Source organism: Choristoneura fumiferana, chromosome 27 (assembly GCF_025370935.1).
Source record: "Choristoneura fumiferana chromosome 27, NRCan_CFum_1, whole genome shotgun sequence".
Taxonomy (NCBI): domain Eukaryota; kingdom Metazoa; phylum Arthropoda; class Insecta; order Lepidoptera; family Tortricidae; genus Choristoneura; species Choristoneura fumiferana.
Window position 1 is genome coordinate 221380 of NC_133498.1, and position 72089 is coordinate 293468.

General features: G+C 38.6%; 4 protein-coding genes across 6 annotated transcripts in view; 2 read left to right on the top strand and 2 right to left on the bottom strand.

The window, feature by feature from the left end:
• MetRS (methionyl-tRNA synthetase 1) overlaps nucleotides 1-9363 on the bottom strand; it is a 34941-nt gene extending 25578 nt beyond the window's left edge. Inside the window, exons 1-5 of one of the 2 annotated variants that reach the window (XM_074108390.1) lie at nucleotides 9138-9363; nucleotides 3590-3701; nucleotides 2397-2550; nucleotides 1740-1883; nucleotides 939-1036 (exon numbers count right to left, since the gene is read on the bottom strand). In XM_074108390.1, the coding sequence (XP_073964491.1) occupies nucleotides 939-1036; nucleotides 1740-1883; nucleotides 2397-2550; nucleotides 3590-3701; nucleotides 9138-9240 (611 nt within the window). In that variant the 5' untranslated portion in view covers nucleotides 9241-9363. Of the gene's footprint in view, nucleotides 1-938; nucleotides 1037-1739; nucleotides 1884-2396; nucleotides 2551-3589; nucleotides 3717-9137 lie in introns of both variants that reach the window. The other variant, XM_074108389.1, reaches the window with a different exon arrangement.
• Nucleotides 9364-9940: 577 nt separating this feature from the next.
• LOC141443182 (uncharacterized) lies at nucleotides 9941-18540 on the top strand. The gene is made up of 5 exons (XM_074108394.1): nucleotides 9941-11176; nucleotides 11660-11791; nucleotides 12492-12659; nucleotides 15978-16097; nucleotides 18267-18540. The coding sequence occupies exons 1-5, from the start codon at nucleotides 10050-10052 to the stop codon at nucleotides 18391-18393; spliced, it is 1674 nt and encodes a 557-aa protein (XP_073964495.1). The 5' UTR covers nucleotides 9941-10049; the 3' UTR covers nucleotides 18394-18540.
• Nucleotides 18541-21744: 3204 nt separating this feature from the next.
• LOC141443185 (uncharacterized) lies at nucleotides 21745-57486 on the bottom strand. Of its 2 annotated transcripts, none has more exons than XM_074108398.1 (7): nucleotides 57401-57486; nucleotides 43961-44137; nucleotides 30148-30279; nucleotides 28904-28976; nucleotides 28208-28278; nucleotides 27328-27638; nucleotides 21745-25727 (listed from the first exon to the last, which is right to left on the bottom strand). In XM_074108398.1, exons 2-7 carry the CDS (start codon nucleotides 44129-44131, stop codon nucleotides 25556-25558), a joined length of 930 nt encoding a protein of 309 aa, XP_073964499.1. In that variant the 5' UTR covers nucleotides 44132-44137; nucleotides 57401-57486; the 3' UTR covers nucleotides 21745-25555. The 2 variants fall into 2 exon arrangements, with proteins under 2 accessions (XP_073964499.1, XP_073964500.1); XM_074108399.1 differs by lacking the exon at nucleotides 57401-57486 and adding an exon at nucleotides 56962-57236.
• Nucleotides 32522-36606, top strand: LOC141443192 (uncharacterized). Its single transcript, XM_074108407.1, has 5 exons — nucleotides 32522-33113; nucleotides 33155-33435; nucleotides 33837-34077; nucleotides 34706-34879; nucleotides 35447-36606. Exons 1-5 carry the CDS (start codon nucleotides 32522-32524, stop codon nucleotides 36604-36606), a joined length of 2448 nt encoding a protein of 815 aa, XP_073964508.1.
• Nucleotides 57487-72089: the final 14603 nt, after the last annotated feature.

Consider the following 72089-nt stretch of genomic DNA (forward strand, 5'->3'; position numbering starts at 1 on the left):
GCGTAGTAGAAATAAGCAACCTGAGATATGTATGCATAGGAAAAATTCGTGTCTAGATTCCTGTCCAGCGGTGGTGTAGGGGTTATAGCACGCAGCACGGATTGCTGAGGACCTGGGTTCGATTCCCAGCGCTGGTCTCTTTTTCTGGTTTTTCTGTGCATCCATGTCTCAGTTTGTATTTTCGCAATGTATTTTTCTCAAACATCCAAGGAAATATCGGAAATACAAACTGAAATATAGATGCACAGAAAAACTAGAAAAATAAGACCGGCGCTGGGAATCGAACCCAGGTCCTCGGCATTCCGTGCCGTGTGCTATACCGCTACACCACCACTGGACAACGATACAGACACGAATTTCTCCTATGCACCTCATATCTCAGCTTGTGTTGTTTCTTATTTAGCCACTTAAGCAGCGACACTAGCGACATCTATGCCGTAGCCCTCATCGAGAAACATTTCGGCACTCCATCGGAACTAACCGCTCACCCGAACATGAGATGTCGTTATTAAGCAATCAAATTAAAGTTGATTGATTGATTAGTTGGTTGGTTGGTTGGTAACTTCACCGTAAAGCAGCAGGCGTTTGCAGGTGGTAGAACCTTGTGCAAGGCCCGCCCGGATAGCTACCACCATCTTGCTCGCTAATCCTGCCGTGAAGCAGCAGTGCTTGCACTGTTGTGTTTCGGCGTGGAGAGTAAGACAGCCGGTGAAATTACTGGCACATGAGGTATCCAATTTTAGGCCTCTAGGTTAGCAACGCATCTGCAATACCCCTGGTGTTGCAGATGGTTATGGGCGGTGGTGATCTCTTACCATCAGGAGACCGACTTGCTCGTTTGCCATCCAGTCGAATAAAAAAAAAAGCTCGTGGTAAATTTCAAATGTAATTTCGCACATGAATACGAGTGCAAACACGTATGAACAGTGTCATCTTACCCGGCAGGTGACGCCAGGCTGGGCAGCTGCGGAGCGCCCAGGGCTGACGTGGCGGCGTAGGGCTTGTCCGCGGAGCCGCCCCACTGTTTAACCGCCTCCTGCAAAACATACGTAAAGTTCAAAATGACTGAACTTTTTTACCTTGTGCCTTCGCTGCCACAAAAAAAAGTATACACAATGTTATAAAAATACCTAATTTACAGAAACAGGCGTTACTTTGCGGAGGTCCATATCAATGAACTAAAATAATTTCCTTGCTCACCCGCGCGCGACCTTCTTTTAGTTCATAAAAATACCTGTAAGGCTCCATGTCCACCAGAGATGTGCGAGGATGTGTTGCGAGGAATGTTTATTTCAACGCTCAGCTGTTTCCACCAGAGCGGTGCTGTGCGAGGATAGGTAAATGAAGCGTAATAAAAATGAATCCCTATTTCCCTTGGTCACGGCATCACGCGTGAACCGTGCCCGATTTCGCTAATTCTTTTTCTGTTGTTTGCTATTGTCAGGAGAAGGTTCTTATAAAAGAAGATTTAGAAAATTAAAAAAAAAAATACACCATGGATGAAGCCGCGGACACAAGCTAGTCCATACTAATATTATAAATGCGAAAGTGTGTTTGTGTGTATGTGTGTCCGTCTTTTGGCATAGAGATAGTTTATGGACCAGAGAGTGACATTAGGCTACTTTTTATCCTGGAAAAAGGCACAGTTCCCGAGGGAACAGGGCGCGATAACCTAATTCCACGCGGGCGTAGCCGCGGGCAAAAGCTAGTAGTATAATAAAGATACAGGTTGTCCTTACTTGCACCGCCCTAGCGGCTGCTATATCACTGTACCACCGCAGCATACCGGCTAGTTGTGAGAGGTAGTTTTGTCGTAACGCCTCGTTGTGGTACAGAGGGTACAGGGTGCTCCATAGAGCCACGTCAGCTGCCGACAGCATGTCCTAAAAATAAAAGAGCAAATATTTTTCTGTCAATTTTTTTTTATTATAAATTATTGTTTTGTTGCTTTGTATTAGACTAGGTCAATTGGTGTCAATTGTCTATTGATAATTGTTATTTATTATTATTACTTTTAAAATATATCCCAGCATCTCCACCGTGAGCTATGAACTTAACGAGAGATTACACAAAAATAAGTTGAACCAAGTTACTAAAGAAAATTTGGATAAAGAATAAAAGTTATTCTATGATATGAATATCGAAATATTCTATTTTATTTGTACCAAAAAGCAATGATTTAAATTTCTTCAAAGTAAATATTCTGCGTATTGATGACTCTATGAAATGATAATTTGATAAAACTTGTCTATGAAACAAAGTACAACCAATCCAAATGTTAGTAGTAAACAATATTCGAAATAAAAATACAAGGAACAAATATTATATACAACACTTTGTGAGAAACGAGACTCTATCAAATTACTGTCTGTGAAACAAGGGATCACCGGTCTTACCCCGAACAAATACTTGTTGGCGCCAAGTAGGGAGTCCACATGGTGCAGCAGCGCTTCTAGCGCCTGTTTCAAGTCCGCGGGGACAGTCTTCGCAGCCAGGACTGCTGATATGGCTGGCTGCAGACGCGTGGCCTCCCACTCTTGCATTTGCTGGCTGGAGACAAACAAGTCAGCCTAAGTCATGCCATTGTAAGATTTGTAAGTATTATAGAATTTATAGATAAGATAAACTAAAGAGCAGTGTGAGTCGGACTTTCGCACTACTATTCAAAATTAAGCTATAACAAGCACTTATGAATGTTAATAAATCTACCAACGGTTCGGAAACACCTCTGTTGAGAAGAATCTGGCAAGAAACTCAACGAGGTTTCCAAACATCCCTGTCCAAGATGTTAATGTAATAATGTCTTCTTGGCAATAGATTTGAATGTGCGATCAAATCAAACAGTAATATTTGGAGTTTTATTATAAAAACGTACGCAATTTCCGAGCAACGAATTTTTGGCTTTTAGCCACTCCATAAGATGGACCTTTAAGCTTCCCTGTGTTACTAGTAGCATTTGGCTTATCGACAACATTAGATCAATAAATAATCATTCAATTTGAACACATAGTATAGTTGATCACTGACATACTCACTGACTCACAATCACAATCATCATAATTCTAAGGTACTTCTAGCAGACCCACAAGCTCCAAATTTTAAATATAATTAGTTTTTAAACTATATAAGTAGTCATAGAAAAATCCAAAATGTTGCAATTTCAATCACGTTTCAAAATTCAAAAAATTCAAATTCAAAATTCAAATGATTTATTCAGTAAATAGGCCGCAATGGGCACTTTTACACGTCATTTTTTTAAACTACCAGCGCTTTCGGAAAGACCATCATTGCCAAGAAGAATGCGCCGCAAGAAACTTGGCAGAAAGTCATTTTTTCATAAAAATATAATTACAAATAAAATACTTAAAAACTATATTATACAATTAAAGAAAAAAAAATACAAAAAATAATAATAAAATAAATACAGGGATGTATGGGGTCCCTTAGTTAAAAGTTATACAAGCTGCATAAGTAAGTTGGTAATCCATATCAATACTAGCGATTACAAAGTTACACAGCAATGACTTTATTTTCCAATGTTACCAACTCTGCTCAGTCAACTCATTGAAAAACCACATCAACAACTAACCTCCGTCCGTCATGGGACATGTCCACAGCGGGGAACAGGTACTCCGCAGCCGCGTTGCTGCTGAAGAACGCGAGCTGATCGTCCACCTGAAGGATTGGCAGAGCGCGCGGCCCTGCGAACGACACGCCTGCAATCACAGCGCTCGGTCAACCCCCGTGTTAGTACCACTTACTGTAGGGTTAGATGCCGTCACCAAAGAGTTTCAAAACTAAAGAGGTTCCATGGTCAACCTGATGAGCCAATCTAATGTTTCGTAGGTTTTTTTTTTTAGTTAGAGTTCTATTTTCAGAAGTCAATTACAAATGTGGCAAATAATCCTTGGCCGTTGTGAAAATTAAAAAATATTTATATTTATTATTATTAATGCTGCTGAACTTGTCTATGAACTATTGAATTAATAAGGAAAAGGTTTGTATTAAATAAATAGAGTACTTTATTTAATAATGACAAATATGTAAAGCCCACATTATGAAATTATATTGAGAGTAAACAAAAATCGAATAAAAAGCTTAACAATGAAAATGAAAAAAAAATGAAAATTTTATTAATTCAACATAACACAATACATATACATAAGTACAGGTAAATTGACTCTGCTTATACCGATCAATGCATAACATATGTCATTGCAAGTTGTACTCTGTTTAATAAACCAAGATACTAAAATGACGTTTCATGTGTTACCTGTTTTTTTACATCTCATAAGTAGTGATGTGCCACAACCGGTAAACACCGAAAGTTTCGGTAAGTTCCTATGTTATACGTATAAAATGTTAAGATATGAACAGATCTGTGACATACTAACACACGCCCTACTTAGGACATACTAAAAAAGGTAAAATGGGTCTAATGAAAATGCCATCATTTAGGAGATATTTCGACTTTTTGTACATGTTGATGTTTAAATTTCATTTTGATTCTAAGCAAGTTCTGCCTAAAAACTCAATGCTTATGGAAAGTTGAATATTGTATACTTTAATTTAATTTTTAATTCTTAAAAATATTATGTTTATCGATTATTTACAATTATGTCGAAAACCGAAATCAGAGAGCAGCACTGTTTATTCATATTATGCTGGTCACAAGATTTTTACATTCGACATTTCATACTGTCACTGCAGTATCTTGGTTTAATAAACAGTCTAAAAACTTGCAAAAATCATGCAGTTAAAAAACTTGTAGTTATGTTAGATACGAGACATAAACCCGGATTTTTAATACCATGGATAAAAATTAAACAAAGGTGTTGCCGTTACCAAAAAACATTTGCAGAATTCAAGATATTTTATTCTTTGCCCATTTGCCAGAAATCGACTTCCCATTAAAAAACTGTATTTCTTAATCAAGCACATTGTGTCTTAAGGGCGGTAAATAAGGAATTACGAACGAGAGTCTATTAGAAGCCCGAAGTCGAAGACTGAGGGCTTTAATGAGTCGATGTTCGTAATTCTAGTACCGCCCATGCGACATACAATGTTTTTCATCACATTTGCAAGTAAAATTTTAGATTTGTAAAAGAAAAATATAGTTCTTCCAAATATTGGCGATACCTTAGGCTGTGCTCTTGGCAGCGTCGCCCTCAACCTCCCCCTCCCTCGGCATGCGCCGCAACGTGCGTGTGCATGTGGTCCATGTAGTCCTGCAGCAGCGCCATCAGTACGGCACTGGCTCATTTACCGACCTTGGGCTTCATGACAAGAAAATGTGTACGCGCAATGACTCATTTACCGACCACGGGTTTCATGACAAGCACATTAAGGTCGAGGGTTTTATTTTGGGGGGTTGCAACTAAGGTAGCCTGCATGTTACGACACTGTTTACGAGCAAGTGTGATGAAAAATTTTTAATTTACTGATGAAAATCTTTACTTTGGCATTTACACTTTGATATGATTGATTGATTAATTAGTATTAATTTACAAAGAGAGTACTGTTTATTTCTTGTCCTGGTATTACACCCGGGTTTTTAAGCTGTGGGACGGTCATGAAATAAATTAAAAAAAATATATTAAGCTGTGGGCCGCTCGACGCGAGACGTCACTCAATGCTCTAACATTCGAGACTGAATTCGTAATCGTTTTCCAGTGACTCTTGTTCTGTTATTTTTTTTACTGTCGACATTGTTGTAATATTTTAATTTTAAGTTGTTCATTGTTACGTTTTCCGTTGTTTTTCTTTTATTTTTATATGAAAGGATGGACTCCGGTCCAAGTACTTCTCGGTCAAAAGACGACTTATAAGTTGTCTCCCTTAAAAACGGCTCTTTTATCGAAAATAGAAAAAAATATGGTAACAACAGAACTTTATAAAATATTTCTAGCGGGGCCCATAGCTTCACTTTGACAATGACGAAACTTTGTTTACATTTTTTCTGGGGTTAAAAATCCGGGTTTAGATAGTTGCATGACAAAAATTGTTGATATTAAATAACAAATAGCTTATCAGATTGTTTATAGCTGTATAATTGGGGTGTGATAACAAACCATAACATTGATTGCCTGAAGTTCATGCAAAAGGCCAATTGTAGACCTGGGCCCAATTGCATAACATATATATAACAAGAAAATAGTACGAGTATATTATGCAATTGACAAGATTTCATTTTTTTAACCCCTGTAAATTACTACAGGAATCGAAAGAGTTTTGCCTCCTGAACATGGGAAAATATTTATTATAATTTATTTCTCCATATTTTAAAAATACAAAAAATTTAAAAAATATATCTGAATTTGCCAACACTACCACAGAATAGATGTTTCCTTTTTCTCCAGAAAAAGGAGCCGTCATAATTTTGTCAATGTCTACATCAGATTTACGTGTTTTTTTTTTTAAATAGAGACTAGACACCACACAATAGATCCATTACTTTGGATCTATTGTGTGGTAGTTTTGGAGTTATGCCCTTTTAGAATAAGCACATCTTAATTTTTTTTTTTAATTAATTAATAGACATACCGAAATTTTAAAAATATCAGCGTCTTTCTCATTCCAAACAGAATACATAGAAGGAATCAAATTATAGTCTTAGAAGTATGAAATCTCGTCAATTGGGCCCAGAAGTATTATGAACATACATACATACTACTAATATAACAAATGCAAAAGTTTGTTTGGATTTAGTATGAATTGGATGAAAATTGCTATAAGTATATGTCGGTGGCCGATCGTAAAATCCACCAGATCACGAAATTCCTAAGCATATCGTGAAATGGCGCCATTTCATGAATAGGCTAAGGGACATCCGCCATATCGTTCAAAACTCACCGTTTAACGATTTGCCTAGTGACGTTTAGGCAGATAATTAAATTTCTAGACACATGAAACGCCGCCATATCGGTTCTGGCACTTCGCCTATATATATGGGCCAATCAACTTTTTTACCGACACTAATCTGTCCGCGACATTTTTCAAACAATTGCAGATTTTTGTAGGTAAACATGTTTTTTCTGTAATTTAATAATGGTGTACATGAATACATGCCATCCTATGTAAGTTTAAGCTATTAAACCGCGAAATATCTTGTTGGAAGTACGTTTTTTTGGTAACGCTAGAGACAATTTTGGTAACGCAGGAGACGTCCAAAGTGTCGGTAAAATAGTTGATTGACCCATATATGGCGATACATAAATAAATACTTGTTAAGCAGAAAGGGGGTTATATTGTCTCTAATATAATAAAATAGATATTAACCCCTCTGTTAAATAATCTATGCTAATGCTAAACTCCTGTTATATTGACATAACCAAATGTAAGAAAAATAGTTAACTGGAAGAGATCCAAACCCACAAACCTCAAAACCCTTCTACTTCTTGCCTCCTCTAACAAAAAAATCCTGACCTTAATGATTAAATACATCACAAAAGAAAAAATTAAACTTTAGACGCTTTTTTCGCTTTTGTCTCTCCCTTGGATCCAACCTGTATTGTCTTACCCCCTTATTCATAAACAACAATCAAACCTATTTTAGTTAAAATGCCGCTAAAATTCGTTTGTCCTTATCTGTCATGTCAACATTTGTATTTGTTAGAAAGGGACAAAGCATTTGTTAGTTAACATAGGCTTGTTAAGTTTTATGAATAAGGGGGTTAATGTTTTGTATTGTCTTAATGTTTTGTACCGTCTTAATGTTTTGTATTGTCTCAATGTCTGTGTATGTCTATTTTAGGTACGCAACAAGCTCTTCACGGCGATCCAACATTTAGAAACTGTTTTTTAAAACACAATATACACTTTTGCTGCTGTCAGGAGTCATTGGCAGTAGTGGTTGCCAAAAACAAAAAAGTTGAAGTTGAAGAGATCCCTTTAAGGGATAAGTTCGCCTTTGTACATCTTATTATCCTGTTTTTTTGTAATTTTTTTATGTACAATAAAGAGTTTTACAATACAATACAATCAGGGCATCAAAAACTGGTTTTTATTGTACTGAATAAACCCAGTTTTCGGTTTTCCTCCATACAATAAAAACCGGTTTTGGATGTCCTAAATACAATACAATACAACTCACTAGACACAACAATTTTTTTGCTTTAAGAATTGATGATATTTTTAACAGGTTATTTTGTAACACATTATATTTAAAAAAAGCAGAATCTCATTTTTTATTATTTCGTCCGTTCGGACAGGCTAAAGTCAGGGACCATATTGCCTCGTCATCAGTTTATACTTGTATTTATTATTATTTTAACATTTAACATATATTTTATTTCCATGTCAATAGGGAGTATTACTGCAATTTTATCCCATCAGCCACCATCTTGCTCGCTAATCCTGCCGTGAAGCAGCAGTGCTTGCACTGTTGTGCTTCGGCGTGGAGAGTAAGACCGCTGGTGAAATTACTGGCACTTGAGGTATCCCATCTTAGGCCTCTACACACATGTTTATGTACATGTTTATGGGCGGTGGTGATCTCTTACCATCAGGAGACCCACTTGCTCGTTTGCCAACCAGTTGAATAAAAAAAAAATATCATTTATTTAGTTACTCATAAATATGTCATGATTTCTATAGGTATTAATACTCTTTGGTCATGATTTGTCATGGCGACAAAATATAAAGAGAACTGACGTTGTCATGGCGGTTACTTTACGGTTTGTGCTAGTGTCGCCCCCTGCCCAGAGCTTTGCCTAATATGCCTATTCAGTAAAACTTTTTTAGTATTTTAGGCGAATCTCGTAAAAATTAATAAACTTTTTTTATACCAATATTGCTAAGGGACTAAGATATATGCTATGTGAACTTTCTCCACAGTTTTTTTTATAAAATAAAAAGTTTTTATTTTCATCAACATCATGTTTTTAACAAATTCGATAATTCTGATGCAATTTCCATTCAACTTTAATTCGTTTGATGTGTCATTTAAAACAACGCGGTGGGATTTACGCTTCTACTACTATTAAGCTGCAGCATTTGTAACTTTAAAAAACTGTATTCATTTTGAACTACAATAAAAGACTTGACATGCATATAGTAGAGTGAGCAATAAGGAACATGCGCTATAAGAAAAATACGCTAAAATCTAATAAGATCGACAGAAAAACACGAATACCTACCTTCTAGGGTAACATTTTCCAAAGTCACTTTCTTGCCAGCTAAATTAGCGGCAATTAATAATTTTAACGTAGACGTATTATTCTCGTTAGTATAAATCTTCATTTTTACTCAAGTATTTCCTTCTAATAGTTTAATAATTATTATTGCAAAAGTAAAATTATAACCTATCACCCTTAGACTTCAATTACTTCAAATCCACCTCACAACCTCACGAAAAATGACAGATGAGATGATTACCCGAATGAATTATAAAACCAATAATCGCTTGGTTGTTGGCTGGCTTAACCGTATTCTTCAAGTGGTCGGTTAATGGCCTACCTGTAAAGATTTTCGAGTCACTGTTAATTTATTTCATATTTCATTAGAAATAATTCACTATTTCATTACTATCAACAAGACAAACAAACCGTGCTAACTTTTTTGTATAAAGCTAAAATACTATTTTTTTTATTTGTTCTTTTCAATCCTACATAAATAATAAAATTGGAGATAAATCACCCCGCTCAAACATACTACGTTACCTGTGTCCGAATTAGAAGTTACGAAAACAAATTACGATAATAGAAGAAATAAGTATCTTATTTATTGTGTTACATTGTATTCCATTTATTTTTAAAAAGCATTACAAAAAAGTTATAGTCGCTACAGTTTACGGGTATGGTACGTTTGTCAATGAATAGTCGTTTAATTAAATTATTCAGACAGTCATAGCTTTTTTTATTAGTGAATTTTTGTACAATTAGGACAAAAGCTCAGCTTGGGGCTGTCATGTCATGTCAAACAAACAAACGTCAAGCCAAGGTCGCGTCAGCGTCATGCACTGACTGACAACACAGATCCTTGTATTTAGAATTAAAAATAGTATTTTAAGAACGAAACAAAGCTTGTTAGTTTTTTAACAGAGTGGTAAAATGGATAATATTAAATTAGATGCCAACACAATATGTAGAACATGCATGTGCGAAGCAGCCGACATGAAATCCGTGTTCTTGAAACTCCATGATGAACGAACTCTTTCGGACTTAGTTGCGTTTATTACAAATATTAACATAAATAATGAGGATAGCCTTCCTAAACAAGTTTGCAATGAGTGCGAAACCTTCCTCAGCAAAGCTAGTTCGTTTAAACAACGCTGCTTGGACGTGGAATCGAAGTTAACTAAACTTTTTACAAAAGAAACATCGTCAAGTTTTTCCCGAATAAAATCCGAAAAATGTGTGAAAGACGACAGTATTGTGAATGTCGATGAGCCATTTCAGTGCTCAGTTTGTTTCAGCAAGTTCTCTGAAATAGTGTTACTTAAAAATCATTTTTTTGATTGCCATAAATTCAATGAAGTGCCATTATTAAATGAAATAACTCTGTTCTCTAACGCCAAAGATATAATCGCACTCGAAACTATACCAGAGAAAGAGGAAAACGAGGGTGTCAAAAAAGAATTCAACGAATTGGATCATGACAGTCCTTATGAAGAGTTTTCAGAACAAAATGACTCTGAATCAATAGTTATAGAATACAGACCAGATATAAATGATGTTAAAATTACAAATACTCTTAAAACACCCTTAGATGATAAATATAGTCAAACTGTCTCTTTGCTGTCAGATAAAAATAAAACGCACATGTGTGATAAATGCAACCAAGAATTTAAAACCGCAAATTCTCTCAACCTTCACAGAAGGAAGCATATTGAAAAAAAGGAAGTCGAGAAAAAACACCAATGTCCAATGTGTATGCGTAAGTTTGTGAAGAAAGCATCTTTGACAAACCATCTACGGACACACGAAAATCAGGAAGAGGTGAAATACACTTGCGGTAGTTGCAAAAGGGAATTTAAACATAAAGCCCATTTAGACAATCATATGGTGACTCTCCATGCAAATGAAAAAGGTTTCGGTTGTGATTTTTGCTTGAAAAACTTCCCCACGCAAGAAAGTTTGGATATCCATAGGGATTTGCATAAAATCGACAAGAGACACACATGCCAATATTGTAACAAGGCATTCTACATGCTGTCAACGTTGACTGATCATTTAAGGTAATTATTTAATTTTTATTTTATTTATTTAGTATGTTCTTGTGAAGTAATATCCTCCTTAATAATATATAATAATAATAATGGCCTTTATTTAGACCAGGGATGGGGAAACTTTTTCCTTCGCGTGCCAATATATACTAACGAAATATATGGCGGGCCAAGTTGTTGAAATATAAATATTGATATGTATTTTCTAAACACTAATTTGGCCATTGCCAATGAGAATTAAATTTCTAACAATACAAAATCTTCTCTTGTTTTTGTTTGATGGTCCGCATTTTATACATAGTTTAGTTAGATAATATACTATGCACTCATTAATCTTATTATGCATCGATTCCCTGTCTGTAGGCCACTTAGCTGACAAAGGAATCCTCCAACTGTCGCCATTCCTCTCTATTGTGATTATTTGGCCACCATGGCATAAGAGCTTAGCGGAATGTTGCCAAAGCTGAAGATGTTAAGCAAGCAATTTATTTGCAGGACCCATACAGGCGAGAAACCGTATCTGTGTTCAACCTGCGGCCGCGGCTTCAGCCAGAAGACTAATCTGGCGCAGCACATGCGCCGCCATCTTGGCTTGAAGCCTTACCCCTGTACGCACTGCGATCAGAGGTATGCTTACAACTAGCCAGAAAAAAAAACAAATCAAATTGTTTATTCCGTAAATAGGCTGCAAAGGGCTCTTTTACATGTCACTTTTTTTAAACTACCAGCGCTTTCGGAAAGATCATTGCCAAGTAAAATGTGCAGTAAGAATCTTGGCAGAAAGACATTTTTTCAAAATAAAATAAATACCCAATTACAAACAAAGAAAACATAATTACATTAAAAAAAAAATATAAACTACAATAAAAAAATCTGGGATAGATCCTATAAGGGAAATACAAACTGAGACATGGATGTACAAAAAAAACCAGAAAAAAAGACCAGCGCTGGGAATCAAACCCAGGTCCTCAGCATTCCGTGCTGCGTGCCATACCCCTAAACTAGCACTGGACAGGAGTACAGACACGAATTTCTCCTATGCACACATATCTCATGTTGCTTTTTTCTACTACGCTACTTAAGTAGCAGCACTAGCGACATCTATGTTTCGCTAACTAACCGCTCACCCAGACAAGAGATGTCGCTACTAAGCAATCAAATTATGATTGGTTATTCGGAGTCTTTTTGTTTTGTATTTTTTATTTTCAACTCCAAATTTGTTACTTTTACGGTCATCCCGTAAAACCATATCGAAAAATACAAAAATCCTATAAGGTTTTTTCCTTTGAGCTATGGAACTAGTTTAAGTTGACTATGTTGTCTTCAGGTTCGTATCTAAAGGCGAATTGGTGGCGCACACGCGCAAACACAGCGGCGCGCACCCGTTCATATGCGGCGTGTGCGAGCGCGGCTTCACCACGTCCTCGTCTTTAGTCAAGCACAAGCGGACACACAGCGGGGAGCGGCCGTACGCCTGCGATCTGTGCCATATGAGGTGAGAGAGAGACGGTTCTGTGCCAGCGCGGGTTCACTGTGTCGTCTTTAGTCAAGCACAAGCGGACACACAGCGGGGAGCGGCCGTACGCCTGCGATCTGTGCCATATGAGGTGAGAGAGAGACGGTTCTGTGCCAGCGCGGGTTCACTGTGTCGTCTTTAGTCAAGCACAAGCGGACACACAGCGGGGAGCGGCCGTACGCCTGCGATCTGTGCCATATGAGGTGAGAGAGAGACGGTTCTGTGCCAGCGCGGGTTCACTGTGTCGTCTTTAGTCAAGCACAAGCGGACACACAGCGGGAGCGGCCGTACGCCTGCGATCTGTGCCATATGAGGTGAGAGAGAGACGGTTCTGTGCCAGCGCGGGTTCACTGTGTCGTCTTTAGTCAAGCACAAGCGGACACACAGCGGGGAGCGGCCGTACGCCTGCGATCTGTGCCATATGAGGTGAGAGAGAGACGGTTCTGTGCCAGCGCGGGTTCACTGTGTCGTCTTTAGTCAAGCACAAGCGGACACACAGCGGGGAGCGGCCGTACGCCTGCGATCTGTGCCATATGAGGTGAGAGAGAGACGGTTCTGTGCCAGCGCGGGTTCACTGTGTCGTCTTTAGTCAAGCACAAGCGGACACACAGCGGGGAGCGGCCGTACGCCTGCGATCTGTGCCATATGAGGTGAGAGAGAGACGGTTCTGTGCCAGCGCGGGTTCACTGTGTCGTCTTTAGTCAAGCACAAGCGGACACACAGCGGGGAGCGGCCGTACGCCTGCGATCTGTGCCATATGAGGTGAGAGAGAGACGGTTCTGTGCCAGCGCGGGTTCACTGTGTCGTCTTTAGTCAAGCACAAGCGGACACACAGCGGGGAGCGGCCGTACGCCTGCGATCTGTGCCATATGAGGTGAGAGAGAGACGGTTCTGTGCCAGCGCGGGTTCACTGTGTCGTCTTTAGTCAAGCACAAGCGGACACACAGCGGGGAGCGGCCGTACGCCTGCGATCTGTGCCATATGAGGTGAGAGAGAGACGGAGCGTGTGCCAGCGCGGGTTCACTGTGTCGTCTTTAGTCAAGCACAAGCGGACACACAGCGGGAGCGGCCGTACGCCTGCGATCTGTGCCATATGAGGTGAGAGAGAGACGGAGCGTGTGCCAGCGCGGTTCACTGTGTCGTCTTTAGTCAAGCACAAGCGGACACACAGCGGGGAGCGGCCGTACGCCTGCGATCTGTGCCACATGAGGTGAGAGAGAGACGGAGCGTGTGCCAGCGCGGGTTCACTGTGTCGTCTTTAGTCAAGCACAAGTGGACACACAGCGGGAGCGGCCGTACGCCTGCGATCTGTGCCATATGAGGTGAGAGAGAGACGGAGCGTGTGCCAGCGCGGGTTCACTGTGTCGTCTTTAGTCAAGCACAAGCGGACACACAGCGGGGAGCGGCCGTACGCCTGCGATCTGTGCCACATGAGGTGAGAGAGAGACGGAGCGTGTGCGAGAGCGGGTTCAACGTCGTCTTTAGTCAAGCACAAGCGGACGCACTGCGATCTGTGCCACATGAGATATTCTAAAAAAAATACATTCAATTCAAATGATATGTTTTGAATTCCACACCTGTTCGATTTACGTCAGAATGGTGATTCTATAAGAGCCTCCGAGCTGAATACGTGTCTCTTCGCCATAGATTTTGTAAAATCTTTATAAACTCCCTAACTAGCTCATAATTTACTATTCTTATTACGAGAAGGAAGGATTATTTTCTCCAAAAGTTGTGCAGTGCGTTGGTGAAGTTCCTTGGCTTGTGATACTGTTATTAAATTGTATAAAATAAAGAATTAGGCACGGAAACGTAAGTTGATTATCATCATCATCATCGTCCAATCAGATCGACCTTGTGCTTCCCGCATCCACCGCGATCCCGCGATCTTAACCAGGTCGTCGCTCCATATTGTTGAAGTTGATTATGTATTTCTATAATTGTTGATACAATGTCGTAGCATACCTAGATACTTAAGACCGCGTCTGTCAGCAGGTGCCTTTTATAGTTTACTTTAATAAATATTACTGGTCTACCTTGTTCTTGCCTCTTCTTCTTTCACCACCAACTCTTCCGGCCACTACCATCGTGACAACTGGCGCCCAACGTGGGGCTAAACTAGGGCTGCCAGATACAGCCATTTCATTTCCGGGACAATTCGAGGGTTGCGAATTGTGTCGGTAGATGAATACCAATACAAGCACAAAACCAACTATTTTCTTCAAATTGACAAAATCATTAGAATTGCTCGTTTTAAAAAAGCGAGCCCAGATTTTGTCACTTGGCAAGCCTTTTAGAACCTCAAAAACAGTTCTCAGGCATGTGAATTCTGAACACAGGCCGTCAATGTTAACCGCAGCTTCAATTTTTAATATGGAAGGAAATACTGCTCTCGTAATTTATTAAAAAAAACTGGTATTATAGTTATTTGTCAAAATCCAGGACATTAAAGTGTAATTCTTGGACACGAGACAAGACACGTAATTCCGGGACAATCCCGGATGTCCCGGCCATCTGGCAACCCTAGGCTAAACGCGTTTAAAACCCACACTCCACTCAAGAATCCGGTCTCCATTAATATGTCGTGAAGGTTTTCACAGAAGCGAAATATCGCTAGATGGCGTTAGTAGTAGTTAGTATTTGACGTTTGACGTTTGCTTGCGATTGGCTCATTTAGTTTTTTTTTAACCAATCATGAGGGGGGACGAAGTTGCTCACGTCAGCAGGATCTGCCACTAATAACCCTGCACGGGTCCCCTGGGTGGCGCCAATCGAGCATCAAACCTTTGGCTACTGTACCTGTTGCTATATACGATCTCACAGTGCTAATCAATCGTTCATGAAAATATTTACAACTATCTTAAAATGCCCCGATGCGCTCGTAAAGGCTCTTTTAAGAGCCAACGGACTAGAGATATAGGGCGTATGACCCGAAACTGCCAACTCAATGTAGAAAGTATAAGTGCTGCTAAATGCAAAGTTATATATAAGATACTTATAGAGCATGACATAGACGTACTCCTACAAGAGACCCATGCCAGGGATGAGCAGGATCTGTTGAGGCGAGGCAGTGTCAGCCGGCAGACCTGCTTACCCTTGACAACGACGCAATCCAATGGATACATAATATAGATATTATATTGTGAATTTGAACTATTGTATTTAATAATAAGCCATACGAATAAATAAATAAACCAATCATGAGCAAACGTCAAACAGACCTCTCGATATTAACGCCATCTAGCGATATTTCACCTCTGTGTAAACCCTATTATATGATATGATATTGCCTCGCAGGTTCGCGGCGTCCGGCACGCTGAAGAACCACAGACGGACTCACACAGGGGAGAAACCCTACCAGTGTTCCTACTGCGAGAAGGCTTTCGTCCAGAAGAACGATCTCGTGTCTCATATAAGGTGAGCTGCAGTTTATACAGATACTATTATCACACAGCGGCCACGCCGTACAAAATACGCGTTCTTGAATCTACATAGGCACGACGACGTCTGTACACGCGTCAATGTGTGCGTAAGATACACAGGGCTGACTATCGCAAAACCCTAATAAGTGCTACCAATGACATTTAAAGGTACTTATATTATGTAGGTATGGTTTAGATAGTGCAAATCAATGTAATCGTTAATCTTACCTAAAAGATTTATTTAAACCTACTTAAAATGTCTCTGTCTGTGTATTTAAGCATTATTATTTTCAATTACAATAGATATACGACTACAAACTTAAACGAATTATTCGGTAGGTAGTTATGTCATGTATTATCGCGATAATTTCAGAAATCATTGTTTACTTAGAAAAAAGAAGTAGGCAGGGTACCGTTACGATTTCGCAAAATTATTGCTCCCGAACTTACCCGACTGCTTTCCTGCGGTTTTCCTGCAATCTGCGCTTGAGGGGTGGGGTAACTCGAACCGGTGCGGGGCGGAGCGTAGCCATTCTTTAGTTAGTAGGTACTATTATATATTCTGTGCTATTATGGAAACAATTCCCAAGGGTGGGACGTATACCGTATCGACTGTTTATCCCCGAAAACCCCTACATGCCAGATTTCATCCAAATCGTTGGAGCTGTTACCGAGATAAATATATATGCAAAAATTGCTTGTTCAAAAGGTACAAGATTACCATCTCACGTTTATTAGCACTCGCTACTTAGACCAGCTGCTTTTTAGACCAGTTGCTTATTATACCAGCTGCTTTAACTCTTTTCCAGGCATAGTGCATAGTGACCACATAAATGTATACAAATATTCGACCTTGCTACATTTAAAATACGGAAGAAGTCATTAAAGATTAGAAGTGTTTTTAAATTAATCCCTCATTGGTAAACAACATAAAACTTTGATTCATTTTGTAGTAGGTAGCTTGGCTTACCTAAATTAGCGGGGCCTGGAAAAGGGTTACATACTGTAGGTGACTGTACCGACTACAAAGATATCGATACGGCCATAGTTACAAAAATGTATATACACATTATGGACTTAATATTAAGGTCGTGTATACATATTTGGACTGATTAACTATTTCTTGTACCTCGTTGCCATGGTTACGTCCCCTGAACAACCTTTAAAACAATGAGTTTCTACATGTTTTCTTCTGTTAAAATGCATCAATTGTACGTTTTTGTCCTAGTTAGAAACCCGTTATTTTATGGAATATCTCCTAATCACATTCATCATCATCATCATCATCCCAGCCTATATACGTCCCACTGCTGGGCACAGGCCTCCTCTCAGAACAAGAGGGCTTGGGCCATAGTTCCCACGCGGGCCCAGTGCGGATTGGGAACTTCACACACACCATTGAATTGCTTCGCAGGTTTGTGCAGGTTTCCTCACGATGTTTTCCTTCACCGCAAAGCTCGTGGTAAATTTCAAATGTAATTCCGCACATGAATTTCGAAAAACTCAGAGGTGCGAGCCGGGGTTTGAACCCACGACCCTCTGCTTGAGAGGCGATAGGTCAAACCACTAGGCCACCACGGCTTCACCTTATGAGCATATATTTAGAACAGTTTTTTTAAGAAACTCTCACTGTTGTCTCTTGGACAACCGAAAAGAATAACAAACAAGAAAAAGTTGATTGATCCGTTTTTTTAACTTTGGCCGTATCGACTTCTTTATAATTGATTGTAGTATTTATTTTTCACTTCTCATGCTCATAAAGTTCGTGTTTATGCTAGATCTAGACGACATAAAATGACTTTTTATGCTCTAGTGCATAAAGTAAAATCTGCGTCCAAGACCAAGGCAATCAGGTGTACTCTGTATACTTTTTAATTTATATAAAACTAAAACTCAATCAAAATAAATCAATAAAACTAAACAAATATAATTATATAATAATGTGTGAAAAATAAAAGGTACATAGAAAGTGAACAATTATTTCCACTGTTGCTATTTCATTTCCTCTCAATCGAAGTGAAAAGCAGAGTGTAAAACTCGAGGATTAAACCCATTTCCCCCTCGACGTGTCTATCAACCTCTATACAAACATGCCCCTATATGAACGCCTCGGGTAAAATGGCTCGTTTTATGCTCTTGTTGTACTATCTAGTATTTATTACAGATGCCACACGGGCGAGCGTCCGTTTGTGTGCAGCGTGTGCGGCAGTTCGTTCCGGAAGGGTTCCGCGTTGCGCGCGCACGCCAAAATGCATGCGCCCGCGCAAGAGACCCCGCGAGGCCCCTACTGAACGCACATAACCTCGTAAGACCCACGTCCAATTTTGATCACTAAACTTTGACGTATGTCCTAAATTTAGAACGTTGGATCTTTTAACCTCGTAAGACTCACGGTCAAGTTTTGATGATTAGAATTTGATACTTCAATAAATTGATTCCAATTCAATAAATTAATTTGAAACTTAATGTGTATCAGTGAAGTTGACATTAGCTTTGATGTGTGTCCTAAATTTAGAACGTTGGGTCTTTTAACCTTGTGAGACTCATTTCAAGTTTTGATCATTACAATCTGAAACTTAGGGCCTGTTTCACCACTTCTCGACTAACTTTAAGTGACGGATATCAGTGATGCCGTCTCTGTTTGTTTTGACCGAATAAACAAAGACGGCATTACTTTTTATCTGACACTTAAAGTTAGTCGACAAGAGGTGAAACAGGCCCTTAATGTCAATCAGTGAAGTTAAGCTAAAGCTTTGTCGTATGTCCTAAATTTAGGACGTTGGGCCTATCAAAGTGGTAAATCAATCATAACAACGTTCCAGCTAATAACTTTCATAATAAACGTTTAAATAACAACAAACCGCATCAATGTTGAAAATTGAATTGGATGCTACTTTGACGCATAATATTAAAAACGCAAAACGTCATCTTGTCGCTTCACCTTAAGTTACTGTATCGTCTGCCTTACAATTATGTTATGTTTAGTAATGTTATGCCAAAAATATAAAAATAACAATAAAAAATAAATTACTTCCTACGGCTGTTTTACGGCTTGTTTATTCAGTTTATTTACCCCCTGTTTCACTATCCATGGAATAAATTTATCTGACGGATCAATGTGATGCCGTCTCTGTTTGTTTTGTTCGAATAGATGGAGACGGCATCACATTTATCCGTCAATTAAAATTACGAGTAACCAATGGCTGGTGAATCAGCCCCTAAATATCACAACATAGCTAAGGATTATAATTGATATGGTTTATGCAAACATTGTACGGTAACGATGCATATCAACGGGTTATTTTTCAAGTGATGGAATATCACAATGTGATATTTCAGTTTCTCAGATGTAATGAAACATTACAATACAAAGATCTGGGACCAATTGCATAACAATTTACAAGCAAATAGTATTAGTGAATTTCGATACAAAATCAAGATAATAAAAAAGGCGTGTTTTATTAACAGTGATTACTGAAATTAGACCCAAGCCGTAGCAAGGTAGATGATACTAAATTTACCTGCTCATTAATAATAGACCCCATGCTGTTGCACCTAATTATCTCCATGCATTCTAGAACATCGAGACAGCGTCAGTGTATTGTGGTGGTGGTGATAGATGGGTTTGTGTGATTTGTGTGTGTTCTTACAGTGTGGAGGTGGAGGAACTGCATGAACACGCATATTTTGCATAAGCTTAGCTATCGTAAGGTCGCGGGTGAGCAAGGAAATTCTTTTAGTTCATTGATAAATTATGTAATTTGTTGTGCAATGTGCTCCTGTTTTGCGCATATCTAGTGCTAGGTAGATGCGCAGGTTCGTATACTGATTAGTTTTTAATTATTTATATTGATGTTACTTTCAAACTAATTGTGAATGAAATTATAAATTAATGCCAAAATTATTTGTAATTTTTATATTTAAGTTTGCTTTAACCACGGACCTATATTGAAGTGGATGACATGGTAGCTACGAGATGGACGGATGACCTGGTTAAAGCGTGTCCAAATGCAGGCCGCTGCCAACCGAAGCAACTGGAGGTCGATGGGGGAGGCCTTTGTCCAACAGTGGACGTCCTATGGCTGGTATGATAAAGAAAGCTACTAATTTTCTTCTCTCTAGGCTTAACATACAAATAATTGAGATTGAAATAGTATGAAAATCAGTTGATAAATACATGGACACACGAGGTATTTGGGCCAATCAACTATTTTACCGACACTTTGGGCGTCTCCTGCGTTACCAAAATTGCCTCTGGCGTTACCAAAAAATCGTACTTCCAACAAGATATTTCACGGTTTATTAGTTTAAACTTACGTAGGATGGCATGTATTCATGTACACCATCTATTAAATTACAGAAAAAAACTTGTTTACTTACAAAAATCTGCAATCGTTTGAAAAATGTCGCGGACAGATTAGTGTCGGTAAAAAAGTTGATTGGCCCAATTAAGTCGGAGGTGTAATCCACTTCAACATATTAGGTCCGTGGTTACGACTATATAACGTGATTGTGATAAGTTAATTAATTATTTTGATTGATGCACAATAACTATTTAATGTTTTATTTTAAGCCATGGGACCAATTGTGTGAACAAAAATTAGATTTTATTGTGTAAAGTGTGAAATCATGTATGGAAGCTACATAAATAGATGTATTATTTTGTAAATGATTTTATTGTTCAACTATACCTACCTCCTTCAGTAGTAAGATAAGTTTATATTGTTTTAAAGAACATTAGGTTTATTTGTCGACGTTCGTGATATTTTAAACACTTGATGATGAGGTTATTGTTGAGGTTCGATCTTTCTAATAGCACTTGGCGTGAGATCAAATTCTAATAGATGCTGTTCACATTAGTGGTAGAGATCCCTTAAAGGGATAAGCCCGTCTTTGTACAAGTATCTCAAAGTTTGACAATTGTATTTTTTTTCTTTTCTTTTGTAAAATAAAGAGTTTACATAGGTACATACATCATTTACCCATCACATGCGAAAGCAGGTGCCATTATTTGAGATAGTAAAATATATATTGTACTAGCCGTTACCCGGGACTCCGTCCGCGAAGAATTCGTTTATCGTTAACCCGCAAAAACTATGCAATTTTCCGGGATAAAACTTATCCTATGTCCTTCTCCGGGACTCAAACTATCTGTATACCGAATGTCATCTAAATCGGTTCAGTGGTTTAGACATGATGAAGTGACAAACAAACAGACTTACAAACTGACGCGTTTATAATATTAGTGGGATAAAGTCACAAGTACAGTTAAATACAAAATTATCGACACGGCCAAAGTTACAAAAACATGTATGCACGAATTACACGACCTTAATATTAAAGTCGTGAATACATATTTTTGTCACTTTGGCCACATGGATATCTTTGTAGTTCACTGTACCACGATAGCCATAACTAAAACAGAAGTATAGGTAGTGCCACCAGAGTTGAGGTCACGCACACAAGAACATGTCAAGTAATGACAACAGGATTTTGACATTGACTTATTCATTTAATTTATTCTCCTTTTAGCCTTTTATGCAATCAGTTCTTCATGTGGCTGGGGAGTAATCATTCACTTCAACTCTCGTGGCACTACCTATAAACCTACAATGAAAAGGAGCGTAATGAAAAAACAGCAAAACAGAAAAATAAATTCTTTATTAATTTCAATAATATCGAAGTATGTCAGATTGTTTAAAACAACTAAATTACAAAGAGTTTCAATACTTGTTACCAACACTGAAATGTAATTTGACGCAAAAAGTTACCGTTACATTTGACAATAAACAGGGTGATCAGAAAACACGGCGTCAAGTGTCAAACACGTCAACGATGTCAAGTAAAATGTAGTCACAGCGAAATGTTACGCATATTAAGTTATTAATTCGCGCTATATTTTGTTTGATATTTAAAAGCAAAATACAATGGTAACTTCTGACGGCAAAAATAATATATTGTACTGAGATCTTATTAAAAAACATCACATATCGATGCCATTATTGCTATGTATAGTTACTAACCGAATTAAGGGGTTGCCATTATTGAGCAAGATTTTTAATCTATGGTTCAACAGCAAGAACTACATCAAACACGATCTGGCAGCTGTCAAATTTTAGACACCCGCTAAACACGTGTTCAAAACATGTCAGTTTATAGAACAGTCACTTTAGGCAGTTTTTTTATTATTATGAGACGAAGGAAAACGAGCAAGCGGGTCATCTGATGGGAAAATGATCACCACGAAAGAGTATCAACAACTCAGGAGAGTCATTGGTCTGTTGCCAGATGTTCTTTTGCAGTTATTTTAAGTTTTTTCTGCTGTCAATGCCATAGATATTTTTTTTTTGCCACAGAGCCAGCTCAAAAATGTTTTTTTTTTTTGTTATAAACATGCAACCCCTCTGGACACATAACAATGTAAAATTAAAAACGAACTGAAGAATGGTAGGTGTAGGTCGCCCCCATATAAATGGCTCTAAAATTCATTTTTACAACTATTCAACTATTTAATTACAATACACTGTTAACATGAGGTATTTTTTTATTATTGAAAATTACTTTTTTTGTACTGTAAATTTATTTTTTGCTCTAACTTTAATAATAACTACAAAAAATAATATCATACTGTACATCATCTATTTAATACGTTTCTTAACTACTCTTTTACGTATTCTTTTTTAATGCCGTCTACAAACTTGCTTTTGTCGAGAGAATGAAGACGACTAAAAAGATCTTTTCTGAGGGACAAACCAACACTTCAAATCTGTCATTTTGACAATTGATTTTAAATATACAGCGTTGGCCGCCCACAAAAATTACCCAAATTACTTATTTATATAATAACTACTATTTATTATATCAACAATTTTCCATGTATTGGCACATATACTGACTTGAAATATATCAGGCAGAAATTACAAAAAAAAAAGATTTTCCAAAAACGTCCCTGCCTGATATTATGTTATTGGAAGTAGTTACAATTCTATCGCTTTCTGTCCTTCCGCTGCGTTACGAATAGCTATATCTACGGATATATAAATCAAACGCAAAATACCTAACAAAAAGAACTCCGCTATTTTTTTATTATTTTTATCAATATTGGCAGTATAGCAGAGTTCGCATAATTTTACCGAGCTATAATACTTTTCCGTATAACAAATACTTTCGCATAATAACTACTTCACATAACTCTTGGACTAGGTTTTTTCACGTTCTGTCGTTTTATGTCAAAAGTACATTGACCCTTGTGCTTAACATCAATGCATTTACTGCGGATCACAAATTTAGCTTTGACAGCCGAAATTATACAATTTTTTATTATGTCCATAATTTCGTTCTCATAGTACAGTTACACCAAATCGATAAAACTCACCTTTATTAGTTGATAAGGTGACAGTTTTTATATCAGAGAAAAATAATGCTTATTGTTCCATTCACTTTTAAAATGGTAAAGGATATGGTCGTCGACAATATCACAACAATGAGGGTTCCTTGATAGGCGAAATATTGCTAGATGGCGTTAGTATCGAGAGCTCCATCAGACAGTCTTGTTTGCAATTGGCTCGTTTTACCAGTTAACGTGACGTAAATGTCAAAGTTGTCAACGGACCTCTCGATAGCGTCAACTAGCCTATCACAGAAATTGTAATTTCGAAATTCAATTCTATTAAAAAATACACCATTTTAGTCTTGAGAATTACAGTAAAATGTAATTTTTTGTCGCTTTCTAATAACTAATCGATCAGGCAAGCAAGTGACATTTGTAACTTGCTCGAGTAAAAATAACGGTGTTTTATCGATTGGACTTACTGAAGGTGTGACATTAATATAGACAACGATATACTACCGATTGCTCTTTTTAACATCGGGGTCTAAAATCTATAGAAAACTTAACGTCTCTAAGTACTACAAATTAACAAAAACCGCTAACACTTGGCAGTATTTAAAAATAAAATATCCGAGCTGCCGTATAGAACATATAAAATATAATACTATATAAATAACGCATCTATCATAGCAGACATATAGTACTTAAGCACTTTCGCATATAAGCTATAAAGAAATACAAAATAAAAAAATAACTATGCCAAATAAAATTATTAGAAAAAATAATAATGTACATTTCGATCACATTTTTAACCCATTCGATGCGAATTTGTATCTAATTCTCTCTAAAACTTTCACGAAAAGCTTCTTTTTTTCAATAAATACAAATTCCACCAAATTGCCTTACAACCTAACTCTATCCGCTGGCAAATTATTTAACATTATTGCTGTCAAGTGTAAAATTATTGCACGATTTTTTATACATATTTAGAAACGTCAAAATTATAAGCAATATCACCATTTTTGAGTGGCTATATGTAGCGAGTAAATACCGTAATATAAAACAACCAGGACACACAGAAAAAAACAATTAAAATATTAAACTTATATGAGTCACGCACATATTTATTTATAGTTTTTTTACAGTATATTTAATAAACAGAGATAGACTCTTTAAAGACCCTCATATAAGCTATACGGAAACTACGAATCCACTATCTCTGATCACACCTTGATTACGAACCATGAATTGGTTCGAAACAGGACTACAAATACTCGAGTGACTTATTACAATAATTTTATAATATTTTGTTTTTGACCATCGACTTCTTTTATCGAGTGAGATTTTTATGCGTTATTTTGAGTATTTTTATAGACGTTTTTTGTACATAAGTTTTTACGTAGCTTGTAGCTTAAACGTTGTGTACACAATAAAGTTGTGCTATTTCCAAAAAGATACCGTATAACAAGTCTGTGAACCCTTTTCTCAAATTCAAGAATGATTAACCTGTCCTCTCCCAGAGGCACAAATTTGTGCCCAAATTCCTTTGATCCTGTTATCCTGGGAGATGACAGATTAAGGGGGGTTGGGCTGAGGGGGGAGGTTGGAAAGTAGGAGGTCATTCAGATAGGTGATAGTTTTAATTTACGGCATTTCTCACTCACTCAAGCCTTCCTTAAGTTAAGTTATTATGAGGCAATAAGGTAACTTAATAAAAGATGGCACTACACAACTAGATTTCACTGTTACTAAAAATACCTAGCATCTGTCCCTTTCGCACGAAGCCAGAAAGAAAGAGACCTATGCTAAATAAAGCTTAAAATCAGCTATTAAATTCTGAGTAGAGATTTTATCTCTACTTTTAAACGAGGACACTTAAATTTAAACGTCATTTTAAACCTTTCTGTTGCAGACGGTTCATAATCATAAGTTGCCTTGGTAGTCAACAGAAGCATTATAAGAGTGGGAAATATATGTCGCTCAGACGCAGCTGCGCTCGCAAAAAGCAAGGTTTTAGTTAATCAAACCTCGCTGTAACATGCAAATGTATGTAAAATATAATGCATCTGTCAATTTCAAAGCCATTTAAGCTCATTTGTCAACCAAGGTACTAAATATAGGTCTTATTTGCCACTGGCCTTCTCAAGGAAGTCCATTTTCAACCGTAACTCGATGAGGAAGAGCTGCTTTTGCAATGAAAATATCTCCTCCTTCTGTTTAAGTTCCATGTTGAGGATCTTCATTTTGGCTTCGTGCTCCCATATCGCGTGCTGTCGCTTCGCAGTGAAATATAACCTGGTGAGTTGGAAAGAGAAAATAAATACCTATGAACTATACTATTTTGCATGGTACGGACTTGTTGATTAGAGGTGTAAATGTGACTCATCATCATAATCATCATGTCAGCCGAAAGACGTCCACTGCTGGACATAGGCCTCCCCCAAGGCTCTCCACTCAGACCGGTCTTGTGCTTTCCGCATCCACCGCGATCCCGCGATCTTAACCAGGTCGTCGCTCCATCTTGTTGGAGGCCTACCGACAGCTAGTCTCCCGGTCCACGGACGCCATTCGAGAACCTTCTGACCCCATCGGCCATCAGTAATCAAATGTGACCCTAGTCGACCGTTTTCAGAAGAAGCAATTCTGATTTACAAGTGCATTAGACAGGCCTTTGCATCCAGACTTAGTTTCGGTATAAGCCGTATAAGGGAGAGCGTAACTGTCTCCCCATGAAGTAGCTGACATAGTGATATTAGACGTACTAAAGTCTCGTTAAAATATAAGAAATAAACTGTACGTGTTATTTTTGACTTCCGTTAACTTTACTTTTCTTGTCGTCACTTCGACTTTTTCTTTGGGATCATCCATGAAATACGTCACACGATGAGTTTCTTGCCGGATTCTTACCAACAACAGATGTTTTTCCGAACCGGTGGTAGATTTTCTTTGGACATTCATAAGTGCTTCTTATAGCCTAAGGCCGTCTTGCAGGAAAAAATAAATCTAGATTTAGTAGTTAATTCAGGCTTAAGCTTTCCAGTTCCATAAATTTTGACACTACTAAACTGAGCTTAACGCTACTACTCGAGATTTATGTGTTTACTGCAAGTGGGCCTAAATTTAATAAATATATTTTGACTTGGACTTTTTGACACGTTAAGGAGGGGGGAGAAGTCATGCAATTTGTGACAAAGGAACGAAATAATTGCGATTTTCATAGTAATAGGTGTGATAGGGGGGTGGGAGGGCTAAAAATGGTCAACGTGTGACGTCATTTATGAATGGCCTCTATTTGCTTTAGCGACATATTCATTTGATAGGAACTTGTTTAAAAATTTATAGACCACTTATTTGGCTGGTACTTCCATTTATAGGTCTAGTGAAGTTTGGTATTATGATGCGCACACCGCTGGCTGTTCTCTAGGATTCTCTAATTTTTCGCCGAATATATATTTCCCAAATTATTTCATTTTCCAACTGCGATTTTTTTAAATTTTATTTATAGTAACTTCCACATTGTTATAAAAGTAACCTCACCTATAGGGTTCTGCAGGATAGTCCGAAATATATCCTAAATAGTACAGTTTCAGAAAAAAGATCGATCCTCCAGAAACAGTTGCGAAAGAATCATTTTGAGAAAAATATTTTCGGCGAAAAGACAGGATCCCATTCTCTCTAATCGAATCCAAAATTAGGAGAACTAGATTGACAACTGAAAATGTTACCAGACATAGCAAAAAAAAATAGGCATAGGAATATGTCGATACAAATTTGTCGATATAACCTTGTGTAGACGCAGAGTGAAAAGGATAACAACGTAAAGAAAATTACAGAATAACGGAAATAGCTCCAAGCAAGCTGGACTCTAGTAAAGTTTTAAATTTTAAAAAAATACCTCTCTTCTTCGGTAGCAGTGGCACAATCCTGCTTTATCTGTTCGTCTCTCTCTTTCACCTCCCCGTTCCGTCTCTCTTCCAAGTGGCTCAAATTCAATGGTGTATTCGTGAACTCGTTTAATTTCAGCAAGAAGTCTTGTTGGAGCCTCGCCTGTTCCATGGCGAGGGGGTTGAGGAGGGGGATCGTGAGGGGGAGGGGCAGCTTGGGGGGCGTCGGGGGGGAGTGGGGGATGATCTGCACGTGGGGCTCGAGCACGTTGGGGGTGGTGTCGTCACTGTCGTTCGTGCTTGATAGTCGGCCGTTTGTCATCTGGGGACAGATAAGGGGGGGTTAGCCTTTGTCATGACGTCCACTGTGTTACGACGTCCACTGTGCTGTGTTACGAAATCCACTGTGTTACGACGTCCACCGTGTTACGACGTTCACTGTGTTACGACGTCCACTATGTCATGACGTTCAGTTTTAAATTTCAACTCTACCAAAAGACCCACTATACTGTTATGTCTATCATCTTCATCATCAGCTAGAACACGTCCACTGTTGAACAAATGTCTCCCCCTTAGAACGCCACAATGAACGACAACCCGCCACTCGCATCCACCGGTTGCCCCTAACTCTCACGATGTCGTCCGTCCACCCAGCCACTCGAGGACTTTTGTCCAACGGTTATCTGCTCACTCTATCTGCTCTGTTATCTTTTGACTGCACCAAGAGACTCTACTGAAACGTCTATTCTATCACAAAGTCAAAGAGGCAGACTGCACAAAACCAAACCTTGCCGCAAAATTTGGCCCCATTACCCTAACTAAAGTGTGTAGGACCCCCCATAGGCACACGACCAATAAATGGTTATTTTGCCATGACAACTATGTACTCACGTTGACAGGTAAGCAGTCATCGTCTTTAACGCTGTGGGCGCCCTGCTCGCTGGTTGCCGCTTCGTCCTCGTCTGAAAACAAATAATAATAATAAATTGTATGAGGAAATGAGACAAAACACTAATATTATTAGAATAATATGCTTCTAGAAACTGGGCCGAGGTGTGCATAAAAGAAGTTAAAACTATTCTGAACTCCAATTTCTACTTACAAATAGGCGTACAAAATTAAATTACCTATAATTGACCTTTATTTAAGATTCACAAACAATTGTTAACACTATACTTGGTTTGGATATGTAGGGATTTAACTAAATATAAACAAACTTCAGCTGCCAGATTTGGTTATCTATCATTGTAATACAAACTATACTGGTGTAATTCAATACAGAAATGTAAATGTTTAGATAGTTTAATGGGGGAATTTCAATATTTAAGACACTAATTGACGTTGTTTTTACATTTAGTTAGATGCAGACACAATAACAAAATTAATAATTTAATAATAGTATAACTTGACATACAGTACAGTTTATTTAATTTAAACACAATTGGGTCAATCCACTTTTTCCCGTCCGTGACTTAGGAGATAACAGTGATACAGTTGCTTAGAAAAATGTTTTTATACTACTAGCATGCTTAAGGGCCTATGCACACTATCGTTTTGGCGCTTAAAATAACCCAGTGTCCAACCTACCCTTAACGTCCAGAGGGTTGATGGTCTGCCAAAGCATGCCGTCCAGTAAACCGGGCGCGTCGTTCTGAGTTGTCTGCGGACAGACAGGCATACAGTCAGCACCAGAGGTAGCTGAGCGGTACTGGTGTTCAAAATGATTATATGTAATGAGTCATAGTATAATGTTTGTCATAAGTCATAATGTCATGTTTGACATGTCTTTTTTTCTCTGAAACCATATATTTTTCACAATTGTTATAACCTAACCTTTAGAGTTCTACAGGTGACCATTTAAAAATTTATTAAAAATGTATGGTTATGCGGGGAAAAAAATTATGACTAACAATAATTATGACAAACATTGCATTATGACTTATAAAATTATAGCAGTCGAAAGGATCTCGATCTAAACACTCTCTTATTACCTTGGCAGTAGAGTTGTCTTTAGACATCATTTCGAGCACCGTAACCGCACATCCATGTCTGCTACTGACTGTATAAATACAGTCATCATCATCATCCCAGCCTATATACGTCCCACTGCTGGGCACAGGCCTCCTCTCAGAACAAGAGGGCTTGGGCCATAGTTCCCACGCGGCCCAGTGCGGATTGGGAACTTCACACGCACCATTGAATTGCTTCGCAGTTTGTGCAGTTTCCTCACGATGTTTTCCTTCACCGGAAAGCTCGTGGTGAATTTCAAATGTAACTCCGCACATGAATTTCGAAAAACTCAGAGGTGCGAGCCGGGGTTTGAACCCACGACCCTCTGCTTGAGAGGCGATAGGTCAAACACTAGGCCACCACGGCGGCCTCATAAATACAGTATAAATACAGTACATTACCGATATCCATCGAATGTCTTGTTCCTAAACTACGCGTTATAGCAGAAGATACAAGCCTATATCGCTCTTCAGCGGTGTGATAATAGAATGAAATGTAATAAATTTTGTATATTAGGAAAGGAAAAAAAGAATATAATGCTTTTGTAGCGAAAAAATTGTAGCGAGTTGTATGCCTGCTCTATGGAAAGAAAAACGCACTGGCAACACGCGTTTTTCTAAATTCTGCATGTTTCTATTATACGGATTCTCTTTTTTAGTTAAAGCTGACCGAGATAGGTGAAATAGGGATTCACCATTTATGCTAAATAATATTAGGCCAGTACAATGTTATACGCAATTAAATTATGCCAAATCTGTTATGCGAATTCATATTATGACAATTTAGTGTTATGCGAAATAAGTGGCACCCGGCTGAAGTACCTGCGAGTCGTGCGCGCGCATCTTGCACTTCTTCTTATAGTTTTCGTACCACATCTTGACCTGCGCGGGAGTGCGCGGCCGCTCGCCGCCGCAGCGCTTGTTCACCTCCTCGCATATCGTGGACCACACCAGCTGCCGACAACAGTTTCAACTATTAGGAGGTTTCCCTGCCGGCCGCGCGGCCGCGTTAGGTATTCGTTTGGGATATTGCTGTCTTTATCGCTCGTGACATAAGCGCTCGCAGCCGTCCCCCCCATGGCTTCCGCAACGACGTCCGTAATTTATATCGCGATAGCTGTAGGCTTTTCAAGATTTGGGCGGTTGAATTTTGGGTTTCGTTGCCCTCAAATTATACGAAAAGTATAGCACAGAAATCAATGATATTTTACAATCAAGATATTCATTATATTTTCTATGCCTGTGGTTTTTGGATTTTTGTAAAAATGCTTTATTAGTCTGTAATTCTCGTGCAAAGTTGACATCTTTTTTTTGTCGACTTTTGAGCTCCTGTAATTTTGATATTACACATTTATATGAAAATCTAAAAAACCACGGGCATAGATAATTACGTCTAGTCCATACTTACAAAATCTCATCTATTTATGTTGCCTAGTTTTCAAATGAGACCGGGACTACGTTTGTATGGAGAATGGAACGAAGAGACTTCTCTTAAGGCTCCGTTTCCACCAGAGATGTGTTGCGAGGAATGTGTTCTTCGTGAACCAATAGTAAAGCTTCATTTACCTCGCCTCGCTCCGCTCTGTTTCCTGTTGTGTGCTGTGCGAGAATAGGTAAACGCGTTTCTATTGGTTCATGAAAAACATTCCTCGCACATAAAGATGGAGGCGGAGACGAAATGTGGATTCAACAAATATGATAGGTCGATCCCTACACGTCTCCTCTCCGCCGTCTGGTTTCCGCATCATTGAAGCCGCAGCCTTAATCATCATCATCAGCCCACAGCATATGGTTAAACTGATCAAGTGTTGCCATACGTGCTTCCGGATTGAAAGTTTATTTGCGAACTTCTTTCCACTGGCGTTCGTGTCATAGTGTTTGTATGTATTTATATGTTTTAGTTTTGAAATGGGTCCCACTGAAACAGCGTTATGCTGACTTTGGCCCACTTTTATTCTTTCCATCTAATGTATTTTTTGTGTGTATCGAATATGTGTAAATAAATCTCTCTCTCTCTCTCTCTCTCTCTCTAACTTTATTGATACTTTGATGACATTCGAAATATATATACTTATCTATACTATATCTTCACGACGAAGATATCAAATATCCGAATTCCGATCTATCCCTAAATCAAAACATCACCATAGCCGGCGCAGCACTCACGCGCAGGTTTCGCTCGTGATGACACACGCTAATGTAGTGCAATGATTGTTTATTGGTTTGTTAAGTTGTTGCGTGTGGTGCAAGTGACAAGCGATATTAATTAACCCTTATTAAGACTTTTTTAATCTAAACTAATCTTTTCTTGATTTAATTATTCTATAACGTTATAAACTTTCGTGATTTTCACTGATAGTCAAAATACCACAGACAGGGCTTATCACGCTTAACACACGAGTAATAATTACCTCGACGTTTCCAAAACATTACAGTGGCCGTGGTAAGAGTAGACCCTAGTCTAATTATTCTAAGCAAATAACACTGTCAATAGGGCTGAACCAATTTTTATGATTTTTGTGTTTAGGACTTGACTTCATCAGAAATATTGGAAAATTGGTGAAAAAATAAAATAAAAGAAAAAACATTTCCCCATACAAAATGTTTATGGCTTTGGTGGTCAAACATTTAATGTTCATGCCGTTAATAGTAATACGGTAAACTCTCCCCTCAAATTAAGAACGCATTTAAATAAATTGGGCCCGTTAGATGGCGCTGTTGTTGGTATGTTATCTTATCATAATTTATTGATTTATTAAAAATTCCTGACTTTTTGATAACTCGAAGTCTGCGTTTGAGACAACAATACTTACAATTACCAGATATGATATGTTTGTGTGAAGTGTGTTTTTATTTATTATTATTATTTTGAGACAATTTCATATAAAATGTACGAAACCGACACGACACAACACGACAGATAAATGTGAATGTGGCTTTACCTAATATGAAATTTTACACGTTATCGTATGTCTAAGTACGCGAAGCAACCGATATCGTTAATCTACCTACCTTACCATTAATGTGTCATATATGTGGGTACTTCAGTCTGTCAATATATGCCGTATACTCAAGACGTGTTTTATTACTTTCCTGCTGTATGGTATACCGAACCCTCAGGATACTTCAGTGGCGACGACGTTTAATAAGAATCCGTGCGCAACGTGTAAAAAGTGACAGATTTAAAAAAAAAGAAATGTCGATCGGTAAAATCGGCGAGTTCAAAGTGCACGCGGACGATTGGAGGTTATACGTCGAGCGCTTGGAGCAATACTTCATAGCTAACGGGATCGCGAGTGACAAACAAGTGCCGACGCTAATAACTGTTATGGGTGCAGAATGTTACGAACTACTAGTCAATTTATGTACACCAAAAAAGCCTACTACTCACTCTTTTCAAGAAATAACGGCCATATTGGAAAAGCATTTACAACCGAAACCGAGTGTGCTCGCCGAACGGTTTAAATTTCGACAGAGGAAACAGGGTAACGGTGAAAACCTAGCAGAATACGTGGCAGTGCTGAAGAGGATGTCGAAAACATGCGAGTTCGGCAACTGGCTCGAAGAGAGCCTCAGAGACCAGCTCGTGTGCGGGATCAGCAGTGAGGTCATACGGCAACGTCTATTCACGGAAGATACGTTAGACTTCGTGAAGGCATACAGGATGGCAGTAAGCATGGAGGCGGCTGAGAAAGACGCGGCTGTTGTGGAAGGGCGTCAGAAACCGATAGATGACGTGAAGCAGGTGGACTGCCAAGTCATGGCGGGAATGTGGCAGCGCAATGCAGGCGGCGCACCGGCACAGCGGGTTGGCGGTGGCGGACAGCAGGCGGTGCGCGGGCGCCGGCCGGCGCGGGCGAGGCCGGGCCGGGCGCGAGCGCGCTGGCGCGGCCTGGCATGGGCGCGGTGGCTAGGCAGGCGGCGCAGCAACAGTGCACCGTGTGCGGGAGCACACACGTTGAAGCGCCAGCGGCGTGCAAATTTGTGCGATACGTGTGCCGGGTGTGCAACCAAATAGGACACCTGCAGCGCGTATGTCCTAACCTGGCGGGGCATCACAACCTGGAGGTGACGGCGGACGCAGGCACGGACAGTGAGGACAGTGACGAGGTAATCGAGATCTGCATAAATCAATTAGCGATCGAGAACTGTAAGCCGATAATGATACCCATTAGTATAGATAGTAAAAGCATGTATATGGAGTGTGATACGGGCAGCGCCGTTTCTTGTATAAGTTACGACCTTTATGAAACGGAATTTAAAAAATTTACTATAAAGAAATGTAACTTATTGTTGAGATACTACACGGGGAGGTAGTTAGGCCCGTAGGTGTAATTAAACCTTTAGTTCAGTACAAAGATAAGAAGAAATATCTTGATTTATACATTATAAAGAATGGTAAAACACTTCTTTTAGGCAGACAATGGATAGCAACCTTGAATGTACAGTTACCTAAGTATATGTGTGAAAGTGTCAATAAGCTAAGTGAAAATATTGATTTTAATCTAAAGGAATTCAGTTCCAGATACTGTAAAGTGTTCGAAGACGGACTGGGTCGTTTCACCGGGGGACGAGTGGGGTTCCACCTGCGGCCCGGGGCGCGGCCGGTGTTCCTGCGCGCGCGCCCGCTGGCGTACGCGCTGCGCGAGCCGGTGGAGCGCGCGCTGGAACAGCTGGTGCGCGACGGCGTGCTCACTCCCGTCGACCGCTCTGACTGGGCGACGCCCATCGTGCCCGTCGTCAAAAAGGACGGTAACATTAGAATATGCGCCGACTATAAGTTAACTTTAAATAAAGTATTGGAAGTCGACCGTTATCCACTGCCTAAAGTAGAAGATCTGCTAGCCCGGTTGGACGGGGCGATCGATTTAGTAAAATTGATTTGTCGCAGGCGTATGCGCAATTCGAGTTGGACGAATCAAAAAATATACAGTAATTAATACACACAAGGGTTTATTTAGGTATAACCGACTGGTATACGGACTGGCGTCTAGTCCGGGCATTTTTCAGCGGCGTTTAGAGCAATTATTCGCGGATATACCCAACGTAGGCGTATTTCTCGATGACGTAATAATCACCGGTAAAGACACCAATCACCACATTAACAATTTACATAAAGTGTTCGAGCGGTTACAAGCTTTTGGGCTACGTGTAAGGCAAGACAAGTGTGTTTTTTTTGCTAAATCAGTTGATTATTTAGGTTACGTCATCAGCAAGCAGGGGGTGCACACATGCTCAGATAAGGTTAAAGCTATCACAAACACGCCTACGCCCACCAATGTATCGGAGTTAAAGGCTTTTATAGGCATGGTTATGTACTATGGGAAATTTATAAGAAATGTGAGCACAATTTTAGCACCATTATATAATCTGTTAAGAGCGGGAGTTACTTTCGAGTGGAATATGGAGTGCCAGGCCGCATTCGACCAGGTGAAGAGAGCGCTAGGCTCCAGTGAAGTGCTCATACATTATTCGACCTCGTTGCCATTAGTATTGACGGCTGACGCTAGCGGCGTGGGCGTAGCAGCGGTCATCTCCCATTTGACGCCGCAGGGTGAGCGGCCTGTGGCCTACGCCTCACGCACACTAACACCAGCCGAGCGGGCGTACGCACAGATCGACAGAGAGGCACTTGCCATCGTTTATGGAGTCAGAAAATTTCATCAATACCTGTATGGTAGGAAATTTATATTAAGAACAGACCATAAACCACTCACGTATATACTGGGTAGTAAGGTGGGAATACCGGTAATGGCCGCGTCACGTTTACAGCGCTGGGCCGTTCTTTTATCGGGCTACGATTATTCTATTGAGTATGTATCGTCCACTAAAAACTGTGCGGATGCGTTGTCGCGACTGCCACAGACGGGTAAGGAGCGCGGAACGGTGCAAGATATAACCTACGTTCATTTTGTAGAAAGTTTTTTACCGGTACTGAATCAGGATGTAAAGAATGCCACGCAAAAAGATGTTGTATTGAGTAGGATAATGACGTACGCTCAATCCGGTTGGCCCGGGACGTGCCAGGATGATGATATTAAACCGTTTTATGTCAGAAGAAACGAGATTTATATAGACCGTGGTTGTTTAATGTGGGGCTACAGGATGATAATACCATTAGCATGGCGGAGCACTATATTGAAACAGTTACACGCTAGTCACATGGGCATCGTAAAGACGAAGGCGTTGGCTCGCAGCTACGTGTGGTGGCCGGGCCTGGACGCCCAAGTAGAGGAACTGTGCCAGCGCTGCGAGACGTGCGCAGCGGAGGCGCCGGCGCCCCCGCGCGCCCCTCCCGCACCCTGGCCTTATACGGCACAACCATGGACTAGGATACATTTAGATTTCCTAGGACCATATAAAAGTAAAACATTTTTAGTATTAATAGATTCCAGCACGAAATGGCTGGAAATTTTTGAAATGGCACGAACAAATGCGATGTCAGTGATCAAGGTTCTCAGGGAAAGTTTCGCGAGGTTCGGGTTACCAGTCGAAGTAGTATCCGACCAGGGACCGCCGTTTACAAGTTCCGAATTTTGTGATTTTTTGAAACATAATGGGATACGACAATCGTTTTCACCAGTGTACCATCCGTCGTCAAACGGTGCCGCTGAGAATGCCGTTAAATTGTGTAAACGCGCCATTAAAAAAGCATACCGAGACAATATTGATGTAGAAGCCGCATTACAAACTTATTTAATGGCGTACAGGACCAGTCCGCATAGCACCACTGGTGAAAGTCCCGCGATGCTTTTGCAAAGGCGATCACTCAGGACGCGCTTAGACTTACTACGCAGCGAGGGGGCGGTAGAAGGCCGCGTCAAAGACGCACAAACCCGACAGGTGAGGGCGGCGGGAGGCGTCGCGCGCGCCGTCGCGCAGGGCGAACCAGTCTGGGCGCGCAGCTACAGCGGCCGCGATCGGTGGGTCGAGGGCACGGTAGCGGGTATAGAGGGTGGTAATAGGTACGCAGTGGATAACGGTGACGGCCGACTAATCCATAGACATATCGACCAGATAAGGCGCCGATCCGGATTTTCAAATGTTACATATCCTGACAGGGACGGAGACGATGGGTCAAAGTCCGAAGGGGGTGAGAACGAGTCCTCAGATGTGGGTGCGGTGACGGAAGCGGGTGAGAAATCATTCACTAACACGGAAGGTTCGGTGGTGGACCGAAATAATAAAATTGTTCAGTCTGTTGCCCCGCCCCCGTCACCACGACCTACACTTCGACCACTTCCTCATAGAATACGTAAACAGCAACTTGAAATAGATTAAGTTAGTTAAGTATCTAATAAGGTTAACTTTAGTGGCTATAGATAAGATAAATACATAATGTAACCAAGCTCATGATGTAACCTTACCTACTACGTTAATTTTAAGACGCATATGGAAATATGCATGTATTAGAAGTGAGATCTTTAAAATGTATGCACCTTTTGCGTATTATCCTAGTGTTAGTTAAAAGTATCTTATTTCCTTGGACAGGACTTAAACATTAAGGGTGGAGGTGTCATATATGTGGGTACTTCAGTCTGTCAATATATGCCGTATACTCAAGACGTGTTTTATTACTTTCCTGCTGTATGGTATACCGAACCCTCAGGATACTTCAAATAAAGATTCTGATCCTGATACAAAACCAAAATTACAGTGGGAGGCTCCCCGATACATGCATGTTCAAATTCAAACTGACATAATCTCAACCGCTCCCGCTATATCTTATACCTTTCACCACTGGCACATGAGCTCTGCTAGTTCAGCAGTTCACAAAGGCAATGGTTTAGAGTTACTAGCGCTCGACTGGAACATGTAGAGTTCAGTTTAAGTATAACGTTTACAACCTTATTATTATTTTAGCCTATTCTGTCCCAATGCTGAGCAAACGCGTCCCCGATACTTCCACTGCTGTCTACTGCATACGAGGGCCTTCAAGAAGTAGCCCTCCCTGGGGGGCTACTACGAAATTCTAAAATCAAATTTCGTATCGTACCGTTCTTCCCACTCTCGTATTAAATAATATGGATTGAAAACACAAACTGAAATATAGATGCACAGAAAAACCAGAAAAACAAGACCAGCACTGGGAATCGAACCCAGGCCCTCGGCATTCCGTGCCACGTGCTATACTGTGTCCAGCAGTGGTGTAGCGGTATAGCACGTGGCACGGAATGTCGAGGACCTGGGTTCGATTCCCAGTGCTGGTCTTATTTTTCTGGTTTTTCTGTGCATCTATATTTCAATTTAGGTTTTACGGGATGACCGTAAAAGTAAAAATTTGGAATTGAAATGAAAAAAAAAATACAAAAAGATTCCAAGAAACCAATCTTAAATAATATGGTTACAGCGCTCGAAACTAGACAGAAGATACCGGTATTTATGTACAGTCACCTGCGTTAATGTCTGCCACAGCAGAGCGTGCAAAAAATATCTGACACGTCTTACCGTACCGGCCCTAGAAGTAGTCGTAAAAGTACGGACGGCTGCCCGGGGCGCCAGGCACTACAGCAGGTCTACTACGAAACTCGAAACTCGAAGTTGGTATCGTACCGTCCCTCTCGCTCTCGTATTAAACAGTATAAGTGTCAGAGGGACCGCACGACACGAACAAAGGCAAACTAGACTTAGGGGCTGTTTCACCTTGCATTGATTAGTGTTAGCTGTCGGTTAAATGTGATGCCGTCTCCGTCTATTCGAACAAAACAAATAGAGCCGGCATCACATTTAACCGACAGCTGATGGTGAAACAGCCCCTTAGCTTATTAACTTTTATAGACTTATAGTAGTGAGTATCGGTATTCTGTCTAAAGCCGAGTTTAGACTTGCAAGAAAAATCGTGCAAGTTGCATTACATTGCGAGGCCGTTAAGGTGGGTCTACGCTAGACGAACCGAGCACGAGCGAAGCACGAGCGGAGCCGTTCCCGGCTTCGTCGTTCGCGGCGTCAAGCGTGGACGTACGCACTGCGAGCGCGAAGCAAATCAATTTGTGTTCGTCAAAAAACCGACAACTGGCGGAACGCAGCCGAGCACGAACGAAACGCTCGCAGCGCGCTCGTTCGAGGCTTGTAAGTCGGTCCACATTAGACGAATTGTGTTCGACTCGTGCTTCGCTCGTGTACGGTTCGTCTAGAGCCGGGTCCAGACGAGTGTAACGTGTAATGTAATCTATCGTGTAATGTAACACGAATTCTACGTGTGGACGTCACTACGAGCATTACATGTAACGCTCGGTGTTGATCCATCGGCTGTCGGTTTTTCGCGCGAACACAAAGGCGCTCGCAGTGCCGTCCACACTGTTGACGCTAAATTACACGTAATGTTACATTACACGTTACACTCGTCTGGACCCGGCTTAGCGTAGACCCACCTTAAAGCCAACGAGTTTGTAGTGGTCAAACGAGCGTCGCAATGTAATGCAATGCACGATTTTTCTTGCAAGTCCAAACTCGGCTCAACAAACACGACGCTTGTATCTCTAAAAGGGCGCCAAAGGCATGACTCGCCCGGGGCGCCTATGGCTAAGGCCTGCTTGGATTGTCGTCTGTCTGTCTCATTCAGTAGCCCATTCTCGATCAAAATATTACCAACTTTACAAGTGGTATTTCAATTATCAAACGCAAATAAATTGAGACAGTCATGTTAACGTATTACATGATTACAGCATTCTATTGATTCGGCGATAAACTATTAAAATAATACCTGGAATCTATCTTACTCAGTGCTATTATGTAATGACACAATTAGATATATAGTTAATTTTTGATAAAATAAAAACGATAGCAAAACGATGACATCGATAACCACACAGTGGAAAAAAATTGGGAGGGCCCTTGTGCCTATACTTGGTTTGAATAGGTATTTAAGAGCGTTTAGGTATACCTGCTGAGCTGGCAACGTTGCATTTTTTTAGTTTTTCTCGATTATTCCATAAAAATTGAATGAAAATTAAAAATGTTGTCTGATAGAACACTTCTTAATATATAAGTTAATATGTCTATGAACGGTTTTTCTAGTCGTCCAGTCGTCGGCTAGTCTATAACGAATAATTATTGGAGTGTTCTATCAGACATCATTTTTAATTTTCATTCAATTTTTATGGAATAATCGAGAAAAACTAACAAAAATGCAACGCTGCCAGCTCAGCAGATATAAACGCTCTTAACTAAATGTAAACAAACTTCAGCTGCTAAAGTTGCAGCAGCTGCTGCTGATTTTGAACATTTTACTTATCTATCATTGTAATACAAACTAGACTAGGGTATTTCAATACAGAAATGTAAATGTTTAGATAGTTTAACGGGGGCATTTCAATGTTTAAGACACCAATTGACGTTGTTTTGTTTACTTACATTTAAGTTAAATTCCTGTCCAAACCAAGTATAGTATAGTGTTTCATAAGATTTGAGTCTTTTAGCTCTTTTTTTTGGACTCGCCTCGATTTTTGGCGTCTAGAGGTCTAAAAGCCTAAAAAAGCTTTTAAGCTGTGACGCCTACTTAAATTCGAGAGCCGAGACTCTCCCATTATTATACCAGTTCAATGTTATGCACGATTGTGTTATACCAAATCTGTTATGCGAATTCATATTATGACAATTAAAATTAGGCGAAATAGGCTAGGTTTTCACCAGAGATGTGCGAGGATGTGCTGCGAGGAATGTGTTTTTCATGAACCAATAGAAACGCTTCATTTATCTCGCTCGCTCCGCTCAGCTGTTTCAACCAGAGATGTGCCACAGAATATACAATAGTACCTACTAACGACAGAATGGCCACGCTCCGCCCCGCACCGGTTCGAGTTACCCCACCCCTCAAGCGCAGATTGCAGGAAAACCGCAGGAAAGCAGTCGGGTGCGCGACGCGATGTATGTCGGCCGCACGGCACTAAGTTCGGGATTATTTTGCGAAATGGTAACGGTACCCTACCTACTTCCTTTTTCTAAATAAATAATGATTTCTGAAATTATCGCGATTAATACATGAAATAACTACCTACCGAATAATTCGTTTAAGTTTGTAGTCGTATATCTATTGTAATTGAAAATAATAATGCTTAAATACACAGACAGACACATTTTAAGTAGACTTAAATATTTTTTTTAGGTAAGATTAACGATTACATTGATTTGCACTATATAAACCATACCTACATAATATAAGCACCTTTAAATGTCATTGGTAGCACTTATTAGGATTTTGCGATAGTCAGCCCTGTGTATCTTACGCACACATTGACGCGTGTACAGACGTCGTCGTGCCTATGTAGATCCAAGAACGCGTATTTTGTACGGCGTGGCCGCCGTGTGGCTGAGCTGTGCGAGGCCAGGTAAATGAATTGTTTCTATTGGCTCATGGAAAACACATCGCTCGCAACACGAGGAGGAGAGGGAACACGAGAGGATAAGGAGCAATACGGTATTTGACAACTCCTGATTTTGCCATATCTTAATATTATTATGAAATATACATAAACAGATAGTGTTTAGCGAAGAGAAATTTAAATCGGTTGAAAATTGGATTTATAGTGATTTTTTGAAAAATCTATATACCCGTCTCTTTCTCAAACGCTTTTCTCTATGCCAGTATGTCTTTCTCTGTCTAATCTTGAATTTCAAATCTTTATAACTTTGTTATTTGTAAAGGTAGCTTAAAAATTGTTTTTCTATTCGATAACAGGCATTGTGTAGTTTTAATTTATAAAACATATACAAAATAGTCAAATACCGTATTAGACGTTTTCTTTGTCTAAAACTAACACAGTTGCACTGTTCGTAGGTCCCCTGGCACACGTAGGCGAGTTATCGTATTATCACGCAGTATCATTATTATCGTTCTTAACAAAGAAGTTTAACTGTTATTGCTGTACATAATGAGTTAATGATTTAATATAATCAAGATTACTAGCGCGATTACAGCTGACGGCTTAAAGTCGTAATTGTTTTTTAGGGTTCCGGAGCCAAGATGGCAAAAACGGAACCCTTATAGTTTCGCCATGTCTGTCTGTCTGTCTGTCCGTCCGCGGCTTTGCTCAGGGACTATCAATGCTAGAAAGCTGTTATTTTGCACGGATATATATGTAAACTATGCCGACAAAATGGTACAATAAAAACGATAAAAAAATTTTTTTTAGGTTTTCTCCCATAGACGTAAAGTGGGGGTTTTTTTTTTCTCATCCCACCCTATAGTGTGGGGTATCGTTGGATAGGTCTTTTAAAACCATTAGGGGTTTGCTAAGACGATTTTTCGATTCATTGATTTTTTGCGAAATATTCAACTTTAAAGTGCAAATTTTAAAATCGCTCTAAAATCTAAACCGGTGTGTGGAAAAATTTGAAAAAATTCAGGATGTAGTAAGTATATCAAACTTCCAAGGAAAACTATAACGGCTAAGTTTGCTTGAGAATTATTAGTAGTTTTACTCTTAAATAGCAGCTTAAGTTATAAAAAATACCTAAGCTTGGAAGATTCCGTATAAAATACGAAATCCTTAGAAAAATATTACTTATTTTTTTCGTAATGGCTACGGAACCCTATTTCGGGCGTGTCCGACACGATCTTGGCCGGTTTTTTTTAAAATAACCTTGTACCTAACTTAACTACACTATCAATCATAATATAATAAATAAAGTCATGGAAATCAGTTTCAACCCATTTCTTATTTTTACCAAGGGCGGAAAGGAAAAGGTAATATGCGTTTAGCGTGAGAGGTTGTTTGTTTGTGCACATACGAATGTTCCCGTTTATCTCCAGAACGGTTGGACCGATTTAAAGCGGTTGTTCTAATGATCTGATTAACTTGAAGTTTGGGACACAGAGCACTGATGACAATGCTATACATTACGCACCTTTGCGACAAAACTGTGACATCTGGTAATAGCGCAACTTTGGAGATAGCATAGTTTTGACGCTAAGAAGCGATTATATCAATAACGTCAACAAAAGTATGTTTAATAATGAAACATGACACGAAAATGTATTCATTCCTGCCGTGTCACCTAGTAACATAGTTTTAGTGCTAGTTCTAGTCTTAGTTTTAGGTGGTACATTTTGGAGCCAAAATAAACTTTTCTTTCTTTCTTTCTTTCTTTCTTTCATTTCGAATGATGTTCAGAAAGATTGTGGTAAATTAAGATATCGAACCTTCGGCAGAACAAGGGCATAATTTCAATGAACTAAAAGGATTTCCTTGCTCACCCGCGACCTTACGATAGCTAAGCTTATGCAAAATATGCGTGTTCATGCAGTTCCTCCTCCTCCACACTGTAAGAACACACACAAATCACACAACCCATGTATCACCACCGCCTTACTAAACTGACGCGTTTCAAACTCAATCAGAGCTCATCTTCAGAGCAACACAACCGTACACTGCTACCAGACGTGAGTCTAACAACTGGTAGCATGGTGTACGGTTGTGTCGATTTTTAGACAATTAATCCCTTGTACTACCGAAGGCGCGATATGATTTATTTATTAGATTTATCACAATACAGTGGCATACGGTAGGTTTGCTTTGATTATTACATAATGTTAAGCTTAGTACTTAGACAGTTTTTGATAAATGATAACCAATACTCGAGTCCAGAATTCGAGGCGAACCAACTTGACAGTTCATTACTTAAGCCGAGTTTAGACTTGCAAGAAAAATCGTGCAAGTTGCATTACATTGCGGCGCTCGATTGACCGCTACAAACTCGTTGGCTTTACGGCCTCGCAATGTAATGCAACTTGCACGATTTTTCTTGCAAGTCTAAACTCGGTTTTACACACAAATGTTGTTACTAATATGTAGCTAGCTACTCTGCCTACCCCATTTGGGAATACAGGCGTGATGTTTGTGTTGGTTGTGTGAAAAAAACTTAATATTGATGTTAGAATAAAACTTAAGACGAAATATTAAGAAAAGAAAAATAAAAGAAATCTTAAATTTTAAAGATTTGAAAAAAAAATGTTGAACATCGGTAAAGACGCCATCCGCCATTTTGTTTACTGACATTTCATATATGTCATTGTGCACTTACTGCCATCGGTTTGCTTGGAACTATTTCCGCTATTGTGAAATTTTCGTTACTATATTGAATTATTTTTAATTTGTTGCTATCCTTTTAGTCGTTTTTAGACTTAAAACTATGAAAATAAAGTCCAAGAGTGACAAACATTTTAATTCCGCGTCTACACAAGGTTATATCGACATACATATTCCTATGCCTATTTTTTTTTTCGGTCTGGTAATATTGTCAGCTGTCAATTATTGGTTACTTATATATATTTTTTTAAACTTATTGTAGTTTTTTGGTCATTCATGGTATTTTTTGTTAACTTATGGTAGTTTTCAGTAACTTACGGTAGTTTTAGATTAATTGTGGTGGTTTTTGGTACTTCTGGTAGTTTTTATTATCTTGACGTGTTTACTCTTATTGGTGGCGTTGTTGGAGCGGCCCTGTTGCAGCACGTCGCGGTGGCGCGCGATCAGCTCGAGCACGGTCATTTTCTCCAGCTCGGAGAAGTTCTTGCTCTTTGTGCCCACGGCGAGGGCGGGTTGCGTTGATGGCGCTTCTTGTTGTGGACTATGGTAGTTTTTGGTAACTTATGGTAACTTTGGTAACGCGTGGTAGTTTTTTTTATTATCCTGACCTGTTTGCTCCTGTTGGTGGCGTTGTTGGAGCGGCCCTGTCGCAGCACGTCGCGGTGGCGCGCGATCAGCTCGAGCACGGTCCGTTTCTCCAGTTCGGTGAAGTTCTTGGACCGCTCCTTGTGCCCCCGGCGCGCGCGGATTGCGTTGACGGCACTTCGTGTTGTGGACATATCAGTCTGTGGAAAGGGGGCAGGTTTAAGAAGAAAAGAAAAGTTTTAAGTAAAATGCTTTATTAGCCTGTAACGCTGCTTTTCAGCTGTAACGGTGCTCTTTTAACATTGTAACAACCACATTGCCACCGTACAGTCGCCATCAAATATTTCGGAGCGGCCACGGTGCCACAGAATATATAATAGTACTAACGTACAGAATGGCCACGCTCCGCCCCGCACCGGTTCGAGTTACCCCACCCCTCAAGCGCAGATTGCAGGAAAACCGCAGGAAAGCAGTCGGGTGCGCGACGCGATGTATGTCGGACGCACGGCACTAAGTTCGGGAGCAATAATTTTGCGAAATCGTAACGGTACCCTACCTACTTCCTTTTTCTAAATAAATAGTGATTTCTGAAATTAACGCGATTAATACATGAAATAACTACCTACCGAATGATTCTTTTAAGTTTGTAGACGTATATCTATTGTAATTGAAAATAATAATGCTTAAAATACGCAGGCAGACACATTTTAAGTAGGTTTAAATAAATCGAGGATATTCTGGCAGAACCGGATAAGTGTACAATATTTATTTTTTATACGGTTTTGCTAGATAAATAAAGCAGAAAACATTGAGTATGCCTATGTAACTTTAAAAAAAATTGCACTTATTCTGTTTTGCCAGAATACCCTCGAAATAGGTAAGATTAACGATTACATTTATTTGCACATATGAGTACCTTTAAATGTCATTGGTAGCACTTATAGTACTATACGGTTTTGCAATAGTCAGCCCTGTGAAGCTTACGCACACATTGGCCGCGTGTACAGACGTCGTCGTGCCTATGTAGATCTGAGAACGCGTATTTTGTACGGCGTGGGCCGCCCTGTGACGGTGGTAAAAAATATTGAAACATGAACTCTAATACCTTAATAACAGAGTGCATGTGCCGATATTTTAGACCACCTTGGCCGCTCCGAATATCTGATGGCGACTGTACAATCAAAGGTGCACGATGACATGGCTACAGGTCATATGCACCGTCAAAGTCCGAAAAATCGAATCTTAATGCTGACTGATAACTAATAAGTTATAAATGAGTCAATCAGCGATAATATTGGCTGTGCGATAAGCTGTGACGCTATGAATTCTTTGTTATTAACTAAATTACGTTATCATATAATTTGACTAACTTTTATTCATCAGGTATTGAATCCTACTAACATTATAAATGCGAAAGTTTGTGAGTGGGTGAGTATGTTTGTTACTCCTTCACGCTGAAACGGCTGGACGGATTTGGATGAAATTTGGCATGTAGGTAGCTGGACATCTGAAATTAAACATAGGCTACTTTTTATTCCGATGTTCCCACGGGATAGGGATAAAATCCCTAAACAACGACCGTTGGGCTTAGAGTCATGAGATTTGACATGATTGTCTTTAATGTAACGTCAATGAAAGCCACGATTTACTTTTCGGGAATTCCCACGGGAATTTTTAAAAATCCCGAAATTTTGAATTCGGTACTGGATCTAATGATTTACGTGTGCAGAGCCGCGGGTAAACACAGGGTAAACACTAAGTTATAAGTCCTACCTTTATTTATTTACTAGCCGTTACTAGAGACTCCGTTCGCGTAGAATTCGATTATCGCGGGAACTATGCAGTTTTCCGGAATAAAAACTACCCTGTCCTTTCCCGGGACTCGAACTATGGTGTATACCGAATTTCATCTAAATCGATTCAGAGGTTTAGACGTGATGAAGTAACAAACAAACAGACTTACAACAAAATGACAGGTCGCGTCTGTTGTAAGATTCATACTCACTCCTACGAGATATCAATAAAAATAGGTATTCAAATTAAGTGGTTAAGTTGAGCTGGAGCGCGCGGCACCCTGTAGTACCTGACGCCCGGTCGCCCCCCCATAAAGCACTAAATGGGCCTCTAGGTTTAGATCAAGAGTACCCGTCACAGGCTCCTTGAAAATATACATTTCTTAAACATGCTCGGAAATGAATGTATGCGTTAATGTCACGAAATGGAGACATGACGGTTCTCATTTATGGCTCCCTACATAAATAACTTCTTGGCCTAGGTCATGAAGTATGTATGAAAATCCATTATTGTCCGCTGCTCTAACTTTTTAAATTTGCTTACTAACATTAAACTGACAAACAGCCAACCACCACTACTCTGTAAGGATTTGCGATAGATGGATGGATGGATCGATGAAATATTTCCTCACATTCTTTGAGAAAAGCACTATACAAAGCTCGGCCAGAACAGGGATTGCTGGACTCGTTTTATCCGGCCTCGTCTACCCCGAACTCGTCCATCAATCCCTTACTTCATGGCCTCTGCAGTAAGTACAGTCGCCATCAGATATTTCGGAGCGGCCAAGGTGATCAAAAATATCGAACATGAACTTTAATACCTTGATAATAGAGTGCATGTGCGATATTTTTGACCACCTGGCCGTTCCGAAATATCTGATGGCGACTGTACTATTAATGCATAAACATTATCTTTAACATACTATATCTTATCGGCAGCATGACACGCACGTGAAGTATCCGATGGTTAATTTAAAATATGCTTAATTATCGTAAATCGTACATACTGAATATAATTACCGCATTACGTCGACTCGGAAGTAACCTACAGATGCTACGAAAAATCATAAGCCTGCGTTTTGACACAAAACACAGATAATTCAGAAGTAAATCTCCTGTATGCACTTCACTTTTCATACCTACGCTCGGCAGTCGCTCTAAGGTTGTCAACTATGGCTTATGCACCAAAAAACTATCGTGGTAGTGGCACTCGTATCTAGTTGTTTGATTTATTGTTGAGAATGAAACGGGAAGAATGGAAATATAAATGAATAACTAAAATATTTTTATTTTAATGTCATTGTTATATTAGATAGATAGATAGATAGATATAATCTTTTATTCTTCACAACAAAAGACATTGGCTTAGTAGCTAAAGAGTAATAAAACTAACAATTAAATAAAACATAAATTAAATAACAATTAAACAGATCAGACACATAAATGAGGAAGCCATGTGATGCCCTGAAGAACAGGCGCTGGTATTCTGCCAGTACCCATACCGAGTAAGGACGCCGACCAACGTGATAAACTCAGCGCAATCTCGTCATCAAATGAGTTTTATTATTCAGTGGGATCGTAAAGTAGCAAAATTTATTTAAGTATAGCATAGTATATTATAAATTTGTCACAGAAAATATCTGCGATGATTTCGTTATTGGCGAAATTCACGATTATTTAATTGAAACAACCGTCCACTGAACAGTCTTAATAACTTTTTTTTTGTTGCTCCATTATTGAACAAAAAAGTTCACAGACGCGTGTCTCAAGCGGATGGCACTCGCGCTCGCACTGGTCCCAACCGGTCCCAGATATCGTGTCCTTGAGCAGTGTCTATGTGTGCGTTGCTCGAGCGCACTTGTATGGAGATTGATTTCTGAACTACTTATCTGTGTTTGTGGTTTCGATCAGATATGGGCGAGGATGCATTTGCGAGGAATGTGTTTATCATATCATGAACCAATAATTAGTTTTTGGTAAAAACATATTTTTTAATACAAGCTTTTTTTGCTGACAGTACTTTTCGTTGGCTGTACTTGCATTGTCACCTAAACTACAAATGCATAGAAACTCAATGCCATTAACCGTCGAAGAGTTCCGTCCCGCGGACACGATCCTGGCCGAACTACCGGAATGTCACTACCAGATTATTGTATTGTCACGCAATTTACATAAGTATACCAAATTTCAAGTCAATACAACTACTGGAAGTTGGTCCGAATTAAACTTCCAAGATTTGATTACAGACAGACAGGCAACGGGACAGGTGAACCTAAATAAAAGCTTGTAAAAACAGTTAATTTACGTATCCACGCTTCGCCGAGCTGTTTCCGTTAGAGATGCTGAGCTGAGCGGGGATAGGTAAAGCCCAACACACACAGACGACGGGTGCGGGTCGTGTGCGGGCCCGCGACGCGTCGGGCGTTTTAGGGTTTGTCACATCTATCAGCATCGAATCGCATTTAGCTGGATCATTTTGGACACACTATACGCATCGCAAGTTAAAGTGTGCTGTTACAACATGCTTTCAGGTGCTAAAGTATGCTATCGCAGGCTTTTATCTGCTAAAGGACACCAACGCCGCAGTTGAAGTTTGAAACCGTTATGGATAGGTCAGACGTTATTGTCCTACCTAGCGTGTATTCTAGAAGCAATTAAAAAGAAGACACACATGGCAGTCGCATTTATAAAACGCCTTTTTGCACTGGGGGGTTAAAATTACGATATTTTGTATTCAACTAGACTCATTGATACCAAATTTAAATAGATTTGGGACCTTGAAAAACCTGTCCAAATGTCTTTAAGCAAGAGCAATATAGTCAGTGTCTTAAATTAGACCTCAGTAATAATTAAACAAATGAAACTGCAAGCTTGGGTTTGAACCCACGATCCTATGCTTGAAAGGCTGGTTAAAATAACTAGGCCACCACGGCTTTTTTTGTCGCGATATTTATCGTTAATCATCCTCCTCTTCGTACATGACAGTACCTTACTTTTTACAAGCTTTTAAGTACATATTTAGTTTGCCGTTTGTTTTTGCATCAAATCTTGCAAGTTATTTGACGCACTTTCAGTGGTCGCTTTGACTTGAAATTTAGCACACTTTAGAAAACTTATGACACAGAAATGTGGGCAGGCAACCGATGCGTTGGACTGACGACCTTGTTAGAGTGGTTGGGAAGAACTGGATGCGAAGGGCACGAGACCGAACTGAATGGCGTGGATTTGAAGAGACCTACACTCAGCACTGGGTGGATAATGGGTTGAAGAAGAGGGAAACTTATGTGTAAATCTGGTGGAAATACAATCTGGTAGCGATATTCTGGTGGACCGGCCTGGATAGTCTCTGCAGGACGGAACTCCTCAACGGTTAATGGCATCGACTTAAAATTTGGTACGGAAATGTAGTTTGGATGACAATGCAAGTAAAATCAACAAAGGTACAGTCAGCAAACGCTATAGTAAAAATGTTTTTTTTTACAACATTTTATTTATAAAGAAACTTGATCTCAAACTCAAGACTAGTTGTAAAGAATTTAAAACCGACTTAGTTTTTTTTGCAAGCAGTTAGTATCGGCGAATGTTAATTTATTTATGCGTCTTGTTGGAAAACCAGTTGGTTCAAATGTTCAATAGAGGCCAGCGTGTCTAAATACCTAGTTATAAATATTTTGGACGTGTATGTGTGGATATGATTGTAGTTTAAACCAGGTTTTTCGGACGTTGAAATGTTCACAGGGAACTGTCCCTGTCGCGCTAAGATATCAACAAGTTTGGCAAAGAACAAAATTTTTAAAATGGATTTTTTATAATACTCCTTGTCTAAGGCTGCGTTCCCACAAGATGTGCGAGGATGACACGTGTTGCGAGGAATGTGTTAATGATGAACCAATAGAAACGCTTCATTTACCTCGCTTCGCTCCGCTCAGCTATTTCCACTAGAGATTCGCTGTGCGAGAATAGGTAAATGGAGCGTTTCCATCATGAAAAACACATTCATCTCACTCCGCGCTCAAATTCCAAAAAATATTACAAATGAAACGGATACAAAATTCAGATCTATTGTCAAGAAAACATTAATATCTAAGGCGTATTATAAAGTTAATGATTATATCATGGACAGGGATATTTGGAAATAATTCCGATCCGCATTAGCGATCCCTTCAAATAGCGGAACTACTGTGTTACTCGTAAAAATAAAGTTGTGTTAAATACTTTAAAAATTTAAATCTGTTTAAAAAAATATACCTCGTTGAGTTTCTTGCCGGATTCTTCTCAACAGAGGTTTTTCCGAACCGGTGGTAGATTTTTTTGACATTCATAAGTGCTTGTTATAGCCTAAATTGAATAAAGATATTTTGACTTGACTTTGATTTTGACTTGTGATGTATAGATATCATTTAATAATATTGTAAATCTGTTAAAAAAAATACCTCGTTGCGTTTCTTGCCGGATTCTTCTCAAGAGAGGTTTTTCCGAACCGGTGGTAGATTTTTTGACACTCATAAGTGCTTGTTATAGCCTAAACTGAATAAAGATATTTTGATTTCGACTTTGATCTCTGGTGGAAACTCAGCATAAGGGTTTGTTTTTGCGTACTGCGGTAGCGGTAGGGAACCCTACTATCACTGATATTGCTGCCTCAACCTACGAAGTGCAAAATTCGAACTTCGTATCTTGCTGTCCCGCCGACGCTAATATTATTCAATACGAGAGTGAGAGGGACAGCCCCTCCGTTACAATTTGACTATTTCCTTGCATAGCACTTAATACGGCAACGACCTCTGCTCTTGAAAGTCACATCGCCTAGACTACATATATATAAAGCTATAAGACCATTATGTCATCATTTAAAACGACTTTTCGTATAACCTACTAGTTAATTTCAAGGTGTTTTGATGCACTAACTTATTACTAAATTGTCGTAAGACACCAGCCTTTTTGATTCAACGTAGACTTTAGTAGATGGTGTTAAAGTCTTAAAGAAGTTGTTTTGAAAATTTGCAAAGTAACGGCTGCCTGTTTTAGATTTTGACTCTGTTTTAATAGAGTCTATTAATTAAGTGTTCCGGTGTTAAAAGCTTTGATTAAGGTGCTCAATTTAACCATGAATAAAATGGCGTTTATAAAAAATAAGATAAAAAATTAAGAACAAGTCTAGAATTCTATAATTTAAAGTTCAACAGTCGAGACCGATTCAAAATCGGGATTGGTAAAAAAAATTCTTTGATGTAAATAATAATGTGTCATAACTGTTGAACTTTAAGTTACTTAATAGAGTTCTCTTTCCCGTTCTCTTTCTGTTCCTGCCCTAAAGGGTAAGGGAATTTGATTTATACGTCATTATCTAAGGTTTTTGTAGTTAGGTAGTATGTCGGTTTCATACTTTTTTTTTTTTTTATGGTATAGGGGGCAAACGAGCAGGCGGATCGCCTGATGGTAAGCGATTACCGTCGCCCATGGACACCTGCAACACCAGAAGAGTCACAAGTGCGTTGCCGGCCTTTAAGGTAGGAGTACGCTCTTTTTTTGAAAACTTGAAGGTCATAGCGGTCCGGGAATACCGCAGGCGATAGCTCATTCCAGAGTTTTGCTGTGCGAGGCAGGAAATTTCTGGAAAAACGCACAGTAGAGGACCGCCAACCATCTAAATGGTGAGGATGGAAGTGTTGTCGCGTAGGTCGGTGGCGAAAGGATGCGGCAGGGATCAACCCGAATAACTCCTCGGAGCACTCCCCGCTGTACATGCGATAGAGGATGCACAGTGAAGCTACATCTCTACGCAGCGCCAAAGAGTCAAGTCGATCGGAAACTCGTTGGCAGCCGACTATTCGAGTCGCTCTCCGTTGTATGCGGTCCAGAGGGAGAAGCTGGTACTGGGAGCCCCTGCCCACAGACTCTTTACTTTTACTCTTATTATAAAGAGGTGAAGTTTGTGGGGTTGTAGGAAGTAATCTCTGGATCTACTGAAGCGATTCAGATGAAATTCGGTATGCAGATAGATTGAGTCCCGGGGAAGGACATAGGATAGTTCTTATTCCAGAAAATTGCATAGTCCCCGCGGGAGAGCGACAAACGAATTCTACTCGAACGGAGTCGCGGGTAACAGTCTAGTCGTGGAATAATTATTTTATACCACCTACATACATGAATTACAAGTGTTTCACTGTTCATATGTCAAGAAAGATTGGCCCTTCGACATTTAATACAACGATTTTAACACGTCTATGAGTATTTCTCAAAAATTGGTTCCGTCATGAAATTCACAAGAACTAAGGACGAGATCATAAAACATAAACTGCATAGAGCATCCGAAACTTCTCGACGTCTGGAAAACGTCACGAAATCTTGTGAGGAAATAATCTTAATTTTGTAACTACATCGAAACTTTCTATCGGATCCAACAACAAAGATTATCCGACTGTTTATCACCTTTCAGTCGGACACTACAAAATATTACGCTATTGCAACAGACATGCATTCAGTTTCTTTGCGCGATAGAATCCGGAATACGTAAATTCTCGCCGACGAACTAAAGTCATCAACATAGCTTGAAGAATTACGCAAATTGAAGTGGCTATGGGCGGGCCACATCGCTCGAAGAACAGATAACCAAGCGCGTAAGCGCGTAGGTAAGTAGCATAGTAGAAAAAAGCAATCTGAGATATGTGTGCATAGGAGAAAATCGTGTCTGTACTCCTGTCCAGTGGTAGTGTAGGGGTATGGCACGCAGCACGGAATGCTGAGGAGCTGGGTTCGATTCCCAGCGCTGGTCTCTTTTCTGGTTTTTCTGTGCATCCATGTCTCAGTTTGTATTTTCGATATGGTTTTACGGGATGACCAAAGTAACAAATTTGGATTTGAAATAAAAAATACAAATAGACTCCATAATAACCAATCAGAACAGATAACTGTTAGGGGAGAAAAGTCCTCGAGTGGCGACCACGAACCGGAAGACGAAGCGTTGGCAGATCACCCAATAGGCGGACTGACTGACGACATCGTGAAATCGGCGGGCAACCGTGGATGCAAGATGCAAGTGGCGAGTTGTCGTTCATTGTGGGGCGTTTTTAACCCCCGACACAAAAAGATGGGTGTTATAAGTTTGACCGCTATGTGTGTCTGTCTGTGGCACCGTAGCTCTTAAACCGGTGAATCGATTGGAATGCGGTTTTTTTAATTTGAAAGCAGGTTTTCTAGCGATAGTTTTTAAACATGTTTTATCAAAATCGTTTCAGCCATATTTGAGATATTGAACTTTGAAGTGACAATGTCGTGGGTTTTCCAACTTTTTGTTGGTTAGGTTATAAGGGGAGGCCTTTGCTAGGCAATGGACGTCTTCCGGCTGATGATGATGATGATGACTATAACATATTAAGCTTCCAAGTGCGCCGCGGACACTTCATCATCCCAGCCTATATACGTCCCACTGCTGGGCAGAGGCCTCCTCTCAGAACAAGAGGGCTTGGGCCATAGTTCCCACGCGGGCCCAGTGCGGATTGGGAACTTCACACACACCATTGAATTGCTTCGCAGATTTGTGCAGGTTTCCTCTCGATGTTTTCCTTCACCGCAAAGCTCGTGGTAAATTTCAAATGTACCTAATTCCGCACATGATTTTCGAAAAACTCAGAGGTGCGAGCCGGGGTTTGAACCCTCTGCTTGAGAGGCGATAGTAGGTCAAACCACTAGGCCACCACGGCTTTTACACTTGCTATGGTCCAATTTGCTCTGCTACCTTCATATAATTTCAAACTTAAGACACAGTTTTAAGTACTTAGTTATAAATAAGTAAGCTAAACATTGGCAGAATCATCAATAAGCTGATGGAAAAGCTTCCAAAGCAAAGCAAAGGAAGCCCTTTGCCTAAATTTGAATTGAAGTTGAGTAAAAAAAAAAAACAAAGTTAGGCAAAGTAGAGAACCATTGTATGAATAGGTATATAGATAGAAACTTTAATCTTCATAACAAAAAACATGGCTCTATTCTATAACACGATCTTAAAAATAAAAGAATAAGGGGCTGTTTCACCATCCATTGATTAGTGTTAACTGGCGGTTAGGTGTGACGCCGTCTCTATTTGTTTTGTTCGAATAGACGGAGACGGCATCACATTTAACCGTCACTTAACACTAATCAATGGATGGTGAAACAGCCCCTAAATGTAAAAAAAATGTTAATAAATATAATATGGAAAACAAAATCTTACAAAACAGACTAAACCACAGAATAGATAGTACAAGTAGTAAAGTAAAGATACGTAACATAGAGTAGGTAGAGTATGAAGACCTAAATGACCTGCAGGGCTACTACGAAACTCGAAACTCGAAGTTCGTATCGTACCGTCCCTCTCGCTCTCGTATTAAATAGTATAAGTGTCAGAGGGACCGCACGACACAAACTTCGAGTTTCGAATTTCAAAGTAGCCCTGGAGGATACCAGGGGTTGGACACTGTAGTAGACATGGGTAATCTCAACTCCGCGAAGTGATCTGACTCACTAGATCCAGCTCCGGTGTCGGTACCGAATCCGCTTATTGAATCCGACTCCTTTATTGACTCCGGTTCTTTCGAGCGATTATTAATTTATCTATGGCCGATCCGGCCCGGCTCGGTTCGGTCGGTACCAAGGTCAAGGTACTGAACTGAAGTACCGATTCGTTTCGTCCTTTGATGTTGAAAAATTCTAAATTGTGTATTTTTTAAAGAACTCTGAGCTACTTTAACTGCCTGTCTAGTGATTCGAAACAATATTATGAATGAAAGTCTGTGCCATAGGACCTATTTTTCGTTGCAAGTTTTGCTTAATATTTCGTGAAATTAAGCGTAGCCCGCTCCGGTCATATTATATTGTGTTTTAATTATATCTAATTTCTTTCCAATATAACCGAGCGAGTAGTCCGAGTACCGACGTAGGTACCGGCTCACTCAGCGCCCGACCAAACGTAATAAGATCCGATCCGATCCGATCCGATCCGAGCCGAGAGCGAAAGCAGAGCGATTGAGTGTGGCGGCGATCACGAGCCCCTCGATCCGGCCGAACTTGGTCGGAGTCAGTAACTCCGGAGTCGATAAGATTTGAAAGGAGTCATTAAGGGATTCGGATCCGCTTGAGGATCTGACTCTTTTGAATCTTCAGATCCGGATCTACCCATCTCTACACTGCAGTTTAGGTACGTTCGGCCGGCGCGCCTAATCATTAGGCGCACGGCAGTGGGTTGCCGCTCGGCTCGCACGCTGGACGCGTCGCGCGCGATTTGTGTAGACCAGGTACGTAGGTACCTACTTATTTTATTTTACAAGAATGACTTCGAAACGATATAATCCGTATAATTTATATTGCTGTTTACGAATGTATAAATAAAAAGAAGATAAAGGAATCGGAATTATTATTTTTCAACATTCCTAAAGATATTGAAAGGTTGTTCTCCTTACTAATTTCCTATGTCCCTGCCTAGTAATAGTTTAAAATTCGTGATAAAAATATTTAATTGGTTGGTCAGAAATAATATATGGTTTCGCCAATACGGAAATCTTTAGTAGACAAAGGTAGTAGGTAGATAAGTAGGTTATTATTGTCATATATGCTTTGTTGTCATGTATGTTAAAATGCATTTACTTATTTATTAAAGGTAGTTTATTGAATTCATTTTAATACCCTCTGTTATATTTATTCATCGGCGAGTGGGAACCCTGTGCTTTTGGCGCCAAACCTGTTTCGAGTCAACGGTGCCCAACGGAATATGAACACTTGTGTAACATGATAAGTTTCAATTTCGCGTGCAAGTCGTAAGAGTAGGCAACGATTTATACCTAAACTTGATTTTTGTTTGAGAGATTCCCTTCTGTAAATCTGTACCGTAGTACTATTAGTTATTCTGTGCTGATACTAATGAATGGCAATCTTTAATTTATATTTTAGCAATCAAATTTTATTGAAACAAGCTTCTTTTGCTGACTATACTTTATTATTATATTCACATCAGTTTACCAAATTATAAGTCCAGCCCATTCATAAAAATAAAATAATAATAATAGAATTTTTTCTTCACCATCACATAATATATTAAACATACACTGAAGTTAAGAAATAAAATGAGAGTTAAATAAGTTTTATTGCTTTTTAGAATTACAAGTTACCTCAGAAGTTAAGTTAGAAGTTAACGGTGTTTTTTTTTTTAATTTAACATTAGGTGTACTAATCTAATGTTTTCTGTGTAGTTGAACATACTCAGACTTTCTTTCATTGCAATAATTTAAAAAATGTTTGAACCAGTGTAAGTATAGGGCTTTTTAGTCTCAAAAAAAAAAGTTGTTAAGAAAATGACAATTGTTAAGGTTTTATAAGAGTTATGAGTAAATTCTTCAATGAATTAAAAAATCTAATAAAAGTGTTATCATCAGAAAAATTTACAAAAGCGAACTTATCCCTAAAAGGGGATCTCTTCCAGCTAACCAAAATTGTGTGTGGTAAAATGAAAACAAATAATATACTTACCTATCTAAGATATAATAGGTTAATAGGTGTAATAAGTTTTTGTTAAAAAAAAAAAACATTCTAACAAAACTTTTTGCTGACTGTACTTTTAGTACAAATGCATTGTCATCCAAACTACATATATATACCAAATCAAGTCAATCTCATAACTAGAAGTGGGTGAAATAAAACTTGAACAATTTGACCTTAACAAACAAACAGGCTTTATAAGTTCAATAAAAGCTTGTAAAAAAGTATTAAACACTTGATTAATCAACATATCTAATCGAAAAAGGGCAAATAATGCATGGAATTTGCTACATAAATTGCAGATAGAATAAAGGAAATAGTTTGAGATAAGAAAGTTATTGTCATGCATGTTTGTTTGATAAAACTTTTCTATAAGCTCAATGTTCTTACAGTTATTTCAATTTAAAAATTAGGTACTTATTCTTTCTAATAATCAAGTAGTAATTATATTTTTTTAGGTTTTAAACTACACAATGCTCCTAGAAATGTAAATTAAATAAATCAATCACTACAGAAATAAAATAAAAAAACGAAAAAAAATACTCAAATATTCCTTTGTCTACATAATAATATAATCAATCAAAATAGGAGATGCCATGAAATACCTACCTACCACATTATAATTTTATGCAAATTACCTTTATGAAAAATTAAAAAATGGGTGTAGGTAGAGCAAGTAAAAAAATAAATAAGATTCTATTAAAAACAAATTATTATAGACCAACCTTTGTAACTTTCAAAAAGGTATCCAAAAAGCGCGGTATTTTCACTATACAGCCAACCACTTGCCCAACGAAAAACCACTAAAAAAATACCTGATTAATTTTTTTAAAGATAATATGAATGTCAGTTAACGTATTATCGAGTAGTTTAGAGCCAATCAACGGTTTAAATATGATTTTACATGTATAGATAACGATACAAATTATACTTGATAAGGTAACGATTAGAGTTTAAAAATTAAACGTCGAAAAAACATAGCTCTTGCCATCGATATAATGTATGCGTTGCCGGACCGAATCGTAATAAAATTATACACGGGCATAGCGTCAAATTACGCATCTCTCGCTTTTAGTTAAAAGGTTAACAGCCAATTGACTACAGTTTTTTTAATCAGTTAAAAATAAGGACATTACATTCGTTATACTCCTGTTTAAGACTCACTTGAGCTAGCGGGTTGCATTCCACCGTTCTCGAATTGCGTGGGCCCTTATTTTCATCTTGTTCACGTAATACCACTTTGCGAATAAATAAATATTTTGTATCAAAATGCAAGGAGGCAAAAAATATAAGATGACCACTATTACAACTGTCAAAACTGAACTTCACTCGGGCACTTGTGCCAAGTGCCATAGACAAGGTTGAGAAAATAATAAGGTTACCTTTTATAAATAGAATTTGGTGATGCTACTCGCCGGAAGATGACGCTACTAAGCCATAAAATCGTATGTTGTAAAAAACGAATCATTAATTTTATATTGAATGCGAATTATGGTATTTATGTTATGACTACTGTATTTTTAGTGATACTTTGTTCATATTTAACTGCTATTTAACACTAGAAATATTCAAGTAGTGATTGCGTATATGCCCATTTTATCTGACGCTCTACCTAATGCTCTACTCTACCAAATAATAATAATGAAGTTCGACAAAAACGAATTATTTCTTGTTACGAGAGTTAACAAGTATGTTCTGACGTTTTATGGGTGCGTTTCTCAATTTCAATGCTATTGAAACAAAAAGATATTCAAATTAAAAAAAAAACATACAATTTTTACATTTTTGCATTTGGTAGTTAGTTAAGTAACTTTTAACTGTTTTTTTTTTTCTAGTTACATTAACTCTTTAATGTACATAAAACACATGATATTAACAGATAATAAAACCAGACGTACAAAAGAGACCACTTCCATTAAATCTTGATTAACGGAACAAAGAAATTAGGTAGGTACTTAATTCCTATTGGGACCTTAATTGAATTAATAAAGATAAATCCTTTATGAATATGTATGTAAACTATGCCGACAAAATGATGCTGGCTGAATATCAGCGCTGGGGTGTTCTTAACGCTTCAGCATTATGCTGTGCCAGTGTCCGATTCACAACCGCAATGACACATACCTTTGTGTTGTTTTTTTTTGTACCTAATAATATTGTTATCTTGTGTTGTGAATAAATATATTTTCTTTCTTTCTGTCTGTCTTTAAAATGGTACAATAAAAATTTCTAAAATATATTTTTACTGTACCTCCCATAGACGTAAAGTGGGGGTGATTTTTTTTCTCAATCCTTTATTAATATAAAAATAAAAACAAAAATATGGAAAAATAATTTCTATTTGATTGGTATGTTGCCAACAGAACTCTACATCCAGTAACCGTCTGAGAAAAACTTTAAGGGCCCGTTTTACCAAGTAGTACGAGTAAGTAGTTTTAATAAGTTTCTGTTCTATGTGACATATATATACAATACCGTCTTTGTCTGTTTTCTTTGATTAAACAGTGACGGCAGCATATAGTTACTAATCTATCACTTATGATGATAACAGGAACTTGCTTGATAGACGATGATCAATTAGTGTTAAAAAATTTAAGAACCTACAGTAAAACTATAGTTGAACTATACACAATAACAATGTATTTATTTATTTAATTACGGAATTAGATACCCAAAGAAAAATAGTAGTGTGCCTACATAATTATCGTAAATAAGTAAACTTCGTTAATATGTAAAAGGTAAAAATTACGGGAACTGCGCTGAACCAAAAAAAAATTAAAATTCGTTAATTATTAGAAAGCTACACTAACACTAGGTATAGGCTGCTTTTTATTATGGAAGAAATAGCTATAGAGTACCTAACGACAAAAAGTCGCCGTCAGATTTTAAAGCAATAATGATCACATTAATTCTCGACGACATTGTACATAAACATTCTCTATTTTCCTCGACGAATGTTTAAATAACTGAATAGAAAGAATATTTAAACATTGACGCTGGCTGTATACAGGTTTCCATTGCCAAACTGGTCTTGTTCTATGCTAAACGGTTAACGATACCATCATTATTGTCTATGGCTCGCAGCGTTCCAATTTCAAAATGCAGATCGCTTACTAAAAACCGTAGAGACGCTGTTTTATTTTAGGTATTTATTATTTTGATTGTACTTAAGCGAAATCTTATTGTAAATTCAAGTAAACATTTTATTTTATAATAATAAGAGTATAAACTAGGGCTGAAAGTTTAAAACTACTTACACACACTAATACTAATATTCTTTATTGAACATCACAAACCAGTACGATAAGTTGAAAAAAATACAAAATGCAAAGTAAATAAAAGACGATCTCTTCCAGACAACTATTTAGTTAATACAATATGTCAAAGCAGGTGACGGTAACTAATAGGTAATATGTATACACGAGAAACGAAAACAGTAATAATATTAAGCACGGCACTACGGGTCGAATTTCACGCAGGTGAAAATATCAAAACAATAGAGCAATACACGAGATTTCAATTAAAAAATTTCAAGTAAAAAAAAAGGTGAAGTTCACTTTCAGCAGGCAGTGACTAGCTGCGGTATTGCTGTATATAAGCTCTACCGCTGCTTAGTTCTAAGAGCTGGTTCCCACTTGTCGGATGCTGGGCCCGGATTTTCATCGGATGTTCCGGTGGCAGAACATTTTATATGTAGCTATTCACACTTGCCCGACACGATTTTCTATAGAAACGACCGACATCCGACGCAAAACGGATCCCATACCCGACAAGTGAGAACGGGCTATTACATGAAAAATAATAAAATGTATATCATTGTCTACTCCACGTGTTTCTCGTTCCGAACAATCAATAGGGTGTGAGGCGGCTCGGAGTCTAAACAACAAATTGGTCCGATGACTCGCTGGAACTAAATAATGATATTTACATAATGTTTTGTCACTTTCCACTTCATTGTGTACTGGCGTGCCACGCGGCGTTGCCTGAAAATTAAAGAATAATATCATTGAACTAAAAGCAATTACACCCGCGACCTTATGATAGCTACGTCAATGCAATTCAACGTGTGTGTGTTCTTGCAGCTTCTCCACCTCCAACCTGTAAGAACACACACAAATCACACAAACCCAACTATCACCACCACCACATGTAGGTACCACACTGACGCGTTTCGACTTTAGCCAGAGCTCAATCCAAGAGAAACAATCTTTCAACATGCTACCAGAGATGTTACACTAATCTAGGCATAACATACACCAGGGCCCTATTGCATAGTAAAATAAAGTACAAGCAAATAGTATTAGTAAATTTCCATACAAAATCGCTAATATTATTTACTTGTAGGTGCTTTGTTTTGCAGCGGGTCATCTGATGGGAAATAATCACCATTGGCGTATCTAGGGTTATTTTTCAGGTTATTTTTCAAATAGTAAGTATTATAGAATTTTGAGTCAGTAGTCCAACATCCTGAGGTGGGCACTAGACCATACTAGGGTGGGCACGGGCCACCCTCCCCCCCCCCCCCCGCTATATACGCTTATGACACAATAACACACAACTAAGTTGTTACGTATATTGTGCCTATGATGATCACCAGCGCCCATGATTAGGTACCAACTAGTTTTCGTTACAGCAGGTCGTCTATTTTGCTTTTCACCCTTTGTTTTCACCCATATTCAGATATTTTATACATTAATGGAAGTTTGTCAGTTTTTTGTCTTCAGTCGTTTACGTTAAACTGCATTTAGAATAGCATACTACCGATACACGCCGTAGAGGCGCTTCCAGTTTGCCCATAGGACCTGGCTTATAACCTGCAATTGCAACCTTCTAACAATAAAAAGGAATCAATAACTTCTTAAAATATTGCAACAAACAGACAACTAACCTCCAAACAGCATAACTTTTTAACACTACTTAAACGCTCATTGTTTTTTACCACAGATAATATCGTGGTCGTATCTGTAGCGTTTGTTTGGAAATTTGGCGCGATTGTCTCTGGCCTATTGTTTTTTTTGCAAGTCACGCGGGCTTAGGCTGAGGCTCCATTCAGCCTCTTGCCGGCAGGTGGCCAGATCGCATCCGGTGTGTGTGATGCAAATTTTGAAGTAAAAAAATCGAGATTGATTTTGTTCTAGGATGTCTTCGTTCCAAAACCAATTAAAATTTTGAAGCAAAGGGTCCTGTACGAAATCGAATTATTGTGCAGAATAAGTAAACTAATTATGCTTTAATTTATTAAGGTGTGGTCTTAGGGTGTGGCTTGAGGTCCCGGGTTCGATTCCCGGTCGGAGCAGATATTTATTGAATAATACGAATGTTTGTTCTCGGGTCTTGGATGTTTAATATGTATCTAAGTATGTATTTATCAATATAAGTATGTTTATCCGTTGCCTAGTATCCATAGTACAAGCTTTGCTTAGTTTGGGACTAGGTCAATTGGCGTCAAGTGTCCCATGATATTATGATGTCACAATCGTTAGAAAACAATGTGGGTTTCCTAAACTACTTATACCTAATTAAAAGAATAGAAACTTCGCCTTATGTATATCCTTCCGCAATCGGTGTCGCCTCATATGCACATTGCAATCAATGAGTTAACATTTATAGATTTTAGTAGATTACCAGTACTGCACACCATAGAGTCCAAACCATTTATTTTCTCGCAATTTTTAGTCCTAGTGTCGAGACCATAGTCACTAAATAATAATGATAATTCATAATGAAATGTTACCTTGGTACCATCATCGCCATCATTATCATCATCATCAGACCTGGTTTAAGACTTTCGTCTTACCACACCCATATACTTACGCGTAGAAAATTTAAATTCATTTTGTTTAGTTTCAGTTTACAGTTTCTTTATTTGTCATAAAAAATATTTGCCTAGTATAAGTGATTAGATTAAGTAAACTGTATAAAAATGAAACATGTGTTTTGTTAAAAAAAAAACACTTTCTGCCAAGTTCGTTTCTTTTTATTTCGATATGAAATGCGCCCTTATGAGTATACCCCTGGTTTAACCTCCAGTTCGTGGTAAGTCAGTAATGATAATGACATCAGTCTGAGGCTACACACGTGCGCTACCATATTTCTAATGAATCGAACATAAATCATTGGCGTGCTGTGATGATCATTGATCAGTGATCAGTGACGTCATTGCGGTCAAGCTTGTGTACAGACAATCGCCAACGGGTAAGGTAAACATCGTTCTATCTTTTTTGGCATAACCTCGTATCGCATAGTATCATTTGGCATAATTATCAATCGTAAAGTCTTTTGTACGAGACTCATCGCAATTTTAGAACCTAGATCATTGCGCAGGGCGGTAAAAAGCCGGAAGGTAATTTCTCAAATTCCCCGCAAGATGAGTTCGATTTTAGTTAAGGAAGCAACCTGCGTTGATACCCTAGCCCCTTCACACCAGGGTGCAAGAAAGCTGGTGCAGCGGCTGAGGCGTCCCAAGCAGGAAGTTCAGCATTAATTTTTTCGTTGCCGTCGCTTTTGAACTTGTGAGGCACACAAACTAATTAAAGAAGTGCCGAAGCGCTGGTCGTCTCTACAATAGGTACAAATATTCTTTATTGTACACCACAAATTAGTACAAAAAGATTACACTGACACAAATTTAGGGTAGACAATAGGCGGTCTGATCCCTTTAAAGCCATCTCTTCTAGACAACCATTCTCTACTAAGCGCGTGGCAAAAAGTCCCGCAAGAAACGAACTGTAGACCTCCAATCCAATCCAATCCATAGGTGAAAATTATAGTGATCCTGAGTAAAAGAAAGCAACAACGACAAAAAGGACAAGGATGAGTGAAAGAAAGACCATTAGAAGAGTGGTTAAGGGCAAAACACACACAGAACGGCAGCGGATCCAGAGCGGGACGGGTCGGGAGTGAAGCCGGCCCATTTACGTGGCTGTATATGAACAACATCACTGATTGACTGTATGATGTTGTTCATATACTTATAGCCACGTAAATAGACCCGCCGCACTCCCAACTCGAACCGTGGCTGTCCTGTGCGTTTTGCGCTTTAGGCAATGTCGCCAGTCTTACCATCGGGTGCCCACTCGTTGGCTTGCCACTTTATTTATAAGCTTGTTTAACAAGTTAAAGGGCGACATTACGACTGCTTACGATTCCTATCACAGCGGCATCGGAAGCAATGATGTTTTACGACCCTCACATCCAACACCTGGTGTATTTACGACTGTGAATCATCAGCGAAAATAAACAAACAGGTATAACAATAGGGGTTGTTCATGGGGATGACGACTGGGTTAAAAATATATCATTCTATTTAGTCCGACAGTTAGATTATGGAAAAATATGGGACACGTATTATTTGGTTTATCAAATTATTAAAAATCGACAAAGGTTTAGGTTATCAAACTTCCGGAGTGGAGGCTTGTGACGTCACTACACTATTAGGTAAAAATCGTACCATATAGTGACTTCACTCGAAACTTCTAAGCACTGTATCCTCGTGAAGCCCCCTGATATTTTGTAAACAAGTACATATACTTAATACGAGTACTTCTTCGTTATTCAAGAAAAAAAATAAAAATTACATGTATAATACTTAATATCTGCAAATTATTTGAACTAAGCAGGTCAAAGAAATGGCGGGAAGTAGTAGGTACTTTACTATCATGGTGTTTCTACTTGATAATGATGATTTAGGGATCCGTTTGCCAAATACTTATTATGGTTTAAAGTGCTAATTTTTCTTACTGGCATGTTTTTCCTGCAAAATAGCTGTTGGCAACAAAAATCAAAAAGAAATCAGGATGATAGTATAATTTAATTAATTTAAAAGGAAAAACATCACAGCCTGGTATTTGCGGTGATGGAAAAGATCGTGAGGAAACCTGCACCTGCGAAGTAATTCATTGGTAACTGTGAAGTTTACATTCCGGACTGAAAATAACTGAAAACCTGAAAGTAGTTTGTTCAGAATCGAAAGTAGATTCGAGTACACGAATATAGGTAGAGTCATTCACGAAGACGCGTGCCGTGGTTCTATCACAATGTCATTAATGTCTAATTTTGACAAAATCACGCGTCTTCGTGGATGGCACAGGTATACACCATATTTAAAAGCAAGTTTTTTTTTATCCCTTTTTCATTGTGTCCAGTCTTAAAGTTACGAAAGCGGCATACGCCAATAATTAGGTAATGGTTTTTGTTTTGATGAATACTCACTGGCCGTTTTTCTGTCAGTTTTGATTTTCTCCAAAATACGGCGCAGCGTAACTGACAAGTACCTGGGCCAAAATACTTTTTAATGCCTAATGCGAGCATGGAATTTTCGATTATTGTTTAAAATTAAAATAATCGTTTTCTTATTTTTATATGCAGATTAGATTTTTTTATAGTTCGATTTATAAGATACATACCTCTGCAGCGATAGTTTTAATGGTTTAACTATATTTTTGGCAAAAAATACATCAAGGTGTCAAAAAATTAAACAACAGCGTTACTTTTTACAAATTTCAGTTTTTTTGTTAAAATAGTATAATGAGACGCGCTTACATGTTAGTTTTAAGCTGTAACGCTTATATTAAGCTCTTTTAAAGTTAAATCACAGAAATAATCAGTTTCACAAAATATTCTTATTAATTTAGGTTACTGCGTTACTAAAGTTTAATTTTAAAACTTAAACTTTTCTATTAGTGACAAAAAAAAGCTTAAAATTAATACCAACTGACGACATAATCTTCCACTTTTGATGAATAATACGTACGTATGAAGTTAAGGCATTTTAAATAATTCGAAGCCTATGTATTAATGAAAGTACTATAATAATCAGAGGGACACAAAAGTAACGCAGTAGTCAACTTAGTAACACAGTAGTATTTTCTAACATACAATACTTTGTACTTTTTATGGAGATCTAGTATAATGACAAAAACAAAATAAAATTTAACTTCTTATGACTCAATAAAATATAAAGTATGTATGTATGTATGTAAACTCTTTATTGTACAAAAGAAAATTAACAAAATACAATTGACAAACTTTAAGATACTTGTACAAAGGCGGACTTATCCCTTTAAGGGATCTCTACCAGTCAAACTCAAATAACTTCAAAAATAACACATCATACCCAATTTAATACAAAAAATAACGTGTACCAACGTCAATATTTGTTAAGGAACCGAATAACATTAGAAAATCAACCTTCTAAACTAATGAGACACTTTTGAATCAGTCTTACTTTTCAAAAATGTTTAATGGCTTATCATAATCAAAATATACCCTTTAATCTTTCACGACAATTTTGGGATTAGGAACAATTTCTAAGATGTTATCGTAAGGTTCGTAAGAAATATCAGTCTCTACGGCTTTGAATATTTTGCCAGTTTTATCTACTGTCTTGTAAAACATAATTTTGACGTCTCCTTCTTCATTAACTTCACTTTTAGCAACACCTAGGTAAGTGTAATGTTTGTCTATAACAGAAGACACTTTTACTAAAACATGGACACTGGCAGATATCTTTCAAGGATGAACGTTTTCCTGATCAATTAGCTGCATTTCTTTTAAATTAGAAACTGATGGTTGGCTAAAGCTTGCTAAAGGTTCGTCGTCAGAGCTGGAAGATGAGGAATAAACACTGCAGATCGATCTCTTCATATTTGTCTTTGGCCTCTAGACCTCGGTGAAACTGGAGTGGAGTTCCCGCCCGTGGGCTGGACGCTGGTGTAATGGCCATAATTTGTTGAGCAGTCTTTTGACGTTCTCGTCGTTTCTTATTCGCAGTCTTCCATTTACGCTTAGCATTTCTATGTGCATGCTCTGTCATGTTTTTCACAAGTTTTTATTTGCGTGGTACCTTTTAAGTTGTTTTTTTTTGGCTTCAGCATTTTTTACAGGGTCTAGCTTTAACTTAAGCCTATAGCGACGTTGTTTTTCTGCGTTCTTCAACGCCATTTAGTGCAGAAGCTTTTTCTGAGGAAAAAATAAACAATATATGGGTATTTCGGTCTTAATAAATATTAATAATAATAATAATATGTCTTGACATCTTTTACAGATGATTCAAGTAGCGTCATGACGACACTTGCTTTAAAAATACATTAAAAACAATTGCGTTACCGATGCCACAACTGCGTTACTTTTTTCTAGTAACGCAGTGTAGCAGTTACGCAGTTGTAAATATTAGACTATGTTGTAAATGATCACTAAATAGAATAACAAAATGCAGATATTCTAACACTGACAGAACCAATACATGACTAACTGCATATAAAAATAATAATAATGTAAATATCGTTAGTACGTACCTTTCGACAGCGGTAACGCAGCGGCCGCGCAATAAACACACGCACCTCTCTCAACGACTGTGATGCGACTGATACCCCTAGTGTAATCCCCCCGCGCAGTTGCTAACATTCGTTAAAAGAGTTACAACAAGTCGAACCAAATAAAGTGCAAGAAAATGTAATACGCTGACTTAAAGTTTTATTTTCATATAGCAACGCAAGGTAGTTACGGTTTTATTCTTTGTTGGGGACACAGACAAAATCATTCTTTATTCCATTAAATGTTTAATGTAAAAAAAAATCTACTGGCATTGTAATAAGGTTCAAAACTAACATTTTTAAAGTGGTATTCAAGATGTACGCCATCTAGGAAATATTGTGAGAAATTTCCCAGTATTGCTGGAGGCACGTGCTCAAGGACAGCAGTATTTTGTACGAAGAACTACTGCGTTACTAAGAATGACAACTTTGTTACCGTAATTTTCGAATAAACAACAAATTTTTATGGTCAAATATTGTTTTCTGTATTAGACAATATTGTTAATTACGAAATTAGTATACTTTTTTCATAAATTTGTACTGATTTCCCATAAAATTTAATATTCATTCGAAGAGACCGGTTTTTAGGCATCAAAAAGTATTTTGGCCCACCTACAAATTACGAGCGTAGAACTAGATTTACTGACTCAGCAAAACATACATTGTTTTTAATAATTAAAGTACTTATTTGTAAAAATATGCATTAAGCTACACATACACAAACATCACGCCTGTATTCCCAAATGGGGTAGGCAGAGCACACGAAACGTTACCGCTTCGGAACCACTTTTAGCAATATTAGGTTTTAAGTTTGACAAAAAAGGTGCAATAGTGAGGTTGCTAGCCTGTCGCCTACGTTATACCTTAACCAAAGCCTTACCCTATATTCTTTGTCGAAAATACAAACTGAAATATAGATGCATAGAAAAACCAGAAAAATAAGACCAGCGCTGGGAATCGAACCCAGGTCCTCGGTATTCCGTGCCACGTGCTATACCACTACACCACCACTGGACAGTGATACAGACACGAATTTCTTCTATGCACCATATATCTAAGCTTGTTTGTTTTCTTATTTAGTCACTTAAGCAGCGACACTAGCGACATCTATGCTGTAGCCCTCATCGAGAAACTTTCAGTACTCCATTGGAACTAACCGCTCACCCGGACAAGAGTTGCCGTTATTAAGCAATCAAATTAAGATTGATTTTTTGGAATCTTTTTGTATTTTTTATTTCAATTCCAAATTTTTTGTTACTTTTACGGTCATCCCGTAAAACCCATCTTATGGGTTATGGGTTTTACGGGATGACCGTAAAAGTAACAAAAAATTTGGAATTGAAATAAAAAATAAAAAAAGATTCCAAAAAAACAATCTTTATATCCTTGGTCGCCTCTTACGACATCCACGGAGGAATTGGAGTGGTGTAATTCTAACCCGACACTACACGAGTTACATTAAGCTAACTTTAAATAAAAAAGATAGCACAACAAAACCTTTAGGTAGGCTGAAATGATGATCATGATGATGACAAACATTCCACGACGTTTGTATTCAAAATTCACATTAGCACGTAATAATAACGAAACCGATATCCTGCGACCGTTAAATAATTCTTAGAAGTCAATAACTAATATTACGTTTGATTTCGCGATTTGTATTCACCTCTGCCGCGGCACCAATCAGCTAATACGAGATGGACGAAGAGTAACGTGCATAGAGGGTTAGGTTGGGCATCACTTACGGGGCTGTTTTACCACCCATTAATTAATTTTATTTGACAGATAAATATAATGCCGATGATGCTATTCGAACAAAACAAACAGAGACGGTATCACATTTATCCGTACAAACAGGGATTTAGTCTTGATGGAATTAATTTAGACTGAGGGATAGGCAATATTAGAATAAAGTTTTATCCGAATAATTATCTCTCCCTTAAGCGATAAGGCCGGTTTATTGCTTACCTTGTAATTTTCTCTCCGTGTACCTACCTGTTTTCTGTATCGCTTACTATTTGTGGTGTGCAATAAAGAGTCATTGTATTGTATGATTCCAATAAACAATAACTATTTTATTCGGATAAACCCACGAAAAATAGGTATTTAAGGTTTTTTCGGTCCTCCACACAAATAAGCAACACGAATAAATATTTTACCTACATATATATCATAAATTATTCGTGGCTAAATTATTTCACGAGTAAATTATGCGAACAAACATAATTACTCGATAATTTTAATTCGACATTCAAAAATAATTTAGTTATTCTTATTCGTTATTCGAATTAATTTTGCCCATCTCTAGTGGAATTGATATTTTATTTGGTCGCTGCTAATAACTAATAAAAAACATACTTGTAGCAACTCCTAGCGCCATATAGTTGTCACGTAAAATAACTGCAACGTAAGATCCGTAAGTCGCACCGTCTCGGACGCATCTAAAAAAAGATCTCTCTATTGACACCTACGCCAATGAGGGCTATCGCGTATGAATTCGCCGCTAGAGGCGCTAGTGTAGCGTGAGGTCTCCGAAATGTCAAATCTCATAGTTTTTGGGTGAGCTACGCGGGTTTATTTATAATTAGAATAATTTTGTGAATAATTTGCAATATCTGAAATTAATTATGGCAAATATGCGTTCCGGGACAATGAATGTCTATGTTTTGAGACAGTTTTGTCTTTCGGAAACCTTTGTCCTCCCTTTTTTCCGAACAAAACGGGGACTATGCAACACTGTGGTACCTACCTATGCTCGATATTTTTATGGTACGGTTTTAAGGTGTATTAAATATGATTTTAATCTAAACTTTGTTTTCACGCCCATATAATAACAGACTTTGAAAGCCATACTTAAAACCTGCCATACTTGTAACCTTACTGTTATCTCTTTTGGTCAAATAAATTATTTTGTATTTTGTATTTGTATTTTGTAAAAACTTCACGCAACAGTGCGCCATCTAGTGAGACAAAAAACGATAGCCCTCATTACTGGCACTTGAGGTATCCCATCTTAGGCCTCTAGGTTGGCAACGCATCTGCAATCCCCCTGGTGTTGCAGGTGTCTATGGGCGGTGGTAATCTCTTACCATCAGGAGACCCACTTGCTCGTTTGCCATCCAGTCGAATAAAAAAATAAAAATAAAAAAAAACGCCCACATACTTAATTGCTTTATTTTGTACTAGAAGATGGTAGTTTTTGTTTTGAATATTTGAATTACACGACAATACCCTGGCTGGATACTCACCTCTACCTGTTATAGTTGGAACTAGGTAGGTACATTTAAAACAGACTAACTCACACGCGAATATTGCAATAATAGTTTTTTTTTGACGATGCACCAAACTCAACTCAATACTGTCCGTGCCTTGCCTCTCCAGTACTGGCATCGCTTAGGCACAAATCTACGCTACGTCTGTCGCCTCCACTAATTCCCTACTCTAACCACATGTCACATTTTTGCATACAATTGCGCGCATTACTGACATAATCGTCTGCTAATTCGTCAGCCATATTGGATTTTTGGCGCGAGCGCCATCTTTGGATCATTGTTTGGACTAATTAAGAACAATTGTTGTTGATGATTAATTTCGACGGTTTCGGTGTTCAATAAAGTGACGGTGATGATTATTGACAATTAATGATTGAATTGATGTTGTGACGGATGTGGCGATAGCTTTGTTTTTAACCGACAGCGAATAAGTAAGTACTTAGTTTGTGAAAAAAACAAGTATGTGTATTCTAAGGTAGATAAGAAAGACTTGGTAAGTTACCTTGGTAGTTGGTGGCGATAAGACCACCTATTGTCTACCTGAATTTTTCTATTTTTGTAATGTCTCTGTACTGCTTTTGGTGATCAATAAAGAATATTTGTATTGTGTATTGTAAGTATTGTAAGTTATTTTTAAGTAAATTAAGAGAATAGGTTATTTCTATCAGTTTTATTTATTTATTTCTGTCTGTGGTAGCGAATTTAATCAGTTTTAAAATAAATTTACAAATTTGAATTAAGTATTTACACTTTTTAATATTTTTACAACTTTTTTTATTATGATAGGGGGCAAACGAGCCACCTGCGAGCGGGTCACCTGATGGTAAGCAGCGCCCCTATAGACATCCATAATATAAGCGGAGTTACCGATGCGTTGCCGGCCCTTTGAGTAATGAATAGGCTCGTTTTTAGAGGATCCTCATAGTTGGACCGATCCGGGAATACTGGCGAGCAAGCTGCAAGCTGATTCCAAATTTTCACCGTGCATGGCAGCCTCACTGCCAGCTTTTGGACTATGGAACTGGGATTTATAATGAGAAAAAGTATTTTTGAACATGAAACTACCGTGAGACTCACTCATATTAAATATAATGACCCGGATAACTCACGTCTTAAATCGAGTTTAGCTCGACATGTTTCGAGATTAGTCGTCGGCCTAATTTCAACCGGGATAGTGGTTGGACGGTACCTCCGTGTTGGAAAACGGTGTTAAATACTCGTGCTGCGTCATCGGTGTGTGTGAACGTACCTTTACGAAGCGATGTTGTTAGTGTTGTGTGCTACCCTACATTTGACAGTTGTAATGATGATGAAAACGGGGTAGTTGTGTGCCGGTGTCAGTTTCGTCGGGTAGTCGCGCGAGCAGAGCGGCGGCGTGTTGCAGCAGCGCTGACTCGCGTTGCTCGAAGACGAAGGGCTACGGATTAGCCCGAAACATGTCGAGCTAAACTCGATTTAAGACGTGAGTTATCCGGGTCATTATATTTAATATGAGAAAAAGTATGGCTAATATTACATTAGATTAGAAATCCAAAAGATTTTTTTAGTACCTCCTGCATCCGTTTTCTACTCTTTGATGCCGCTTAGAGAATTTAAAAAATCATAGACCACTTTTTAATTTCCAAAATGGGCGCCATCCAAAGACAATAGAGCGTCCATAGATAATTAACATAATAAAGAGATTTGTTCGCGGAGAGGCAGCCGAACGCTGCCGGATTACGTACTGTTAGCAAAAGGAGGCAATTTCACTTGGGTTTTTTTTTTGAACAACTGCAATAATTAAAAAAAAAATGTAAAATAATACTTACACTCATGAGACAAACCTGATAAAGTTACTAAATTAAACGTTTCAATTCGCGATTATAAACCGTTAATAAACATTTGTTCGATTTTAAAGAATATAAAAGTCCATAACGAATAATTATTGCAGTAGAAACATTAACTTATATATTAAGAACAGTTCTAACAGACCACATTTTTTAATTTTCATGCCAGCTCAGCAGATATAAACGCTCTTAAGTAAGTGCATTACGACGTGGAACTTCCCCTTCCCGCTCCCGCACTATTAAAAATAACGGAACTAGTCGGACCGTTCCTACAAAATTCGAGAATCGAAGTTCGCATCGTAGCGTCCCTCTCACTCTCGTATTAAATAACATAAGCGTCAGCGGGCCGGCAAGATACGAAGTTCGAATTTTGCACTAGTGTTGCCGATCGATAGTCCACTATCGATAGTGTTTCGATAGACTATCGATAGCTTGAGCAAAA

What these genes read in the sequence shown, in the direction of transcription:
- LOC141443192 (XM_074108407.1), top strand. Translation starts at nt 32,522, where the DNA reads ATGTCGATCGGTAAAATCGGCGAGTTCAAAGTGCACGCGGACGATTGG. An exon ending in AATGTGGCAGCGCAATGCAG is followed by an intron (nt 33,114 to 33,154) that starts GCGGCGCACCGG and finishes GGCGGACAGCAG; the next exon opens with GCGGTGCGCGGGCGCCGGCC. An exon ending in ACAGTGAGGACAGTGACGAG is followed by an intron (nt 33,436 to 33,836) that starts GTAATCGAGATC and finishes TTTAATCTAAAG; the next exon opens with GAATTCAGTTCCAGATACTG.
- LOC141443185 (XM_074108398.1), bottom strand. Translation starts at nt 44,131, where the DNA reads ATGTCCACAACACGAAGTGCCGTCAACGCAATCCGCGCGCGCCGGGGG. An exon ending in CCACCAACAGGAGCAAACAG is followed by an intron (nt 30,280 to 43,960) that starts GTCAGGATAATA and finishes TGTTGTCGGCAG; the next exon opens with CTGGTGTGGTCCACGATATG. An exon ending in TGCGCGCGCACGACTCGCAG is followed by an intron (nt 28,977 to 30,147) that starts GTACTTCAGCCG and finishes GTCTGTCCGCAG; the next exon opens with ACAACTCAGAACGACGCGCC.
- LOC141443182 (XM_074108394.1), top strand. Translation starts at nt 10,050, where the DNA reads ATGGATAATATTAAATTAGATGCCAACACAATATGTAGAACATGCATG. An exon ending in TGTACGCACTGCGATCAGAG is followed by an intron (nt 11,792 to 12,491) that starts GTATGCTTACAA and finishes TGTTGTCTTCAG; the next exon opens with GTTCGTATCTAAAGGCGAAT. An exon ending in TGCGATCTGTGCCATATGAG is followed by an intron (nt 12,660 to 15,977) that starts GTGAGAGAGAGA and finishes ATTGCCTCGCAG; the next exon opens with GTTCGCGGCGTCCGGCACGC.